The sequence below is a fragment of the Dromiciops gliroides genome, chromosome 3 (assembly GCF_019393635.1).
Source record: "Dromiciops gliroides isolate mDroGli1 chromosome 3, mDroGli1.pri, whole genome shotgun sequence".
Classification (NCBI taxonomy): domain Eukaryota; kingdom Metazoa; phylum Chordata; class Mammalia; order Microbiotheria; family Microbiotheriidae; genus Dromiciops; species Dromiciops gliroides.
In genome coordinates this window covers 271,635,547-271,707,635 of record NC_057863.1, presented here as the reverse complement: position 1 = coordinate 271,707,635, position 72,089 = coordinate 271,635,547, and the positions used below count along the sequence as shown (strand labels likewise).

Genomic DNA, 72,089 nt, shown 5'->3' with positions numbered 1-72,089 from the left:
AGGCTAATCAGCAATCACTCTCACTTAATTCAATGAATTTAGATTAATCTCCAGGTGGGCCTTTGAGTATCTGCCAAATCCCATTATTTTCTCACATTGGGCAGTAAATGTATGATTTGTATATGTATTGTATATACCTATACACCTAGGGTTACATAATTTCTTGGGGAAAAGGGGTCATTGAGTAGAAAGAGTTTAAGAAGCCTAACTCTATACTATTATTTTCCCCAAGAATTGAAGTCAAGGTCACTGGTCTATAATTTGCACACTCTGTCTGTCTGTCTGTCTGTCTGTCTGTCTGTCTGTCTCTCTCACACACACACACACACACACACACACACACACACAGAAGCACAGGCACATGAATGAGCAATTAGCACATAATTACCCTTCTGCAATCCTGTGATATCTCTCCCATTTTCCATGACCAGGGTCTGAGCTCAGAAGCCCCTCTTGGAGAAGGATGACCATGGCCCACAGGTGATGTCTGTGTAGTTTTCTTAGTTCTACTTACTTCACTTTGCATCAGTTTGTATGTCTCTTCATACTTCTTTGTATAATCACCATTTCTTATGATGCAATAATACCCTATTAATGTACCAGAATTGGTTTGGCCATTCTCCAAGAGATAAGCATCATTTCCAGTTCTTTGCTACTACTTTATTTAAAGTGCTGCTTAAACTATTTTGGTATGCATGGGAGACTTCTTTCCATCATTAGAATCCTTGCAGTATATGCGTAGCAGTGCAATCTCTGAGTCAAAGAGTATCGACACTTAGTCACTCTCTGAGTACAATTCCCAATCACTTTCTATTATGGTTAAACCTATTTACATCTCCAACAGCAGTGTATTAGTATGTCAGTCACCTAAATTATCTAGGTTACTTTCTGACCATTGCTCCTGTTAAGGGCTAAAATTCTAGCTAGTCTGTCTAAAATATCTAATGAGTGGTCGCCAATAAATTATAAGCTTTAGCAAGAGTTAGGCTTTTAAGCATTTATTAAGGAAAACAAGAATTTGGTAAAGAGAGAGAGAAAGGCCTAGATTCTATCTATTAAAGGAAGAGCACATTTCTAGCTCTGCTCTCCACCAGAGTCCAAAGGAAAGAGAGTGAGACTGAGCGCCAGGCTCCCCCCTTCTTCCTCCCACTAGCCTGCGTCACTTCCTGACGCCAAAGAAAAGACTCCTGGTCTTGCCCTCAAAGACCTTCGCTTCATGGGCGGAACTCTTCTACAGTAAGTCTCCAGCAGGTGGCGTTATTACAATCGTTACACTCCAGCTTCTTACTTATAGCTTACTTACAGCTTCTTACTTTAGACGCAGTATTCCAAGCTCATACCTTGGGATTCTGGTCTTCTGATTGATAAATATTCACTATATTTAGCCCCATAGGCACATTGATGCATTGTTGATGGAGCTATAAATTGATATATTCATTCTGAAAGGAAATTTGGAACTATGATCAAAGAGTTATCAAACTGTGCATACCTTTAACCCAGTTATACCCCCTCCTAGTCCTATAACCCCAAAGAGATCAAAGAAAGTGAAAAGGACCCATATGAACAAAGATTTATAGCAGCTTGTTTTGTGGTATCAAGGAACTGGAAACTAAGAGGTGTCCATCAATTGGGAAATGACTAGACAAATTGTGGTATACAAATGTAATAGGATACTATAAAAAAAAAGAAGACTATCATGCAATAAAAAAAATGAAGGAGAAGGTTTTGGAGAAATCTGGGAAAACTTCTTTGAATTAATATGAAGTAACCACAACCTGGAAAAGATTCATAAATTAACATTTTAATGATTTTGAAACAGGAGCTCTAATCAATGCAATAACTAATTGCACTCTAAGGGAGCAACAATGGTGCATACTACCCACCTCCTCAGAGAAGTGATAGATTCAAGATTCAGAATTGGACATATATTTTTGGACATGGTCAATGTGGGAATTTGTTTTGTCTGACTATGCTTATCTTTATTAAGAGTTTTCTTTCTTTTTACCCCAATGGGGTTATTTTAAAAAACAAAACAAAACTATTATTTAGCCTGGACCCAGATCTACCTTGCTATTTCCTGGCCATACTTCTGTGATCCTCTCTCCACTTCCAACCTAGTACAGTTATTCCTTCCACATCATGGGGGTTAGGGGGTGATTTGGAAAATTCATGTAAAATATTCTGGCTCTCCCTTTGTTCTAGAGAAGAAGTCTGAATTATTATGGTATTAAAAGATAAAATATGTTGATACTATAGAATATTCTTCATATATTTTATGCATTTCTGAGTTTCTAAACTTTTCCTGTGTCATCTCCTGGATTTTGTGTGTTGTCTGTGGTTTCCACAAAATTTCCCCAGAATTCCCATTTAATTTCTTATATATATATCAATATATCAAAACTGCAATGGAAAAAGTCACAATGCCCAGAGGTTTTGTTCTTCTTATTGGTAAGTAATCACCACAGCTAACTCAGAGATGTCTCTACCAGGTTACTTCTTGGCCATATTCTTGCACTTCAATCTCCATGTCAAACTAATGTCACTCCTTGGACCCTGAGAGTCTTATTGGAGAACTCCCCTTGGTTTTTCCAGTTATCTTCATGCAGCAGATATACCCTTTTCTATCCCACCTCCTACCCATCCCACCTCTGGCCGCATGATTTTCAGCTGGGGCTCTGAAAACAGTAATCAAAGAGACACTACAAAAACACTTATGTCTGGCCAGCAGGCAATTAATGTCTTACCCTATCAGAATGTAAAATCCTTGAGGGCAGTAACTATCTTCCTTGCTTTTATTTATATCCTTAGCACTTAGCACCTTTGCTAGCACAGAGTAAGCACTGAATTTGCCTTTTCACATATTTATTCATTTATTTCACAGTATGTTTCCTTTTTCTCTTTTCCCAAGCAAGATCTTTTTAAAAAAATTATTACTAACACATATGGAAAAATCGGACAGCATAAGGCAACTTTCTGTTTCTGTGGAATACGTGCCTCTTTCCAATCTAAAATGCTGCTTGGGTTAGACTCTTGACATCCTGTGCTCTAGGAGTACAAAATGAAAACATTGTGAAATGACCAGCCATTTGATAGAAAGCCAAGCTAACTTTGGATATGTTCACATGGATCCATGGGACTAGACAGATACACAATTCATAAGCCTACATAACTAACAAGAATAGAGCTCCAACCAACTCCTTTGCCTTGGTCCTTTCATTAAAGAGTACCATAGAATCATTTCAGCCCTCTTTCCTGAAACACATGCCCCATATTGTATTTTGTGGGTTGCATGGCCAATGCAACATATTTCAGTGAGGATGTGGTTTGCCTTATGATGCATGTACCTTTCCCTTCTTTATAATCAACTGTACAAAGGAGTGTTTGACCATACATATTTGCTGAGCACATCATAAATATGAATATTGGGTAAATATTTCAAAGTAGTTCATGGAAAAAAAAGTTCATGACAGGGCTTTTTTTCCTCAGCCATCAATATGAAATGAACTTATCCTTTATCAGAGCCCCTCTTGGATGCACTGAACCACTAAAATGTTTTAAGTATGGAAGTGATGTGATAATAGTAATTAGCTAAGAATACCTAGTAACAGGTAATAGTAGTAATAGCTAATAGTAATGTAGTAATAGCTAATAATATCTTAAATGTATTTGGTTCCTTAAAGTTTGAAAAGACTTTCTACAAATATCTCATTTTATCATCACAACTAGGATTTAGATGCTTTTATTATCCCCATTTTATAGATGTGGAAACTGAGGCAGATAGAGGTTAAGTGACTTGGCTAGCACAGCACATTAGAAAAAATTTCTAAGGCAAGTGTTGAGAATTAATTGGATAGGAGATACTTGTGGCAGAAAAATCAATTAGGAAGCTTTTATTATGGGATACAAAAATGAGAACCTGAATGAGGTGTTTGAAGTAGGAGTTAAAAAAAAGGACATCAGGAATAGTATAAAGGTAAGAACTGAATATAATTGGTAACTGGTGGGATTTAGGGAGCAAGAGAGATGAAGTGTCAAAGCTGGCTCTGAGGTTTATACCTGGGTTGTAAAAAACATGGTGGCACTATCCACAGAAACAGAGGAGGTGTGAGCAGGATGTGGGCTTTAGAGATGTGTTGTTTAAATAATTACTAGAGACACCAGTTTGGGATAAGCATTTATTAATTTATCAATATTATGCCAGTTGGGGCAGCTAGGTGGCGCAGTGGATAAAGGAACAGCCCTGGATTCATGAGGACCTAAATTCAAATCTGTCCTCAGACACTTGACATTTATTAGCCATGTGACAAGTCACTTAATCCTCATTGCCCCAGCAAAAGAAAAAAAATCATACCAGTAAAGAATTAACTATGTGTCTCCCTAATTTCTCATGATCTCTGGCCATATGGTAGAGAAGGCAAGGAGAAAGCTTCAGTATGCCAGTTAGCATGAGCAGAAGAAAAGCCCCCAAGAGACTCATGTGGTCTCCCAGAGAGACAGCATGTGTTTTCAAGGAGACCCAAGAGAGAGACCAAAAGAGACAGAGACCATTCAGTGTGAGAGAACCAAGAGAAACCCAGAAGATGCCACAGAAGCCTCCTTTCTCATGGCCATCTTTTAAGGGCTTTTTATTATCCTCTTTTGCTAGAGGTAGGTCATTGTACATTAATCAAAGCTAATTGGGTCATTATATATCAAACAAAACTAATTGGTTAGCGTTATTCAAATCTATTGGTTGACATGAATTGAAGGTGGTCTATACTCAAATGAATTCTAGAGATGACATCAGGTCACTTAACTCTTGGCAAAGAAAGGAAAATTGAATTCTACCCCTCAGGGCAAAATCCATTATCTAGATGTGGTTTAATTCCATCTGTCCTTCAACAATCTAGACAAAATAATCTATCTCCATTCCTTTTGTTCCCTTGGGTTTCTCCCAGATGAGATTTTATGAAGTTTCTCAGGAGAATTTGACTTTCTGGATGGGGCAGAGAGAAAGAATGATTCCTGGGTCCCCCAAGAAATTGATTATTAATAATTATTTTCTTACAGAGGAAAGCTTGTGATTTATTTGGATATGTTAGATTTGTGGTGCTGGTTGTGTCATGCAGGTGGATGTGTTTAACATGCAGTTGGAAATATGAAATTGCTACTTTGGGGAGAAGTTTAGGGGTAGAGACATCAACTGGGGAGTCTTCTTCATAGAGGTGATAGTTAAAGCTATATTAGTGGAAACAATCTGAAAGGAAAAGATAGTATAGAAAGTGATTTTCAAATTATCTCTCCTGGATCTATTTTCCAGGTCAGCTTTTTTTCCAAGAAGATAATTCACATTGCCCTCTATTCTTAAAAATTCATTTGGATTTGCTTTATTGTGTCTTGGTTTCTCATAAAGTCACTAGCTTCCATTTGTTCAATCTTAATTCTTAGACAATTATTTTCTTCAGAGAGCTTTTCCATTTGGCTTTTGAAGTTGCTGACTTTTTTCTCATGACTTTCCTGCATCACTCTCATTTTTTCCTCTAGCTCTCTTACTTTATCTTCAAAGTCTTTTTTGAGCACCTGTATGGCCTGAGACCAATTCATATTTTTCTTGGAAGCTTTGGATGTAGGAGCCCTGACATTTCTATCCTCTTCTGAGGGTGCACCTCAATCTTCCTTGTCACCTGTGTGAATTTATTTCAATTTGGCGACCCTGCCTTTAGGCTGAGATTAAAAAGCCTTAGGCCCTCAGAGGTTTTTTACTATGTAAGAGGGACTAGTGCCCGTCCCCCTCTGCTTCAGCTGAGCCAAAAAGCCCCGTGGGTTTTATGGGATGCAAGGTCAGATGGCTGGGGGAAAAAGCCCCAGCTCCCTCTGCCCTGGGGGGATCTCCCTGAGAGATCCCAGGCTTGTCCAGGCCAGGCTCTGACATAGCCTGTGCAAAGGTCCCAGGCAAGCAGCAGGGAGCATGGGCCCCTGGAGCCCTGGGTGTGGTACACACGGGACATTTGAGCCCCCGCCTGGCCACAGCATTAGTGTGGCCAGCAGACTAATTTGGGGGGGGGGAGACACGGGGAGCCATAGGTTTGAGGGGAGAGAAGGAACGTATATACAAAGGAAGACTTACAGAGGTTGAGGGAAGGCTGGAAGATTAAGAGAATAGAAAGGGGCAGAGGATACGGGAGGTTGGAGAAAACAGTGAAAGAGGACACTGGAAGATTAAGAGAACAGGAAAGATGGTACAGTGGTTGGAGAAAGTGAGGAAGGGCTATGATACAGAGATGGTAGAGATGCCAGGGGGTTGGCAACAGAGGTGAGGATGCTAAGGGTCTTTTCAGGGGGGGGGGGTCAACAAAGTGAAAGGGGCTTGGAGTTAGAAGAAAGGAGTGGAGCAGTAAAAATGAAGCAGGGAAGCTGGAGTGAAGGAGAAAGAGAGTGAAAGTTGGAGAAAGCTGGAGCATACCGTAAGTCAAGAAGCGGCAAAGGTTCTTATTAATATTAAAAGCAGACAGGTTGTATAATTTGCATTTCTTAACCCTTATCATTTACATTGATTTTATAAATAAATTCTGCTTTGATTATTTAATTAAGAGGCTTCTTAATTTTTTGCTTATCAACTTGGGAGCAGAGCAAGTATGGAGAAATTTTTAAATGGCCCATATTAAATTAATAGCAGTCAGATAGCCAGCCAGTCAAAAGTCCACAGATTAGCCCTTGCAGTCAGTTTAGTCCCCCCAAATTAGGCCTAGTCAGTTAAAATAGTCTTACATTTGAATGGCGACCCAGATGGGACATATGGCCCAATTATAATTTTTCTAAACTTGTAATTTTTCATATAAGCACAGTTCTATAATTTTTTAGATTAGATTATAGTTAATATATGTTTTTACACACTAAAGAAACTTTCTATGGCCTGCATCTGTCTCTGTTCATCTTACCTATCTTTTACTTGACTTTTAACTCCTTAAAGTGGGGTACTGCTTCCAGGTTGCACTGTTCCAAGATTCAGGGAGTCCCAGGTGGTACAGTTGAAGGAGAGGCACATTCTCCACTTACCTAGTCCATGTTCTGGCCTGAAAATAACCCCAGGCCTACTTGCTCTTCAACCACAAAACAAAATTTTTGTTTTGCTGAGTTGATAGCTCTGGTGAGCCTGGGCCACTCTCGCACCTGGGCCACTGCCTCTCAAGGATAGTATAGAAAATGAAAAGAGGATGAAAAGACATAGCCTCAAGAGAGACCACATTAAAGGATCAGAGAAGGATGAGGATGAGAAAAAGAGGAGAAATAATCAGAAATGTCAGAGGAGACCCATGAGACTATAGTGTAATGAAAGAGAATAAAGGAGGAGGTATCATGGAAGGGTGGTCCACAGTGGTAAATGCCTCTGAGAGATAAAGGAATATAAGGATAAAAAAAAATCCAGTCATATTAAGCAACAAAAAAGTTATTAGAGAATATGTGAGGAACTTTTTCATCACAGTTATGGGAACAGAAAGAAATTCATTTTCGTCTATAATTTGGGGAGTGTAAAATTTGTTTATAATAAAATATCTTTGGTTCATTCAAGCCCCTAAGCTGGTACCCACAGTAATTTAGCAAAAAAGTTTTCTTCTTTCTACACATGTAGAATGAATTCTAGATTTTTACTTAGCCACTTTTAAAGGGGCCAGTAGGTATCAAGGAAGTAAAAGTGGTGAAAAGAGATTATTCTTTCTAGGTATTTAGTAGTGAAAGAGAAAAAGAGAGCATGATAGTTTCAAAGAGTAGGTGATAAGGGAAGGGATATTTGTCTGCTTGTTTTTTGAATAGGTGAAACCTGAGTGTGTTTGTTGGCTAAGAAGGTGAAGCGAGTAGAAAGGGAGAGACAAAAAATGCAGGACAGAAAAAAAGATGGAGTGACTGAAGATACAAAATCATGAAGAAGACAAGAGAATGGAAATAAAACTTCAGGTAGAGGTACTGATTTTGTCAATGAGGAGGGTCATTTTTTCCTCTAAAAATTTAAGGAAGGAAGAAAATAAGGATAAGGACATAGAGAGGATTAGAGGGATAGAACAGGCATGTTAAGAGAAGTCAGTCCCATTAAAGTAGATGTTAAACCCCATATGTGCCAGTGCCTGGGAATTGGAGTTGTTTGGCTTAGCAAGAACACTTATCTACTCATTTTTAATTGGTTCTTCTGAGGTGGACAGAGCCACTCTGTTCCCTACTCTTCCCTTCAAGTGTGATCTTCACCCTCAGCCTCACCCTCAGGGGAGCAGTTTCTTCAAATTGGTCAAGGAAGAATAAAGGGAAGTCTGAAGCATCCAAGGAGACTACCTGCTCCTCATTTACCAAACCTCTTTCCCCTAATCCAGTCAACAAGCAATCATTAAGTTCTTTGCTTGTGCCAGGCATTGTGTTACTGTTTCACTCAACTGTGCCTATGGGAATCCATGAACAATCTATTTTGTCTCTAATTTTAGGGATTTTTAATAATATACTTATAATAAAATCTCTGGTTCATTCAAGTCCCCAGCTGGTACCCTGGTAATTTAGTAAGAAAGTTTCCTCCTCTCTATTTTGTACAATGGCTTCTAGGGTCACAGAGGGAGTGAAGAAAAAAAGATAAGCATGGGGCCTGGGGGTGGCTTGTTTCCACACTGCTAGCTGTAAGAAAGGAAAGAAAGGGGAGAGAAAAAGGTATACAACCAGGGATGAAATGAGCAAGAAGGGGGAGGAACTTTTCTCATAATTAGGGTTCACAAGAAGAACATGCAATAGTTGAGGAGTGGATGAGAAGAGGAGCCATCTTATGAACCTCTCTCTTATCTACACTGGGGAAAGGAAGATTGAACAAATAGTTTGGTATATAAATGCATTAAATTCTTTAAGGAAACTGACAGGGACAGGGAGAGTGGGGGAGAGGGGTGTAAGTTGGAGAATGGAGTTGGGAAAAAAGTTGTTGTGTCTAACTCTTTGTGACCCCATTTGGGGTCTTCTTGGCAAAGATACTGAAGTGGTTTGCCATTTCCTTCTACGGCCCATTTTACAGATGAAGAACTGAGGCAAACAGGGTTAAGTGACTTGCTTAGGGTCACACAGCAAGTAAGTGTCTGTGGCCAGATTTGAACTCAAGAAGAGGAGTCTTCCTGACTCCAGGCCCAGTGCGCTATCCACTGTGCCACATAGCTACACAGGGAAAACAATAGTTACAAGCAAAACAAAACTTTAATTTCAGAAAGTATATCATAAGAATAGGTCATAAGGAGGATCAAAAAGGAAGGGGAGAAAATATAAGAACCAATGATTAGGATAAAGACTAAGTGAAGAGAGGAGGGGTAGAGGAGTAAGATTAAACCATTTCAATTACGAATTACTAGCACCAATCACATTCCTTTTCTTTTATCACCTTCATTTTTTAAGAGATGAGTCAGGGCAAAGGGTGTGGGAGAAGATAAGAGGACATTACCAAAAGAGAAACACAAATATGGATATTAACAGAGAATGCTAATGGTAGGAAATCAACCACAATAGTTAACACAAAACAAAAGAGGGAAGCAGAATGGATTAGGAAGTAGAATCCAACAACATATTGTTTATAAGAAACTCACTGAAACAAAAATTCACTCAGTTAAAATAAAGGGTTGGAGTAGAGAACTAATTTTGCCTCAAGTGATAATGGGAAAAAAAAGGATTCTCTATATTAGAAAAGACAATAGTAAAAATAGGCATGATTGAAAGAAATAAGCAGGAAAATTATATTGTGCACCAGATAATGAAATAATATCATACTAATAATGTGTGCACTAACTAGGAAAACTTCTAACCACTTAGAAGAAAAAATTATAAGGAGAAATAGATAGCAAAACTATATTAGTTTGGTATTGTAATGAATCCTCTTCAAACTTAGAAAAATATAAACAAAAGATAAGCAAAAATAAAATTAAGAAAGAATTTTTTTAAAGTTAAATAAGGTAGAATTCTGATGATTACTGCATGAGAATCAAGAGTGTACATAATTCTCATAGAGCCCCTTTACAAAACTGACCATGTGCTGTCATAAAAACCTCATAAAACACAGAAAAGCAGAAATATTCACAACTTTTGCTGTCCACAGCACAATAAAAATTACAAAAAATAAAAGGTCCTCCCCCAAAAATTCAAGCTTAAAGGGAAACTAATTTAATCCTAAAAACTAGTGAGTCAAAGAACAAATCACAGAAACAATAATTTCATTTTTTAAAAATGAGACAATGTACCTTCACTTTTGCAATGCAACCAAAGCAAATATTAGGAAACATTTTAAAAATATTTTTAGTAATAAAAGGGAGAAAATAGAGATCAATAAATTAAGTATACAACAATCAAAGAATGGGAAAACAACAAAGACCCTAATTAAACAAAAATAGAAATCTCAATGTCAGAGATAAATAAAATTGGTAATAAAACCATTGAATAGAATAACTTTTTCATTAAAAAATAAAACAATAAAATACATAAATTATTAACTGATTTGATCAAGAAAAAAATAGAAAACCATATTGCCAAATAAACAGGCATTTATTAACTGCCAGCTATGTGCCAAGTATTGTGCTAAGGACTGAGTATACAATGAAAGACAAAAATAAACAAACAAATAAATAGAGTGGATGGATGGATGGAAGGAAAGATGGAAAGATGGATGGATGGATGGATGGATGGATGGATGGATGGATGGATGGATGGATGGATGGATGGATAAATAAATAGTTCCTGCTCTTGAAGAATTCACAAACTAATGGAGGAGGCAACATGCAACCAATTATGTGGAGATGATAATTACAGGATAAACTGGAGATGATCTTAGAGGGAAGGCATTAGTATTGACAGGGTATTGTGAAAGGCTTTTTTGTAAAAGGTGGAGTTTTAACTGGAATCCAAAGAAATTCAGGGGAGCCAGATGTGGGAATTTATTGTGATTTGGGGACCCTGCCTTTGGGCTGAGATTAAAAAACCTTAGGTCCTCAGGGGTTTTTTTCTGTGTAAGAGGGGCTGGGGCCCCTCCTGCTCCACTTCAGCCAAACTGAAAAGCCCCACAGAGCTTAAGAAACGTTGGCCAGGCAGACTGTGATCCTGGGCTTGCCCTGCCGGTCCCAGGTGTGCAGCAGGGGGCACGGGCCCCTCGAGCCCTGGTTGTGGTGTATCACAGCAGACTCGAGGCCCCTGCCCCCACCCACCCACCCGTGGATTAGCTTGGCATATGCTGGGGCACAAGGAGCCCAAGGTTTGAAGGGAGAGAAGGAAGATATATACCAGGGAGTTAGACAGTGAAAGAGAATGGACAGAAAGAGGGACAGACAAAAAGGGAAGGACTCCAGAGGACTAAGAGAATGCAAGGAGGTCAGTGAGAGAAGGCTAGAGATGCTGAGAGGTCGGTGAGAAAGGGACGCTAAAGATGCTGAGGGGGGTGGACAGACATAGAAAAAAAGGTATGGAGAAAGGGTTTTTATTTAAGTGAGTTAGAAGGAAGGCTGCTACAAGGACGCTAAGGAGACTGAGGCTACGTAAAGAGAGGGGGAGACAGAGAAAAAGCTAAGAGCAAGGAGGACAGACAGAAAGAGGATGCCAGAGGACTAGAAGAACACAAGGAGGTGAGAGAAGAAGCGCTTGGGGATTCGTTATGACAGTACAGAAAGGGGGTTCACAAAGGAGACTGAGGCTACGGTAGTGAGAGAGAAGTTAAAGAGTGAAGCAAGGGGCTTGGAGTTAGAAGAAAGGAGCTGAGCAGTGAAAGCACAGGGGAGCTGGAGTGAAGGTGAAAAAGAGTGAAAGTTGGAGATGATTGGAGGCAAACCAGTCCAAGCAGCATACCCTCAAGCAAGAGGCAGCAATAGCCCTTATTATATTAAAAGCTGACAGGTCTCATATAACTTTGCATTTCTTATCTCTTACTTTTTTTTTTTTTAAGTAAGGCAATTGGGGTTAAGTGACTTGCCCAGGGTCACACAGCTAGTAAGTGTTAAGTGTCTAAGGCTGGATTTGAACTCAGGTACTCCTGACTCCAGGGCCGGTGCTCTATCCACTGTGCCACCTAGCTGCCCCTCTTACATTTATTTTTATAAATAAACCCTGCTTTGATTATTTAATTAAGAGGCTTCTTAATCATTTGCTTATCAATTTGGGAGTGGAGCAGTGTGGAGAAATTTTTAAAAGGCTGTAATAGATTGTCTTAGGAAATTAATAGCAGTCAGATAGCCAGACAGTCAAAAGTCCCCAGATTAGGTACCCCAACTAGATTAGTCTCCCCATGTTAATAAAATATTCTTACACAGGGGAGCCAGGAGGTGGAGATGAAGAGGGTTAGTGGTTATTTTCATAGCTTATCATCTGGAGGCTATCAGCTTCAGGCTACACTGCTACTCCCAAATCAAGACAATAGCCCAGGAGCCACTATTTCCTTCTCCCCTGGTTTAGAGTGGAGAGAGAGGCAGGTATTTAATGGAGGATATCTTGTGGACATAGTGGAGACAGCTATGGTCTATTCTGTAGATGACAATAACTTATATAAAAGCCACCCACCTTTTTGTGACAATTTGAAACACTAGGGGTATGGTCTGTTCTGCTGTATATGGGGCAGTACTTTCCTACCAAAAATTACTTTTTAGGGGCAGCTAGGTGGCGCAGTGGATAGAGCACTGACCCTAGAATCAGGAGGACCTGAGTTCAAATCTGGCCTCAGACACTTAACACTTACTAGCTGTGTGACCCTGGGCAAGTCACTTAACCCCAATTGCCTCCCCAAAAAAATTACTTTTCTCTTTAGAACCTAACTCCTGAAAAGGCTGAACACCAAGGATTGGAATTCATGACTTAAGGGATGGGGAAATCATTGCTGTCTCCAGAGGCAGAAAAATGGAATCTTGTTGCAGTAATATTATAGATAGATAGATAGATAGATAGATAGATAGATAGATAGATAGATAGATAGATAGATAGATAGATAGATAGATAGAGTCATGTTGATCTAGGGAAAGTTACTACCAGAACTACTCCCAACTCAGCCCCTTGTACTGAAGTAGCCCTGCTGTATGTCTCATTCATTGACCACTTTGGCATCAAGTAACACACTAAGTTGACACACAGACTAGTGAGATTTGATTTTGTTAATAATAGCTGACATTTATATATCACTTACTATGTGCTAAGCACTTTATAATGATGGATTATGTCATTTGATTCTCACTACAACCCTGGGTAGTAGGTGCTGTTATTGTCCCCATTTTACAGATGTACCTACTACCCAGGGTTGTAGTGAGAATCAAATGACATAATCCATCATTATAAAGTGCTTAGCACATAGTAAGTGATATATAAATGTCAGCTAATTTTTTTAAAAAGAGCAATCAAAGAAACTCAGTATATTATCTTCAGACCTATGTGACCTTCATGAGGCAAACCAGCATCATCCTGTGACTTTAAATCCACTTTTTTCTTTACTAGTCAGTTGACTAAAGAGGATGAGTTGCCTGGGAAAACAAAAGCTTTTCTGTTTGAAAGATTTTTTTTAACTGAGAATTCATCACTTTATACTCCTCCCAACCCCCACAGAGGAACAGGTGATGAAACTTGTTATTTTATTACTATATGAATTAATTAGTAGAATCATTCCAGGAAGACTCTTGACTGTCCCATACCTCTTGGTTTTTTCTTTTTTTCTTTCTTCCTTCCTTCCTTTCTTTTTCTTTCTTTCTTTTTCTTTCTTTCTCTCCTTTCTTTCTCTCTTTCTCTTTTTCTTTCTTCCTTCCTTCCTTCCTTTCTTTCTTTCTTTCTTTCTTTCTTTCTTTCTTTCTTTCTTTCTTTCTTTCTTTCTTTCGAACTACATAAGATGCTGTTTCTGTGGAACAAATGTGGTATCTGAGAAGTTTGGAACTTTGGGCTGTTGAGTAAAAGTATTCTTCCTTTGTATTTTGTCTGACCTTGTTCTAAGAATAAAACCTTTGTGGGGGAGGGGAGGGGGGGAGAGAGAGAAAGAAAGAGAGAAAAAGAGGGGGGGGAAGGGGGAGGGGGAGAGGGGGGAGGGGAGGGAGGGAGGGAGAGAGAGGGAGAGAGAGGGAGAGAGGGAGAGAGGGGGAGAGGGGGAGAGGGGGAGAGGGAAAGAGAGAGAGAGAGAGAGAGAGAGAGAGAGAGAGAGAGAGAGAGAGAGAGAGAGAGAGAGAGAGAGAGAGAGAGAGAGAGAGAGAATATCTTGATGCTCCTAAATTGTAGCGAATTTTTGCCAGCTGAAAATAGTTGCATGCCCTGGAAATCTAGGACACATTGCCATCCCTTGATTGCTGGTATAACTGAGGACTCACTAATGTTTCTGAAAGTTCTATCCTTCTCCCTCAGAGAAAGTGGATGAGCAGGAGACATTTCATGAGAAGGGATAACATCAAAGAGAGAGAAAGAAAGGGGGAGCATGCTGAAGAGGTTGTAGGGAGCCTCAGGAGCTTGTGACCATAGCAACAGAGGAAGATCACAGCTGCAACAGAGAGTAGAGTTGAGGGAGGCTGCTGCCATGTCCCCCTCTCCTATAAGGCTTCCAATAGGTGAGACCAACAAGAAAAGAGATGATAGCTGAGATATGAAGGAACACCAGGAGCCCTGCTAAGATGATGCAGTAAATACCATGCTGATCTTGGAATCAGGAAGGACTGAGTGCAGATCCTGCCTCAGATATTCATTAGGCATGTGATCCTAGGCAAGTGACTGAACCTCTGATTGCTTCACTCTACTCATCTGTAAAATGGGGATAATAATATTTCCCAGGATTGTTGTGAGGATCAAATAAGATAATGTGTGTAAAGCATCATATAAATTCTGGCTATAATGTTAATCATCATCATCATCATTAAAGTAGTTGTACTTTTTGCTAAAAACTCCAATGGTGAAACTTCTATTCCCTGATCTCTTAACCTCCTTTGTATTGATCCAGTATATCCCATTTAGCATTTCTTTAAAAATGTGTTCACTTTTTGTATGTTTATTGCCATACATTTTCTTTTTTTGTAGATAGTATTTTATTTTTAGTTTTCAATATTCTTTTTTATAAGATTTTGAGTTCCAAAATTTTCTCATTCACTCCCCTCCGCCCTCCCCAAGATCTTTTGCCATACATTTTCTTTTCTTTTCTTTTCTTTTTTTGCAGGGCAATGGGGGTTAAGTGACTTGCCCAGGGTCACACAGCTAGTAAATGTCAAGTGTCTGAGGCCAGATTTGAACTCAGGTACTCCTGAATCCAGGGCCAGTGCTTTATCCACTGTGCCACCTAGCCGCCCCCATACATTTTCTTTCTTTCTTTCTTTCTTTCTTTCTTTCTTTCTTTCTTTCTTTCTTTCTTTCTTTCTTTCTTTCTTTCTTTCTTTTTTTTGCAGGGCAATGAGGGTTAAGTGACTTGTCCAGGGTCACACAGCTAGTAAGTGTCAAGTGTCTGAGGCTGACTTTGAACTCAGGTCCTCCTGAATCCAGGGCCAGCGCTTTATCCACTGCGCCACCTAGCTGCCCCCCCCATACATTTTCTTTTCTTTTTTTTTTTTTAAATTTTTGGTGAGGCAATTGGGGTTAAGTGACTTGCCCAGGGTCACACAGCTAGTAAGTGTTAAGTGTCTGAGACCGGATTTGAACTCAGGTCCTCCTGAAACCAGGGCTGGTGCTCTATCCACTGCACCACATAGCTGCCCCTCCCCCCATACATTTTCAAAAGAAGCTGTGTGTGTGTGTGTGTGTGTGTGTGTGTGCCCTTAGGACAAAAATAAAAGTAACTAATCTGGAAGCCTCATAAAGTGTTGAATGATTTTTCCTTCATGTTGCAGTATTTATTCATTGATGCCTCAACTCTTTTACTAGATTTGGAGGCCGTATTTCCTTTGGCTGCTAATGTCTTTCCTATTGGTTTACTTGCTTATGCTCATGGTTTTTGAGTTTTCTTCCTCCTGATATCTCTGGTAATTTCACTCTTTTTACCCCTATTGCTCTTTTATAATTCCCTCCCCTCTTATAGAGATTCCTGGGGGCTAGATCTCAAAGTACCTCTGCCTTTTCCCATGCTGGGCAATTCATAATTCACCAGTCTACATCTCTGCCCAAGTGAGGCAAGGTAGGGATGAGAGGGGGAATAGGACCGAACTAGCCCCAGTCATCTGCTGGGCTCTTTCCCTCATGCTTAGTGGAATGCTATAAGGCATTCACCTGGGCCATATAGGTGTTGCCCACCACCTTCCCCATCTTCCTTCCTTCTGTTCTTCAGTTTTCTGGCCCAGCCACACAATGCTACCATGTTGCTATTCCTGTCATTTTGAGTTTGGATCTCTGTGGCACTGGAAGGAGGGGGCAGGGAGCAGTATTGGGATATGGATTGAGCTCTGTTAGAAGGCCAGTCACAAGTACACAGGTACAGAGCTCGGTGGTAGCACACAGGTATCCCAACCTGAGCAAATTTCTGTCTCTTGGACTTTGGATTTCCTCAGCATTGGTTGGGATAGGGGAAGAGGGTGGGGTGTGGAGCTGAATTCTATCACAATCCTTTCCATGGGCTTGTGCAGCCTGACTGCAGGGAGCATGGTCAGTACTCAGAGGAAATATTGAGTAAGCATTCATTAGGGGTTAGGGAATAGCAGCCTTCTCTGTTTTTAGTTTGGCAGCAAAATGGCTCAGTGAATAGACCGCTGGACCTGGAGTCAGGAGTCAGGAGTCATCAGGAAGACCTAAATTCAAGTCTGGCCTCAAATACCTAAGAGCTGTGTGACTCATGGACAGGTCACTTAACCCTTTTTGCCTCAGTTTCCTCATCTGTAAAATGAGCTGAAGAAGGAAATGGCAAACCATTCCAGTTTCTCTGCCAAGAAAACCCCAAATGGGGTCATGAAGGTTTGGACATGACTGAAATAACTAAACAACAAAAAATTCAATTTTAGATGTTTTACTTTGAATTCCCTCAGGACATCTGCATATAATCTGATACTCCCACTTACCTTCATCCTGAGTATCATTACACATACCTGGATTACCAAAACACCATCAATAAATTTCATTGAAACTTGAGTTTCATGTCAGAAGTATCACTTATATTCTTAAGTGCTATAAGAGTAAGTACAAAGTTCTACAGGGTCACAGAAGAGAAGGGGATGGTATCTGAATTAAGAGAATCAAGAAAGACCTCGTAGTGATATTTGAGCTATGATTGAAGCTTGTCTAGAATTTTATTAGATAGTGATTAAGGTTGTTGTTGGGGGGGGTGGGAAGTGGTAGTGTATGTCTGTGTGTATTAATTCTGAAACCTGTAGCCTATAAAGCCACTTCCAGAAATACTAGGAAACCATGGAGAAATAGAACAGTAATCAGGACTACCTAGCCCTTTGTCCTTAGGGAGGTGGATAAAGCAGGTGGGTCAGGAAAAAGGGTCTTTTGTTTGTTCATCCCAAAGTATGTCAGTTAAAAGTCAATCCTCAACATTCCTGCCTTTAACTCTCACAACTTTGAGCATTCCTGTGATTTTATTAGTAACCTCATTTTCCCTTTTGAGTTGGCAACCATGCACATTCATGGCTATGCACAGTAGAGAAAAGAGGCCCCTTGTGCTCAAGTCTGTAGAGTGGCTGGTGTCCTATTGGTCATTTCACTGGTTTTGTTCACCCAATCATTGTAAAGAGTTCTCTGTGTATTTGCTGAATATTTTCGTTTGTTTGCCTTTAAAACTAAAATTTTGCATTGCAATTGTGCCCCCAAAGCATAGTGCAAGTCCTTTGGGCTCTAAGTCCAAGCATGCAAAGTCAACAATACAGCTTAGTGAGAAAATAAAGGTGTTAAATAAACTTTGAGCCAGAATGCCTGCAGCCTCTATCAGCTACAAGTTTGGTGTTAATGAATTGATGATTCGTTATATCAGCAAAAAGAAGGTATTTGTAAAAGTGTTTGTGAATCTGCTCCAGAAAGTGCTAAAGGAAGCTCTCAAACATGCAAAGAGGGAATTGAAAAGATGGGGAAACAGTTAAGTTCATGAGTAAATTATATTGTGATCACCCCAGCCCTCTCCGGAGCCACAGGGCTTCAGAGCAGTGGCAAAGCAGTGCTGCCCAAGAGGCCTCCTCTGGTCTTCGGTTCCAAGCCAGAACAGGGGGCAGAGACTCAGCCCAAGGCATGTGCTTTTCACTGGACACCAGTTCAGCCACAGAGCTGAAAGGGAGATTAGAGATGGCTGGTTGCCATTTTCCCTTTTCTTGACTCCCAGTTCTTCTATCACAGCCCCTTCCCCTCCCCATCCAGTCCTGTGTTGCCTCCCCTCTCCTCTGCATTTTATGGATTATTTTGTGGTTACTCTTAGGAAAAATTCATATTATCAAAATTAATGTTTTGTTATAAAGAATCATATGCAGAAAAGTGTATTTTCAGCAATCTCTTGAAAAAAATCAGTTTTTGATGGTCATGGGAACTTAATCCTCCATTTCCTATAGGTTCAATGTATCAATATTCATGTTATTGACTTTTATGCTGTTTTCTAGGAACATTGTCCTGCTCCACCTCAAAATGGTGGTAACTCCCCTTAACCAATGAATTAGGAGCAAAGGAAATCCTAGAAACAGAAGGAATGTTGAGCAGCCTATCGAGGCATTCACATTTGAAGATCCTAACTACAAACAACCTGAAAAAGAGATGGTGATTGGCATCATGGACCACCATTTTATTGTTTAATCATCCCATTTGGGTCCAAGTTTTCTTGACCCCATTTGGGGTTTTCTTAGCAGAGACACTGGAGTGGCTTGCCATTTCCTTCTTCAGCTTATTTTACAGAACTGAGGCAGTCAGAATTAAGTGACTTGCCCAGGGTCACACAGCTAGTGTCTGAGGTCAGATTTGAACTCTGGCCTTCCTGACTTCCAGGCATAGCACCACCTCGATTTCCTAAATGGCACTGTAGTCGATTGTGATTTGTTTTATCTAGTTACAGGTTTTCCCCTCTCCATAGGAGTGACTTTTTTTATATATCTACACTAGAGGTAGAAAGGTAGCAGATGACTGGGTGGGCAGGCTATGTCAAATGCCTCCCAGCCAGAGGAGTGCAATGGTTATGTAAGCCACCAGGTGGTGCTCAAATTTTAAACTGTTCCAGCTCCTTCCCTTTGAAAAAATGGTACCAGACCCTTCTGGGTCTCCATCGCCCACCTTAGAAATCAATGCAGTTTCTATCTCATTTTGTTTGCTTTAAGGAGGAAAATAATGAAGATTAGTATAACTTACTTGGACTGCCTGCCCCATCACCATTAAGATTCTAATGTCTTTCCCAGCTTCTAGGGATCCACAAAGAACTAAATACTCATATTGTAGCTTAGAGTATATTTACTAAATGGAATTGAAATTAAAAGACACAGCACCAAAACTGCCTGCCGAGCAGTTGAGCCCACCTACTCCAACAAAGGTCTAAAATCTCAACTTCCCAACAGCTGTAAACTAGGAATAAAGACCAAAGTAATCTGTAACTGCACTTTCCCCGGGGAACAGATTCATCCAGAACCCTTTTGCAGAGGAGGGCTATTAAGTGTTCCCCTAAAATTAAAGTTACAGAAAGGGAGAAAAGAGTTGTTCTTACCAAATGAAGTTTCCACACTAACTCTAGCTGTTATCACATCTTCTTCCTGGTCAATCACCAGGTGAAACATGGAGTCTAAGGATACTTCTGATGTCTCTGTCATGCCTCCAGTATGACTCTGTGCTGCCCCTGAGTCTTAGGGCCACCTGTGTCTCAGGCAGATTTCCTGTAAATCACCCCAGTTGAAGACTTAAGAGTCTCTCCAGGCTCAAAGTCATAGATCATTGGAGACAAAATAGCTTTTATGATGCCAGTAGGAGACTACCCTGGTATCTGTCGTTCCAGTAAAATGATGGCATTTTTTAAATGACCTTTTACCAAATTACCAAAAAATTTAAATTTTTTAAATTTAAATTTCCTACTCATGAGTAGGGAATGTGGAGTTGGGAAGTGGGAACGGGGAGCAGGGAAGTAGGAGGCTTAATCCTTATGATAGCATTCCTGCAAGAGGCTGATGGGGGTGTGGGGGTAGCAAGGGGGTGGGTCTTACCAGTCAAACAGAATTTGAGACATGCAACTAAAGATCACCTCTTGTTTGTAGCTTGTATATGTGGCAAAATCATAGATCCAGTAGAACCCTCATATTTTATAGGTGAAGAAAGTGAGGCTCAGAAGATAATTTCCCCAAGATCATACAGGTAGTGAGCAGTGGAACCAGGATCAAGTTTAGTGCTGTGAAATGTCATAAAATAAATATATCTTGAAGTAAATTTGGGGGGGGGCAGGGCAATGAGGGTTAAGTGACTTGCCCAGGGTCACACAGCTAGTAAGTGTCAAGTGTCTGAGGTCAAATTTGAACTCAGGTCCTCCTGAATCCAAGGCCAGTGCTTTATCCACTGCACCACCTAGCTGCCCCCTGAAGTAATTCTTTTAATTAGAAATTCTTCTACTGTTATCCAGTACTGTTTTGAATCTACCATTTTGGACAAGTAAACATAAATGCATAGAAATGGAATAAAGCTTGATGTCTTCCTTCCCTGACTTCCAAATGATAAAATAATCAAAAGTTATCCCAAACCTGATCATAATCACTAGATGAATAATATTTAAGGGAGCAGATATAATTCTAGCCTGGTGCCTCCTTTCTCTGAGGAGAGCAGAATGGCCTCTGGTCCCAATATCCTGTTTCCCTTCCTGGGAAGAATAAAAGTTTCCCTTGGAGAAGGTTGGAGAGAGAAGAGGCTAGAGATGACTCCCATTGAGCCACACAAGACAGTCCCTCACCACAGGTGGCCCCCCTACACATAGGATTGACTCTCTCTCTCTCTCTCTCTCTCTCTCTCTCTCTCTCTCTCTCTCTCTCTCCTTACATGGACATTACTCTCAAGAATGGATCCATTAATTTCTAGTTGACATTTCCAATTTCAATAAGCATTTTACCATACCAATACAAAATCAACATCTAGTGGTGGAAGAAGGTGACTTTGAATTATCTAGTAACTACTTGTAAAGAGAAATCTTCCCCTTTCTCTGATCACCTCAACCAGTGGGGTTAACTACCTACCCCATGCTTCACGCTACCCCATTGTAACTTTTTTTCCCATTTGTGGATGCACATTTAATATTTTCTTTAGTCTTATTCCACTTGTTTCACAATGCTAGAGGCAGGGAATATATGATGTGATCTTCTCTGGCCTCTGTACCCCTTCAATTATAGCTCCAAAGGGGCACTTCTATCGGTAATCCTCTGGTTTCTCTTTATGTTGCTTTATGTTATGTTGTTCAGAAAACTTATTATACTGTTTGAATCTAACTAGAGATTGTTTGAAGCCAGAATGTCACCCCGACTTCTGCAACTCTCCAGAAATGCTGGAGAAGGCTACAAAGAATTTGGGGGTTCCTGCAAGTCCTGGAATAATCCAAAACATTCTTGTTTTGGGTCTTCAAACTCAAGTCTTATTTTGGGTCCACCCAAGTTTATGTTTGGAGTTCCCCTTGTGTTTCAGCTTTGCCCACATTTTATTGAATGTTTATATTTACTTATAGCCTTCTCAGTATGCCATGCTGTCAAGTCACCCTCTCAGCAGAATTGCTTAATTGTGTACATGTGATTTGCATGCAGTATCTTTGTCTAAGGACAGCTAGGTGGTGCAGTGGATAGAGTGCTGGGCCTGGAGTCAGGAAGACTCATTTAAGTTCAAATCTAGCCTAAGTTTAAAAAAAACTTATTTCCACTTCCTACCTCTTTCCTACAAAGTTAGTTATCTCATCTTTAACTTAACAGTCCTCAGCATCTCTTATATTCAGTATGGTCTTTTGAATTTCCTTCAAACTGTCTCACAGATAGCCCTTCTATATTCACATTGCTATAACATTAGTCAAGGCCCTAGTCACATAAGGCAGGGATTCATTTCAATAAAATATTAAGCACTTTTCTATATGCAGAACACTATGCTAATTACTGAGGGAGATATAAGAGATATTGCTTTGATGCTGACATTTAAAATGTAGAATAAGTATGTAACATTTTTTAAAAACTATAATATTCAACACAAGAGATATAGATTATACTAAATAAAATTAATGCAGCAGCTTTATAGTTATCCTCCATGATTGTATATTCTTTCCTGTTCTCAACTTGTGGTTGCTTTTGAATTTATTTCATTTTAGATATTTAGAAATATTTTCCATACATAATTCAATATGCAACTATAATTTTTCCTAGTGGCAAAGATTCATGGGGAGAGTGTCCCTATGCAGGGAAGAAAGGGACTATTTAATTTGAAGCAAACAATGAAATAAATCATCACACATCTTTTTTTTGCTTTGACTGAAATATTATCTTGTCAGGTAACTAAAAATGATCAACTACCTCAAAAAGTAAGACAACAACTGTATTAAGCACTAATTAGATAACAGATGGCTAGGACATAGTGGTTATATAATTGTTTGGCAATGCCAAGCATGAAAGCAAAATCTCATATCTCCCCTAGTACCGGTATAGGATATGGTCCACGGGGTCACAAAGAATTAGCATGACTAAACAACTCAACAACAGACACACTGCGGAAAGTCACAGGAAGCATAACCCTTAAGGGGTGGGAAAAAGTATAGATTTTGACAAAGAAGTATAGGATTCTACCAAGGAACCAAACCTTAGAGCCATCAGAGACTAAACCTGAGGGAAACTTCATGAAGACTCTATGAAGGGAGAAAAGGACTCCCAGTTAACAAAATCTGGGCTGCCTTTTTTTTTTTTTTTTGAGGCAATCAGGGTTAAGTGATTTGCCCAGGGTCACACAGCTAGTAGGTATCTGAGGTTGTATTTGAATTCAAGTCCTTCTGACTTTAGGGCCAGTGCCCTATCCATTTTGCCATTTAGCTTCCCCTTGGGTTACCTCTTTACAGAAATGTGGGGGAGGTAGCTCACACTGGCTCATGATAATCAATTATTAAATTTTCAGTGTGAGCATTACATCTTAGAAATTGGCAAACCCTACAAATCAGGACTTGAATTGTTGTTTTGTTGATTGTATAGACTGAGTGACAGAGAAAATGTCAATAAGACTAAATTTTAAAGTGTGTCACAAGTACATTCCCCCACCCCACACCAAAGAGTCAGTTATTAAATGCTTACTAACACACACCTCTGCTCCTTTACCACATTTGCATAGCACTTTAAAGTTTCCAAAGCACTTTACAAATATTATCTCAATTTATTCTCACAATAATTCTGGGAGATATGTTTTATTATTATCATCCCTATTTTATATTGTGGAAACTGAGGTAGATAGACATTAAGTGACTTGCTCAGAGTCACACAGCTCCTCAGTTCTGTAGTGGGATTTGAACTCAAGCCTTTCCTGACTCTGAACCCACACTCTATCCACAATGCCACACTGCATATGTGCCTTACTACTTTTCTGTTTTAAGTTTGAACCCATCAACCCCAAGGACCTTGTGTATGAAAAGGTAGACTGCTCCCCCCATGTTGAAGGAGGAAGGATTGTTTCTGTAACTGTTTCCTATATCTTCTTCTTCTTTTTCTTTTTTTTTTTGTGGGGCAATGAGGGTTAAGTGACTTGCCCAGGGTCACACAGCTAGTAAGTGTCAAGGGTCTGAGGCCAGATTTGAACTTGGGTCCTCCTGAATCCACGCTGGTGCTTTATCCACTGCTCCACCTAGCTGCCTCTCCTATATCTTCTGGATAAATACCCTTTATAAAAGCTAATTAATTCCGCTGATAATCAATGGGAAGCACAAAGAAACTCATAAACACCAGCACTAGAAAAACTCAGAACTTCAGAGTTACTCCTAAAAGTGGCAGAAGTCAGAAAGCAGAAGAAGTCACATGTCCTGAGGACCTGACCTGTGATTACAAGTGAGAACAGGCAAGTAGCCCCAGAGAACATATTGTATTATGGATTTCAGAGACAGGATTTGATCTCATGCCTTCTGATTTCAAGTTTGCTGTTATATCTACCACATAGACCTGACACATAAAAACCAATCCAGGACCTTTCAGTTTAAAGAATGTGCAAGGAGGCAGCTAGGTGGTGCAGTGGATAAAGCACTGGGCCCTGGATTCAGGAGGACCTGAGTTTAAATTTGGTCTCAGACACTTGACACTTAATAGCTGTATGACCATGGGCAAGTCACTTAACCCTCACTGTCCTGCCCTCTCCCCACCCCACCCCCAAAAAAGGAATGTGTAAAAAGGATTTCCTAAACCATTTATCATTAAAGTGTTTATTAGCATATTTGAACTAATTTTACAAACTAGGTAAAATGAGATTGCTGTAATATATATATGCTCTCTTTTTCTGTTGGTCTGTTCATTTTAATCTGGTGATGCTGATCATCTTCCTTCCTCCTCTTCCTCCTCATTTAATGCTGGGAAACAAATTCGAGTGAGATACAGTTTAATTTTAAACAGTTTTAAATTCTTAAATTACTTAGCAAGACTTTAGTGACTATAAGCAAGCAATAGTTTACATACATATATACTATTTAAAATTGTATGTTATACTATTTAGTATATATACTAAAATAGATATACTATATTTTAAATGTATATATTTAAGATAGATATTTATAAATTTTATTTTGATTGTTTCTATATTGTTTAAAGAAAGAAAAGAAATACTCACACACATATTAGTTATGTTCTCAATGCCATCTAGTAAGGACAATTTGAATATCAAACTCAATTCAAGAAATATTGTACTACCAAACACTAGTTACTGGTGACATGAAAACAAAAATGAACAATTCCTACCCATTAAATTAAGGAACTTAAATTTGCCAAAAGAAAAAGTTCAAGGCAGATAAATATACAAAAATCACCTATGTTTCTAAATATGAATCCCTGTGGTAATAGCAATAATTGCAAGGGTACCTACCATGTAGACTAGGAGGTCACAAAGAACTGTATAAGGAACAAGGAATAAGTTCAAAGAGCTTAGCTATGTGGTTCTGAAGTAGGTAGTGGAGGTGGTGATAGGGGTGGGGGTCCAGGACTCAGTTCTAACATTTAGCCCTGAACATAAGCCAACAGACCAAGGCAGGAGACAAAATAAAAGGGATAGCCAGAAGTTGTTACTATGAACTTGCAGAACCTTCTAATCAGGGTAACTGTAACTGACTTCAGCAGCAGTTTATGGAAATTCAAACACACACAAGCCAAGAGACCCAAACAGGTTCAGGAACTTGAAGATCACTAACCAAGAAGGCAGTGAACAGACTTCTCCCCAGATCACACCACTTTGGAAACACCAAAAACTTACAAATTCCCAGACTGAACTGTGAAAGCTCGGGAACTCATAAATGAAGAGTATCAAGGAAAATTTCTCTTTCTTATCTATAGATAGGGGCAGATTTCATGACCAAACATGGTACAGACCCTAGGATATTTAGAGACATTTCTATCTATGATGTAGACACCGATAAGCATATCAAGGTTTGCAAGGAACATAAATAATATTCAAGTTCCATACTTGACCCCTGAACACTCCCTCCCAATGCCTCCTCCTTGGTAGTTTTTGCAATCTCATTACTGTTGGCATGTAGCCTTCTTTGCCTGAAAATGTATAAAAAGTTAACTCTCCTTCCATTCAGGGAAAAAGTCTCCATCATGACTCTCTCCCAGCCATGTATTCCTCTCTCGTAATAAATCTCTCTATTTAACAAGATTTGCTGTGAGCCTGCCAATTCTATAGATGAACCAGTCCCCCCCACCCCCAAACCAACTCCCATGTCAAAGGGATAGAGAGGATTGTGGAAGGTAAACAATTTGAATTATCTAAAATAAAATTAAAATTGTGCACAAATAAAACCAATGAAGCTAAATTTAGAAAAGAAGCAGGTAGAGAGAAGATCCTAGGAAGATGGTGGAGTGAAACAGGAAACAACGGGCTCTTCAAAATTCTCCTACAAGCATGATAAAAATGTTGCCACAAAAAGAATTTTGAGCTACAGAAATAACTAAAAGTTGGAATAGAGCATTTCTCCTCCTAAGGCTGGGAAGGACCAGAAGACACGAGCTCCAGGGGTAGAAGGAAGGAAGTACAAAATCCTCCAGGCCAACTGCTGAATTAACAAACAACAAGCCCAGGGGGCAGGGGGCAGGGGGCAGGCAACAGCCTCTTCAGGAGAAACTTCCATTCCAGGGACTGGGTTGGGGTCAGACAGCTGAGCAGAGGAAGATTGAAGGATCCTACCCAGTCACTGGACACCAGGCCCAGATGTGCTGACCAGATGCTGTCTGGGCTGCAGCTGTGTTCCAGGAGGAGTGAGCACACTTCCCATGAGTGCAGTAGCAGAAGGGCTGGGACCCTGCTGGCTGTGAGCACTCACAGGAGGGCCAAATTCCTGGTTTTGTTTTATGTTCCAGGGCAGAGGGATAAACTGAAATTTACAGCCTTGAGAAAGACCACAGAAAACAGTTTGCTATGACTGTATTACTGGGGGCCCTATCCATGGCTCAGGGGTGGGAAGCAGTGCTCAAAGTTGGGCTCCCAAAAAAAGCTTAGAAAAAACAGTACATAAAACCTAAAGCCTAAGCCATCAACTACCACACCTCAGGACTAGAACCTAACTATAATAAGCCATTTATTATTATTGTTATTGTTATTATTATTATTATTATTAAAACAACAACAGCAACAATAAGTAAACAAAGGAGAAAGAACCCAGCCATAGATAGCTACCATGGGGGAAGAGATCTGGGTTCATATGTGTAAGAAAATAGTGTTGCTTTAAAAAAAACCAACAAAAACAAAACTATTCCTACTTCAAAGGAAAATATCAAATAGCCACGAGTCCAAAAAGAGTTCTTGGGAGAGCTTTAAATGGAATTTAAAAATCAAATAAAGGAGGTTGAGGAAAAATTAGGGGAAAAATAAGAGCAATCCAAGAAAAATATGAAAAGAAAGTCAACCAAATGGAAAAAAAGATCCAAAAATTTAAAGAAAATGACTCCTTAAAAATTAGACTTGATCAAGCTAATGATGCTATAAGATACCAAGAAATAATAAAATGAAACCAAAAGAATGAAAAAATAGAAGAGAACATGAAATATTTCATTAGAAAAACAACTAACCCAGAGAACAGATTGAGGAAAGACAATATAAGAATTGTTGGACTACCTGAAAGTTATGATTTTTTAAAATCTAGATATGATATTACAAAAAAAAGAGAAAGAAACAAAGGAAAGAAAAAAAAGAAAATTGCCTTGAAGTACTGCAAATTCATGGTACTATATTTAATGAAGTCCCTATTGGTGAGAGGAATAATGAGCCATGAGCACAGGTTCACCATTTACCTCTTCATCACCGCTACTACCTCCTATAGCTTTACCAGGCTCCTTTCATTCCAATGTCCCTATTTCTTTGTATAGTACCTGCACAGGAATAAACTCAGTCCTGTGATATGTAGTTCTAGGTAAGTCAGGTTCCCCAATATGCTCTCTCTTGACACAGCTCTATATCCATAGTTAGGCATCCTATCTTTTTCTCCTACATACCTGATTTCTCTCATTCTGTTAATGGCACTACTATCCTCTCAGTTATTTAGGTTTATAATCTTAGGACAGACTCAAACGTTTGCTCTCTCTCACTCTGTATCAAAGTGGTTGCCAAGTTTTAACAATCTGACCTCAAAACATTTCTTATACCAGTTCCCTTCTCTCCACTCTCACAGGTATAAGCCAAATTCAAGCCTTCATCACTTTATACCCAGACACTTATTGATATTTGTCAATCACCAACCATTCCATTTATTGGGATTCCACCAGAGGGTAGACTCAAACACCTGCCCTGCTAGCCCAAGTTCTAGGATCTGCCCCAACACTAACCTTGAGATTTAAGGGAGTAGTGAGAACAAGAAGCCATCCCAAGCAGAAAGATATGAAGGAGAACCCCCACGAAACAGACACCTTAGAGGAGCTCTGAAAGGAGCCCCATGAGCTGCCTATAGTTGTGCTAACTCAAGTGGCTGTAATGATTCCTGAGCCCAAGATGAAAGAGGAGACCATAGCATTAACTATGAACTGGGAAATATCTTCACTGCTGCTCAAGTATGAGCTAAGAAAAGAGATTATGACACCTTTTCTTCCCTTCTCTCCCACCTACCTCAACAACCCCACCTTCAAAGCAAAATGTATTGTGTCTTATCTACTAACTTTAAACTCCCTCCTTTCTTTCAAAGAGGACAGTCTTAGAAAAAGCATTAAGGATCTTTCATTTCTAAGACTTAAAATGTGATAAAACTTTTGGCCAAGAAAAAGCCAAATAGTTTGTTGTATTTTACTTAATTCTCAGATATGTAGATAAGATTAAGAGAATTCTTTCTCAGATGGGAAATTTGGTTAGGTTGAACTGAAGCTGATATCTGGAGCAAAGTGTTGGGATTGGTATTAAAGTAGGTAGGGCACCGGAATCCCCACCCACTTCAGTGACAGTGGCTCAGTGTTACCCTATACCGATTCAAAAGTTAAGCTCTGAAGAGGGAGGAAAGAAGAGTGTAGCTGGCAGGCTACAGATGCATGTGCCCAACTCACCTTGCTAGGACATGATAGCATCCCAGCAATATGACCAATGCCAAATATCACTCATAAGCTCCCCCTAGTGGTCAGAAATGAAAAGATTGTATCCCTCAGTATACCAGTGTCCTTGAGAGCAAGGAATATTTTTCCTTTTGTTTTTTTATTTCTAGAACACAGTTGAGTATCTAGTACATCGCAGGGTTTAATTAGTGCTTGTTGATTGCTAGATTAATTGAATGTTTGATGCCAGTGCTCATTATTAGTATAGATAATCAAGACTTATAGGTCAATTAGTTAACTATTAATAATGGATTTTGTTAATTATAATTGATAAGTACATTTTTTAAGCAGTCATTTATTTTGTTTTATGTTGACAGAAATTCTGCATGGTTGTGAATGATTTATATTCAAAATATCTCTCAATTTACCTTTTCCACTAATAAAGCCAAGATAAAAAGTTTGTAATTTATTTAAACTTCTCAATGATTTTTTTCCCTCCAACTTTGTCTACCTGAAAGAAAATTGGATTTCTTTTCATAAGGGTCAATTGGGATCTACAAAAATGCAGTGTAATATTTGTCAGGAATTTCTTTGCACTTTAAGATCACAATATTAAGGTGTCTGTAGTGATCATAGCTAGCATGTAATAACTATAGTTATAACTAATTTTATTCTCTTTAGGGTCAACAGGAATTATCTCCTCAACCAAATTCATACAATAATTTCTTATTTTAACTCTACCTTCCTCTCTGCTTTCATCCCTCATTTCTTCAACTTCTTCTCCCTGTTTAATTAGTGTTTCAAGGTCTTCTACTTCTGAAAAATCAGGAAGTTGGATATCCTCCATCATATCTCCATCAGCTGAAATATGATGCCAAAAAAAATAATAGATATAAAACCAGATCATGCTGCTCTTTATAGCAGGCAAAAGGACTTTGATGGATCCCTAAGAAGTATGAAAACTGTTTCCCTATCTTTAATAATCTGGGCACATTCTATACCTTCTGAAGGAGCTTGGGGCTCTTCAGGTGCTGGTGGCACATCAAGTTGTGGTGGTTCTTCAACAGGAGTTGGTTTCCAGAGTTCTAATGGAGTAATTTTTTGAGCTTTCCATTTTGGAATAGCAGTTGAAGTTTCCTCTTCCTCTTCCTCTTCCACTCTTTCCTATTTTAAATGGAAATCAATGTACCATTTTATCTACAAAAGTATTAAGTCTGGAAAAGGATAATAGTCCTCTCTCCTCCCTAACCCCTACCAAAGTAATGCCAGCAAGTCCTTATTGAGTTAGTCTTTTTATTTTAAAAAAGGGGGGGGGGAAAGGACCTATTTATACAAAAATATATAGAACAGATCTTCTTGTGGTGGCTAAGAATGGGAAATCAAAGGAATGCCCATCAATTGGGGAATGGTAGATGGTATATTGTAACAAGCTATTATGGTATGTGATTGTGATGGGATATTATTGTGCTATATATAAAAAATGACAAGCAGGATCACTTCAGAAAAACCAGGAAAGACTTAAATAACCTGATGAAAAGTGAATCGAGCAGAACTAGGAGAACATTGTACACAGTAAAAGCAATATGGTACGATGAAAAACTTTGAATAATTTAACTATCCTCAGCAATACAATGATCCAAGACAATCCCAAATTACTAATGATGAAGCATACTATCTGCCTCTAGAGGAAGAACTGATATTGTCTGAATATAGACTGAAGCATGCTGTTTTCATTTTCTTTCACTATTATTTTTAATTCTAGCATTCTTGTACAAAATGACTGATATGGAAATGTTTTGCATGATTGTACATGTATAGCCTATATCTGATTGCTTACTGTTTCAGGGAGGGGGCAGGAAAGAAGGGAAAGAGGGATAGAATTTGGAACTCAAAACTTTAAAAAATGATAGATAACTTTTAAAAAATATGGTTAATGTAAGGATTTGTATTGCTTGGTGGGGATTATTTGACAAAAGAGAGTTTTTTCCTTTTTTAAAAAAATTAGGTGGACAGCTAGGTGGTGAATTGGATAGAGTACTGGCCCTGGAGTCAGGAGGACCTGAGTTCAAATATGACCTCAGACAATTGACACTTACTAACTGTGTGACCCTGGGCAAGTCACTTAGCCCCAATTGCCTCACCAAAAAAAAAAAAAATTAGGAAGGGATCTTGCCTATGGGCATACCTTTGATATGTGGTAACAAGCTATGGTATATGATTGTGATGGAGTGTTATTGTGCTATATATAAGAAATGACAAAAGTAGTCCTTTGACCATTTTTCAATTCTAGAATAATAACAATAAATATCTAGCATGAATATAATACTTTAAAGTTTCCAAAGCACTCTACGACAATGATGAGAGGTAGGTGTTATTATTATCTGCATTTTACAGATGAAGAAACTTGTAGATACAGATTAAGTGACTTGCCCAAGGTCACAAAGCTACTACATGTGGGAGGGTGGATTCTAACTTAGGTTTTCCTAATTCCAGAATGGCTTTTCTTATGTGTCAAGTAAAACTATATGTGGTCGCCCTATTTCTGTCCCAAGTGTAGGGAAAATTAGCTTGGGTTTATCATATATTCATTACTTAGAATTTAGAGGCTACTACACCAGCTTTGGGGCATTAAGCATTTATTAAAGTATATTAAATATTAGTAAAGAGAGCATACATGGCTCTGAAGGACAGGAAAGCCTAGCTATGAAAAAGAAGAGAGAGAAGAGAGAAAATTGGGAACCTTAGAGGACTGTGCCTGCTCTCACCCAGTTCCCACACTAAAAAGAGAGCAAGTGTCTGTGCAAGCTTGCTGCGGGGAGGAGCAGAGCCCGCCCACGGTGCAGTCCTGCTGAGATCAGAACCAGAGAACAGAATCTCTGCCAGAAACAAGGCTTTCAGGTAGGTATGGTTATGAGTGAGATAACTTCCTGACTCTGGGCTGACCTTAAGAAAGGTCAGGCCTGGTGAGTCCCCAAAACCCTATTATTAATAATTTTTTCACACTTATAAATTTGATGAATCAATGATTGCTCCAAAAAACCTCCAAATAATGCACTAGGACAATTCCTGGACCAGCAAAACCCACAAAAAAAAATGGGCTGAGATAATTTTCTAGCCAAAGATGGCTTAGAAGGTCAGCAGGAGGGCAGCTGCTGTGCCAGGGTAGGAGTGGAGTAAATTTGATGAATCAATTCCTTATGTTTCTTGGAAATGAGACTTTTATCAGAGAAATTTGTTGCTAAGACTGTTTCTCAGTCAACTGTTTTCCTTATCATTTTAGTTGTCTTGGTTTTCTTCGGGGAAAACTTGTGAATTTTATGTAATTAATAGTATCCATTTTACCTCCTGTGATTTTCTCTGTATCTTTTTTTGGTCATGAAATCTTCAAGTCATACAAAGAAAAGGTAATTTTTTTCCTTTGCTCATCTAATTTTTTTATGATATCTAGGTTAAGTATATACATATAGTTTTTAACTTGGTATACAGAAGTAGCTATTGGTCTAGATCTAATTTCTGTCATGCCAGTTTTCCCAGTAGTTTTTGTCAAATGAGTACCTATTGCAGTAACTGAGGGCTTTGGGACTGTCAAACACTATGCTACTATGTTTTTTTGTTTGTTTGTTTTGTTTTGTTTTATTTTGTTTTTAGTGAGGCAATTGGGGTTAAGTGACTTGCCCAGGGTCACACAGCTAGTAAGTGTTAAGTGTCTGGGGCCGGATTTGAACTCAGGTACTCCAGGGCTGGTGCTCTATCCACTGTGCCACCTAGCTGCCCCATACGCTACTATGTTTTATGCCTTATCTATTCCACATATCAACCTCACTATTTTTTAAATGGGACCACATCATTTTGATGATTACCACTTTGTAGTATTGTTTGAGACTTGGTACTGGTAGGTTCCCTTCCTACAAACTTTTTTTGTCATTATTTTCCTTGAGATACCTTATCTTTTGTTTCTATAAATGACTTTTGTTATAATTTTTCATGATTTGAAAGTAATCCTTTGGTAGTTTGATTGGGATGGCATTAGATGAGCAAATTAATTTAGGTAATGTTGTCATGATTATTATATGTGCTAGGTCTACCCATGAGCAATTAATATTTCTCCAATTATTTACTATCTTTATTTGTATAAAGAGTATACTATAGTTATATTTACATAGTTCTAGTGTGTTAGTTGGAAAGTATTTTATAGATTCTGGAATTATTTTAAATGCATTTTTTCTTTGTATTGGGTTTTGTAGATAATATACAGAAATGCTAATGATTTAAAGGATTTGTTTTATACCCTGTTGCTATGCTGAAATTGTTTCAATTAGTTTTAGTTGACTTTCTGGGGTTCTTTAAGTAAACTATCATCTGAAAAAAAGCAATAATTGTTTTCTCCATAGTTCTTTCATCAATTAGTCATGCCTGACTTTTTGTGACCTCATTTGGTGTTTTCTGGACAAAGATATTGGGGTGGTTTGCCATTTCTTTCTCCAGCTCATTTTACACATAAGGAAACTGAGGCAAACAGGGTTTAATGCCTTGCCCAGAGTCACATAGCTACTGTCTGAAGCCAGATTTGAACTCTCTTTCTCCTAACACCAGGGCTGACACTCTATCCACTGAGCCATCTAGCTGCCTGGTGTTTTGTTTTGGGTTTTTTGCCTATATTTATTCCTTCAATTTCTCTTATGTCTTATTGCTATATCCTAGCATTTCTAATTACATATATCAACAGCAGTAGTGTGACAGAATTAACGTCTACCAGCTTTTCCCCACAACATGAGATAAGCCCAGGTCTTCCTCCTTTCCTGTTTTGAGAAGGATTCACTTTCTCTTAAAGATGACAAAGTTGCCCTGTTTGGCCAAGCTTCCCTAATAAAGCTCCCTAGTCACCTAAGAGCATAAAAAGTTAATCAGACTTTAGCCCTCTTAGACTTAGTGGGTGCCAAAAATCATGTAAGTCATTATGCCTTACTCTACCAGACACATTTCCATAGAGGCAAAGTGTACCAAATTGCTCCTGTATTTTTGTTTCACATCCTTATTGTGTTATGGAAAAGTAAATCTCCTTTTCAATTGCTGTTTAATGACCTATAAGTGGCCCATTTTGTCAAGAAATCTAAACAGAACTATGAGAAATTACTGGCATTAGGTTTGCCTCTAAAAATGTGTCAATAATAGACATCTTTGCTTTACCCCCTCATCTTACTGGAAAGAGTTCTAGTTTATATCCACTGTAAATACTACTTTCTCTTGTTGTATTATACAAGAAGTTGTTGATGGACTAGAGTTAGTGGTATCACTTAGATGAAAAAAGCAAAAGGCCATAAAAATTATCCTTATGATCCCAAGATGTGATAAATATGAACTACATAGTTACAAACTATATCAAATAATGTGCATAAAACACATACATCAGGCAAATTTAACTCTGAAAAATATAATATTAGCTGGATGTTTTTAATTATTGACTGCATCAGTCTGGCTAGTAATGACTGTCATAAAAAATAAAAGGATGTTTTGATATTTCATCACTCAAACTCTTGAAATTAGTACAAATTTACAGAGAAATAATGTTGTAAGAGATAACATTGCAAATTTCACTTAAATCTTTGAAGACTTAACACCCCAAATTTTCCTGATAAATATTAACTGTTTAATGTTGACATGAAAGACAGATTGGACTTTAACAATAAGCAATAGGCATGATACACTTTAATTTGCTAACATCATCAATATTTTAATTTTCTCTTTCTGAAGGCAAATAAAACTAAAAAGTAGGCTATTTCCCAAAGCTGTCTTGAGCTTTTAAATCATACTACTCACTTTATAACAGCAATATAATTAGACAAGTCATGTAACCTACAAATGTACTAATTCATTACATCCTACTATACAACTTACCATATCTGCAAGTTTATATTCACCATGTTGTTCACATCCAATATCAAAAATATACTTTCCAGGGCCCATTGGCTATGCAAAAAAGAAATTAAATGTTACTTCCAATTATGATAGTTTAATTTACAATACAAATTGAATATGCTTTATAACATTTTTTCCCAATCTTGTGATTTCATCACTGTATAAACTCACTCATGCAGATCAATATTTTGTCTATAACTTTTAGTCTTAAAGCATTGCCTGGGGTACCAACAGATTAAGTGACTTACCCATGTTTATACAGTCAGTTTGTGTAAAAGGCAGAACTTGAGTCCTGGACATCCTTATCACAAGGCTGACCCTCTCTATCCATTATATCACACTGCCTCTCCTAGAGCATACCATAGAACAACTTTAACAATCTGAACAATTAGGGGAGGAACAATCTTACTTATTGGTTATTTTTATGAATTAATGATTGTTGCAAAGCAGAGCTCCTTATTAAGTGAATAGATAAGACTAATTTACATTCGTTTTAAGAGGATTTCAAAACACAGCTTCATCATATAAGTGAGATACTTCCTAAGTAATCTTGACACCTTTGATTTTCTTGGAAAATTATTTCTGTAACAAATTGACTGTAAAGTTCAGTTTTATCCCCTGATCAAATGACCATGGTTTCCAGACTAAGAGGTTCAGAATCAATAAGGTTTTCTGCATTTTATATTAAAGTTCAAAATCTAAAGAAAAAAGAAAAAAATGTACAGAATGCAAAACCTGTATTTTAAGACACTTGAATAATTGCAGTACAATAAAATGATATAAGTATCCTTTGTTAAACATTAAGCAGATAATAATAACACCTGTCTCCCAAGGTTTTTATGAGAATATAATGGAATATTTATTAAGTGCTTTGCAAACCTTAAAGTATTATATAAAATGCTAGCTCTCAGCATCATGATTACATTATAACTGCTCAATAGACTTAATCTTTTTATAATTATCCTGTAAGTCAGGTAAGGAATTTGACACAAATTATCTGTAAAGAATTTTATCTGAATTTCCGTGAGATCCAAATAGGACAGATCACCCCAAGAGTATTTAAACATGAAACTAGATGAAGAAAGGTAGACAAAAAGGTTATAAAAGATCTGTGAATATGTCTATCAACATTTTCTTTATCAATAACAAGAGACATACACAACCTTGAAACTCTAACATCACAGCCCAATATGATCAAATGAGATAATATGTATAAAGTACTTTGAAAAAAATCCAAAAAAATAATAAAATATAGTATTTTAGACACCTTAAAAAGCACCATATATTTGCTATTATTAATATTACATGAAATAGTATTAGTGGCACTAAAGAAAGCAAAGATGGTAGCTGGACTAGACCAAGTATACTGGAAAGGTCTATGCTTGAGATGACTAAATGTTAAGGAAGTTGAGGAATAAAAGAGAGGACAATAGCAAATGGGGATTATGTGGGGGGATCACATATGATTTTGCAACTAAAAAAAAAAAAGGCGATTAAAAATAAATCAATTGTTGATTCATACTTTCTTTCTCACCTCTAAAAAACTTTATAAGAATGATCTCCACATATAGATGTCTATATACACAGACATATATATGTGTATATATATATATATAATGATAGATAACAATACAAGAAGAAAACAGGCAGGCTTTCACAATGAAATTCTATAGCTGATTATATTTTTAAAGTCACATTGAAAGGTACATAGAACACAAGATCAAGTGGTATTTATTGCCTTTTGACTGTTAAAAGGTGTTTCATTGGAACAAAATGCTCACTTAAAAACTCTCCAACAGGGTGCTTCCCAAGCAAATGTCAGGATCATAGATTCAATGACAAAAGTAATTTTGTTTAATGACATTCCAATTAGTATCAAGCAGGCCACAAAACAGGGAGAAGGTCCTTGCGATGGAGAGCTTAGGAGATCCAAATGAAAGATGGATTACATTTATTTATTTGTTTGTTTGTTTGTTTTTGCTGGGCAATGAGGGTTAAGCAACTTGCCCAAGGTCACACAGCTAGTAAGTGTCAAGGGTCTGAAGCCAGATTTGAACTCAGGTCCTCCTGAATCCAGGGCCAGTGCTTTATCCACTGCACCACCTAGATGCCCCCAAAGTTACAGATTCTGATTTCTTTCTTTTTTTATTTAATTTTTAATTTTTTGCTGGGCAATGAGGGTTAAACGACTTTCCGAAGGTCACACAGCTAGTAAATGTCAAGTGTCTGAAGCCAGATTTGAACTCAGGTCCTCCTGAATCCAGGGCTAGTGCTTTATCCACTACACCACCTAGCTGCCCCAGGATTAGCTTTAAACAGTAAGGCAATGCAGATGATCTGTTTATGTAGAACTTTGACTTGATTAAATCAAGACCCAGAAAATTACAAAGTTTTCTAATTCAGAATTCACAGTTATTTAAAATAATTTGGCCTAACCACCTACACAGGGGAAACATAGTAGATGCCAAATGTTCAAATAATGCTACACAGTTAGATGGATCTATCCATTATGTTGATCTATTTGTACATCGTGTATATCGTAGACAGAATATAGCTGGGACCAAAACTTAATAGATGGGAAAAAAGCAAACTCAATTTCAATGACTCCAAACTTCTCTATAAACAAAATACCACTATTTTAGATACCAATATTCTAGATGACATTTCATGGAATACTACAGTCTCTGATGAATCAAATTACATAATGCCCAAAGTACAATGGAAAGATGTTTTAATTGCTCATGGTTGCACTGGGCCAATATAATAAAAATGATGCTACCATAATTGATGTACCTATTTTCCTTTACATTTTAGAATATATTGTGATATTTTCTTTAATTTTATAAACAAAGAGAAATCCTGGACTCTTTCAGTTGATTTCCATGACAGCTGAAGGCTTATCTCTTGGTTTCCTGAAATCTTTACTGGGTAATATTGAACTCTAACATTTAATTGATACAATCCTTGTAGATGTAAGTTTGAGTTACCCACTTTTGATGAGCTACAAATTCTATTGATCTGTACTTCTCCCCTTTTTCTAACACTTGAGGAAGTTTCTTGTATTTTTTCCTTCATTGAGATGCTCAGGATATTCATCATGTTTTTCCAGGAGATCTATGATCCTTACATTATCACTATACTTTCTACCTTCAAAGTCAGTTTTTCTGGCTAGTTACAGATATTACATTTTTCTCTAATATTTTTTTGATTCTGTTCAAATTTTCTTCCATTCCTGGGTTTTTTATTTTCAAATCTATCATTCTTTTTTTCAAAGCCTATATATTTTTGAAGAGATTCTCCTTGATGTGTTCCAACTTTTCAACTTGTTTACTCATTGATTTTTTTGACAGCTTTATTTTCTGTATGAATTTCACCCTTATTTCCCCTTTTTTTTTTCAGGGCAATGAGGGTTAAGTGACTTGCCCAGGGTCACACAGCTAGTAAGTGTCAAGTGTCTGAGGCTGGATTTGAACTCAAGTCCTCCTGAATCCAGGGCCGGTGCTTTATCCACTGTGCCACCTAGCTGCCCCCTTACTTTCTTTTTAATTTTTTTTTCTATCCTGAGCATCCACAATGTATATGCTCTTGCCTTCTTTTTTCCATTGAAGGTTTTCATCTTTCATTGCATATTGATTCTATCATGAACTCTTCCGGATTGCTTGCTTACCTTTCCCTCTTTGTGAATTTCATTAGTGGTTTATCTACATGAGGCTGGCTTTATTATCTACCCTCACTCTTCTTAATTTGTGCATTTTCTGTTTGTTTCATGCACCAGTGAATCTGGCACCTTTGCTCTTTGGTGCCTCCCAGATCCTCTACCATTCATTTTTTTTCCTGTCCATACTATAGAGGGTAGACACCTTCAATAGCTTCATTCTAAAGTAGGTACAGGTTCCATCTGGATCCCTGCTATAGGGAAACTTCAAATTGACAGAGTTGATCACATTTCTTTGCATACCTTCCCTTCTTCTCTATCTGGCTTTGTACTTCTCAGCCTCTTCTCAAATCCTAGTTGACTTCTTTCTCCATTTCAAGGCAAGTTCGCTGCACTCTCTTGATTAAGGAGTGGGCATAGAAGGATAAGGCTACATCACTGTTAAGAGGGAATGAGATTGAAGACACCCTCAACCAAAGCCAAAAGGAAGAGTCAGACACACTGGGTGTAACAAGTAGAATGAGATCATCATTGAGTCCTCTGCTACTATTTCAGAATACTTTGTATGGAGGTGTTTCCTGTAATTTCTTTTTATTATGATTGATTATTTTATTTGATGGATTTCTTGTTGTTCTGAGGTAGAAGTCATAGGAAATTTTATTTTGATAGTCTGTCACACAATTGATAATATTCCTGAAAGATGCTGATTTTCAAAGACTGTAAAGGAGGTCAAAAAGTTTACTTATATGATGAATATGTAAGAATCTTTGCTGAAAATCTTGGGGCAGCTAGGTGGCACAGTAGATAAAGCACTGGCCCTGGATTCAGGAGGACTTGAGTTCAAATCCGGTCTCAGACACTTGACACTAGCTGTGTGAACCTGGGCAAATCACTTAACCCTCATTGCCCCACAAAAAAAAAGAATCTTTTCTGAAGAATAAACATTTGACTTCCAATTTGGGGGAAAGAAAACATTTATAAAAAATAATTAAATGGTGTGACTAATATTTTTGGAGAGGTGCAATGAAGTAGTGAGAAAAGGGATATGAGAAAAAAATGTTGTTGAGATAGTCACAGAAAAAGTCTCACTCTATCTATTTTGCTTCTCTTTTGATAATAAAGTTAGAAGTGTCAAGATAATGATTCACAAAGTGAAGCAGAGGGCCTTAATGTTTTTGGACATAATACAATGCTGACATTTCACAGGGTGCTACATTTTTAAAAAAATATTTTCAGTTTCAATATTTTTATTTTGTAATTTGTATACATTGAAGACTACTTATGAGAGTATTTTAACATGTTTATTAAAAAGCTGCACTTTTGAGTGAGTTCTCAAACTCATGACACAATCTCTCCAAAAAACATCCAAATAACACCATAGGAAAATGCCCTGAGCAGCAAAACTGACAGAAGAATGTGCCAAAATCATCTTCTAACCAAAAATGGCTTGGAAGGTCAGAAGGAGGGAGCTGCTGTGCTGATACAGGAGTTGAGCCCAACCCCACAGTCACCCTGACACAGATCCAGTCCCAGGAAGACCACACCAGAAAAGCAGACCCCTAGAGCCTCTGAATTAGCTGAAGCACCAGTGTCGCCAGTGTTGTTTAGAACTGAGCTCACAGTCTGGTGAGAGGGCTGAGCCCAGGGCAGGGGGGAGACTACAGAGGTCTATGCTGGTGCTGAGGCAGAACTTGGGTTTTTCACCCCTGCTGGGAACCAGGAGGCAGGCTTAAGTATCAGTGGCCCAGGTAGGGGAGGGGCACAGGCTCATTGGCACTAACAACCACAACGCACAAAGCTGGTTGATTAGCAAGTTGGTCTGGGGTCATCTAGGACCAGGGAACAGGCCAGGCAGGTGAAGAACTTGATCCTCCTTAATTCATACCACCTGTGACTTCTGAAGCTTGGGATACTGCAGCCTGGAAACAGTGTCCCACTTTAAGGAGCTAAAAGTCTAGTAAAAGAAAGGCAAGATGAGCTGACAGAGAAAGGTGAGGACCATAGAAAGTTTCTTCAGTAACAAGGAAGACCAAAGGGTACCCTCAGAGGAAGATGTCAATATCAGGGCCCCTATATCTAAAGCTTCCAAGAAAAATATGAATTGGTCTCAGGCCATAGAGGCGCTCAAAAAGGACTTTGAAGATAAAGTTAGAGAGATAGAGGAAAAAATGGAAAGAGAAATGAGGGTGATGCAGGCAGGAAAGACATGAGAAAAAAGTCAACAGCTTGAAAAGCCAAATAGAAAAGCTCTCTGATGAAAATAATTGCCTAAGAATTAGGATTGAACAAATGGAAGCCAGTGACTTTATGAGAAACCAAGACACAATAAAGCAAATCCAAATGAATTAAAAAAAAAAATAGAGGGCAATGTGAAATATCTTCTGGGAAAAACTGCTGACCCAGAAAATAGGTCCAGGAGAGATAATTTGAAAATTATTGGTCTACCTGAAAACCATGATCAAGGAAAGAACTTAGACATCATCTTCCAAGATATTCTCAGGGAAAATTGTACTGAAATTCTAGAAGCAGAAGCTAAAATAGAAATTGAAAGAATCCACCGATCACCTCCAGAAAGAAATCCCAAAAGGAAAACTCCTAGGAATATTATAGGCAAATTCCAGAGCTCTCAAGTCAAGGAGAAAATATTGCCAGCTGCCAAAAAGAAAGAATTCAAGTACTGTGGAGCCCCAATCAGGATAGCACAAGATCTAGCAGCTTCTACATTAAAGGACCAGAGGGCATGGAATATGATATTCCAAAGGGCAAAAGAAATGGGATTACAACCAAGAATCATCTACCCAGCAAAACTCAGCATTATCTTTCAGCAGAAAAAATGGGACTTTAATGAAAAAGAAGACTTTCAGATATTTGTGATTAAAAGACCTGAACTGAATGGCAAATTTGACTTTCAAATACAAGACCCTAGAGAACTATAAAAAGTTAGAGTTGGGGGACATACCTAGGGTCATACAATGGGTGACTGTCTTGTGTCTGAGGCTAGGTTTTGGCTCTAATCCCCCTGGGTCCAGGGGTGGTGCTTTGTCCACTGTGTCACCTAGCTGCCCCATGACGACATTCTTAGGGTTAAATTGAGGAGTGAGGGGAATGCACTGGGGGAGGGGGAAGGGCAGAGGTGAAATCCTACATGAAAGAAACAGGAAAAGGCTTATGGAGTGGGGGAAGAGATGGAAGAGGAGCAGGGCAGTAAATGAATTTTACAGTCATCAGAAAAGGCTCAAAGACCTATCAGAACTGCCTCAAGGAGGGACTAAGGCACACACCCAACTGGATGGAGTAATCTATTTAATTTTGGCAGTAAATGAGCCTAAAATTCATCAGAATTGGCTCAAAGACCTCAATCTCATTAGAATTGGCTCAAGGAGGGAATAATGTATACACTCAGTTGGGTGGAGTAATCTCTCTAGCCCTGCAGGAAAACAGGAGGGAAAGGGGATAAAGAGAGAGGGCAAAAGAAGGAAGGGCAGAGTGGGGGAGGGGACAGACAGAAGCAAATCCCTTTTGAAGAGTAATAGGATGAAAGAAGATGGATAATAGAATAAATATCATGGGGAAGGGAAAAGGATGGCAGGGAAACAGTTAACAATAGAAATCATGAAAAAGAGAAAAGGGGGAAAATTGTACAAAAAATATTTATAGCAACTCTTTGTGGGCTAAGAATTTAGAATCAAGGAAATGTCCATCAATTGAGGAATTGATGGAAAAAGCTGTGCTATATGATTGTGGTGGAATGCTCTTGTGCTACAGGAAATGACAAACAGGATGATCTCAGAAAAACCTGTAAAGAGTAATGAACATCAATGTATAGTGAATTGAGCAGAGTTGGGAGGACATTGTGCATAATGACAACAGTATTGTTCAATGAGCAACTTAATGACTTAACTACTCTCAGCAATGCAATGATCCAAGACAATCCCAAGGAACTAATGAGGAAGCTTACTATCCACCCCCATAGAAAGAACTGATAAAAAGAACATATATAACCTGGTTGCAATCTTGTGGAGGGGGGAGGAAAGGGAGGGAGAAAAATTTGGAACTCTAAATCTTATGAAAACGAATGTTGAAAACTACCCTTACATGTAACTAGAAAAAAGAAAATAAATGTTTGTTGCTAAAAAAAAAAGCTGCACTTTTAAAATTACTTACATTCTTATTTACAAACTTGCCCTGGTATCTGTGGTTGAGGTGAATGTATTCTCCTGATCCCTCCTGTTGTCCATTTATCCAAGTACCAACATACTGAGAGCCAGTCTCAGCATAAACATATGTGCCTTGCCCCTGCCTGTTTGAAGATCGAAAAGGTTTTAATTTTGTATAGGTTTAAATTTAAAGGATTTTTGTAATTGATTGGGAAATAAAGTTTTATAGGTTAAAAAAAAGCCAAGATAAAGTGAAATTCCAAGGTGTAGAGGAAAAGAGCAAGAGATTAGGAGTCAATGATTTGGTTTAATTTCCTGGCTTACTGTATGACCTTGGGCAAATCACTGTGGATTTAAAGCTCAAAGGAACCTTGTTGACTATCTGGTCCAACCTCTTTGTTTGCATTTGAGGTACATATGAGCAGTATATATGGGCCTTGATTTCCTAATCTACAAAGTAAGTGTGTTGGACTGGATCAAAGGTGTCAAACTCTAGCCACATATGACCAGAAAAACTCTAATGTGGTGTGGGAATCAAATTAAAATGTAAAGGGGCAGCTAGGTAGCGCAGTGGATAAAGCACCGGCCCTGGATTCAGGAGTACCTGAGTTCAAATCCAGTCTCAGACACTTGACACATACTAGCTGTGTGACCCTGGGCAAGTCACTTAACCCCCATTGCCCCACAAAAAAAAAAAGAAAAGAAATTAAAATGTAATTGGAAAATGTTTAACAAAAAATAAATAAAAATATAATTCAGTGTAGATAAGGTTAATTCATTGTTTTCTAAGTTAATATGGGACCTGCAGGGATCCATTTCTATTTGAGTTTTATACTACAGAACCAGGTAATGTCAAAAGTCCCTTCTACCTCTAAATAAAAGCAAAACTATGAAATAGCTGAGAGCCTTTTGTTGGAGGCTTAGGAGTGTCCTTGAATCTCAGAGTTGGAAAGGACTCTAAGATGCCATCTAAACCAACCAAGAACTTAACAAGAGAATCATCTACAAAATACCCACTACACCCCAAAGTGGCCTAGTTCCCTTTACATTGCTCTAATTATTAGGAAGCCTTTCCTTGTATAAAGATTTGGATTTGCCTTTGAAACATCCATTTATTATTCAGAGTCATACCTTCTAGGACCAAACAACAATCCTAAATCAATTAGCTTGTTTGTTACACTCAATACTATCTAATGTCCATTCTAGCTTTAAATCTAAGTAAAACTATGAATCATCTGATGGCCTTCTCCTTTGATGGATCCTTATAAACTTAGTAAAACCCTCACAGAGCTTGTAGTCCACTAAAACTGACAGATGTACAAATAAAGTATTATCTAGTCATGTTTCCCTCATCTTGTACTTGTGAAACCAAGTGTAAGATGTTATATTCAGCCCTATTTTAAAATTTTATCTTATGAGAAATAACATGTGTAATGGATAGTATCTTAGTTCTTGTGTCTGGAAGACATGGATTAGAATTCTGACATATTTGCTAGCTGGGGAAAAATGGAAAAGTCTCTCAGTAGAGAAAATTCTACATTAAAGACATTTTATGTCCTTGATGTAGGTTTTATCTTATTAAATTTGGCCCAACATTCTAGCCTTTCAAGTTTATCTTAGATTTTTCTATCATTAATTCATTGGCTTTCCCTAGCTTTATGATACCTGAAAATTTAACAATGATGCTGTCTGTTCCTCTATTTAAGTCATTGATTAAAATGTTAAATAAACAATTTCTGCCCCTGGCTTCCTTTATGAGAAAATAATTATTAATAATTGATTTCGTGGGGGTAGCCAGGGATCAGTCCTTGCTTTCCCCACCAACCCTGTCTCCCCATCCCCCATTACTCCAGAAAATGAGTTCTTGAGAGGGTATAGCAAATCTCATCTGGGACAAACCCAAGTAACAAAATGAATGGAAATAGATTCTTTTATCTAGGTTGCTGAAGGACTAGGTTGCTGATGGGATTATACCTCACCGAGATAATGGACTTTGCCCTAACCAACTTGAGTGAGGGGGTTTGCATTCCTTTCCCTGATGTCATTCCTTGAATTCATTATAATATAGACCACCTTCAAGTCATGTCAACCAATAGAGTTGAATAATGCTAACCAATTAGATTTGTTTGATATATAATAATTCAATTAGATTTGATTTATGTATAATGACCCACCTCTTATCAAAAAGGATAAAAAAAAAACCTGGACAGGTAGCCATGTTGGTCTCTCTTGGCTCTCTGGGACCACATGGTTTCTGTCTCTGTTGCTGTCTCTCTCTTGGGTCTCCTTAAAACAACATGCTGTCTCTCTGGGAGACCACATGGGTCTCTTACAGGTTTTTCTCCTGCTTGCCTAACTGGCATGCTGAAGCTCTCTCCCTCCTCTATCACTTGGCCTAGGACCATGAGAAAGTAGAGAGACATGTGGTCAATCCTTTACTGGTATAATATTGATAAATTAATAGTATTCTTCCCCAAAACTGGTATCTATAGTAATTAATTTCAATGTCACACCTTCAAATCCCAGCTAAAATTCTATCTTCTACAGGAAGCCTTTCCAAATTCCCCTTAGTTTTAGTACCTTCCCTCAACTGATTATCTCCAATTTATCCTGCATTATCTTCTTTGGACATAGTTTTTTTGCATGTGTTGTCTCCCTCGTTAAACTGTGAGTGCCTTGAGAGCAGGTACTGTCTTTTCCCTTTTTTTGTTTGTTTTTGTTTGTTTTGTTGCAGGGCAATGAGGGTTAAGTGACTTGCCCAAGGTCACACAGCTAGTATATGTCAAGTGTCTGAGGTCGGATTTGAACTCAGGTCCTCCTGAATCCAGGGCCGATGCTTTATCCACTACACCACCTAGCTGTCCTCTTTTGCCTTTTTTAATATCCCTAGGACTTAGCACAGCACTTGGCACAAAGTAGGCAGTTAATAAATAACAAGGACAAGGGCAGATTCCTAGAAAACAGTAATAGTGGCTTTCATCCAACTTGACATTAACTTTTGTTTTATTGTTTCTTGCTGTTTCATGGAGTTATTAGCTTCCATTTGACCAATTCTCATTTTTAAGAAGTTATTTTCTTCAGTGAGGTTTTGTTACCTCTTTTACCAAGCTGTTAATTCTTTTTTCATAATTTTCTTGAATTGCTCTCATTTCTTTTCCCTCTATCATTTCCTCTCTAATGTTCTTATTTGATCTTTAAAATAATCTTTGTTCTTTTAAAAAAATCTATTTAACTCTTTTAGGGATTTTTGTTGGGCTTGTGTTTGTTGAGCATTTTTCTTTGAGGCTTCACTTGTAGATGTTTTCAAGTCATTGTCTTCTTTTGAGATTGTGTCTTGAGTTTCCCTGTTACTACAGAAGATTTTTTTGGTTAGGTTCTTTTTTTGCTGTTTGCTCATTTTTCCAGCCTATTTCTTGACTTTAGACTTTATGTTAGAGTTGGACTCTGCTCACCTGTGAGGGGAATTATTGACCTGAGTTTCTGTAAGAGATCCTATAGGTTTTCAGTGCTTCTAAGATGGTATGATATAGGGAGGGATCTGGTCACTGCCCTCCTGCTCTGCACTTTGGTCCTTAACCAGGTAGGAATTCTGCTTAGTTGTGACTCTGACCCCTCCTCTCTGCCCCAGAATTGCTACCCAGAATTGGATAATAGGATACATGGTTGCCAAATGGTCCTGTACACATGGCTAACACAGGGATCTCCTGAAATCTCTTTCTGACCAGCTGTTCAGTCACCTTACCATATCTGTGTACTGGGCATGCCCAATATTCCTGCTGCTGATGCTGCAGCTTCCACCTGCAAGGCACCCAATCAATGCCACTTCCATCCCAACTCTAGTGTCTGTAGACCTCCCTGTCTAAGCTTTCCTGGACCAGAACAGTAATTCATTCTAACTTTTTTGTTGGCTTTTCTGATCAGAATTTGATTTGGCATTGTTTCTATTCATGTCATTGGAGAGGTTTTAAGGAAAAGTTTGGCAGTTGTGATCCTTTGCTTCACCATCTTGACTCTGACCCCAACAACATTAAGTTTTTTGGTTTTTGTTTTTTAGTAAGGCAATTAGGGTTAAGTGACTTGCCCAGGGTCACACAGCTAGTAAGTGTCAAGTGTCTGAAGCTGGATTTGAACTCAGGTACTCCTGAATCCAGGGCCGGTGCTCTATCCACTGTGCCATCTAGCTGCCCCAACAACATTAAGTTTTAACAGTGATTCAGGTGGTCCCAAATCCACCAAATAAATTAATTTCTAGCCTAAATCCACAAGAACAATATGAGGCTTTGTCAAATATTTTGATAAAATTGAGATAATCTATGACATATCTATAAAAATTCCAAATACACCAGTCTACATAATATTTTTTTTGTTCAGAAAGAGTAGAATGGAAAGACCCCTGTCAATCCAAAGGAAGGATCTCTGCTCTTTCTGATTTGGTTGTAGTATTTCTTGTTCATGATTTAGTCTATTCTAACTTTTAGGAAAGCTATTACTTTGGAAAGGTTTTATACCTTGTAGAGACCAATTTTTAATTGGGGAGTGTTAGCTAAGCGGCTCACCAAAAATATTGGGGCAAGGAAGGAGACCAGCAGTCTCCCTCAAAATAAAACAGGATTTATTTTAACAAGAACGAACTTAAAAATAAAACACAAACAGGATTAGTAGGATCAAGGGAAAGGAAATAAAATGAATAAAGGGAAATTATACAACCTGAGAAAATACCACCACCTAGGAATCAGCTGAGAATATGCAGCAGAACTCCTGTCGCCTTCCAGCGTCCAGCTAGAATGCCCAATTCTCCTCCCCCAATCCCAGAAAACCCCCACACAGCCCCAGTCAATGGGATGGCCGCTCTGACAGTCACATGACTGCCCTCACTAGGCTTCCAATCATTATAATTTTGCCAGGCCCATGTAGGCATCAGCGAGTGGTGATGACGTGAGGTGCCAGCACCATGGCAACGGCTACAACCAGTGGGTGGAGCACCGTGTGGTTTGTGGACCCCAGGCCAGTGCGCACCAAGGCATAAAAACCTCAAATAACAATTCTTTACAACCTCCTGTACTAAACTACTCATTGTCCTTCCTATTCTTTCTTCTAAAGCTTTCATTTTATTTCTAAGTCTTTTCCCTAGTGCTTTTATTTAATTTGTAATATAATTTTTAAATTTTTGCATAATTTCTTCAAGGGATTTCACTAAAGCTTGTGACAAAGCAATCTTTTTTGTTTGTAGCTTTGCTTATAGATTCTGTGAATTTTCTCCCAGATTCTTATCTTATACATCCCTGGATGAGCTCTTTATGGTCAATGCCTTCTTCTGTTTACTATTTTTCTAGTCTTACTTCCTTATTTGTGTCATGGCCAGAATCTGAATTCTTCTGGAAGGGATAGTGGGCTTTGTTTGTTTCCAATCTATCTTATCCGGGGCCTTGCAATTGCTCCCTCTGGGTATGTAGTGCTATGTTCTTCAAGGACCTCAGTTACTGCAGGCCAGCAAAATGAAAACTTCCAGTTCCTTAAGTATTCTTATCTAGGGCATGGTTTGATTGCTGTCCTCCTGGTATGAGCTGTGTAGGCTCCTGATGCCAGGCAAGGGTCTGAGTAAGACAACTGAAGCTCCAGTATCCCTGCCCCAAACTCTAATCACACAATTTAAGATCCAGGTTTTCCTGGCTCCACATTCTAGAAGGCTTTTATGTCCATTGATCCTAGGCTGGGCTTTTCTGACTGAGGCCTTTCCCTACTGTTTTTAAACTTCTAGTTTCTCTCTGTAGATAGATAGATAGATAGATAGATAGATAGATAGATAGATAGATAGATAGATAGATAGATAGATAGATAGATAGATAGATAGATAGATAGATAGATAGATAGATAGATATGCATGTATGTTTATTGCATCTTTCTTTCTCTCTCTCTCTCCCTCTCTCCCTCTCTGGACAAATGAACTCACTGAAGTTTCTCTCTGTGGATTTTACTGTTTGCTGTGCTTTTTTCATCCTTGCTGCTATTCTGTTCTCAATCACTTTGCTGAGCTAGCTAAAAGTCATTTTCTGCAGTTTCTGAAAATGTATAACATTGCAGCTGGTTTGAAGTTGTAGGTGATGGAGACTTCAGCTGCCATCAAGGAACAATCCCAAGAAGTCCAACTGTTTGATCCATCTATGCCCCATAATAAACATGGCCAGGTAAGCAACGGATCATAAAAAAAGGAATCATCTATGACTAATCTTGAAAAGGCATGGTGTCCATGATGTGAATACTATGAGTTATTCATTGGACACATCCTATGTTCCACTTTTGCAGCAAAAACACCTTCAACCTCCTACTAAGATGATCTCTCGACTTTTCTTGCCATTTTTCATGCAACAGTCACCAAAATTACATTTCTCTGGATCTTTCCCTTTTGAATATCTCTAAAATTCCATGAGTCTATATATCATCAATTTCCCAAGGCCCCCATGACCTTGTTAGTGATCACAGAGATTTATCAAGATTTTGAGAACACTCCATTCTCTGGTGACTTACAGATTCTTTAGTTTTCCACATCTCTCTCATAATATTAATAGTATCTTGCTAGATGCTCTCATTATTCTCATCTCTGTGACACTTGTTCCACTAGGAGTCTTCTGTGTGACTCTAGGTACATTGATAGGCATCAATACTTTAAGTATACAACATGCATATTGCAAATATCAGCCATCATACTTGTAATGGATGCAAGAATACAACTCATTGCTGAAATCTATTGTGTGTTGTCTCCCCAATAAAAATGTTAGTTCTTTTGGATCAGAGACTGTCTTATTTTTATATCTGTAGATCTAGCACCTAGCACAGTGCTTTGCATGTAATCAATGCTTAATAAGTGCTTCATTCATTGATTTGGGTATCAGTACAAGCAAACAAAAGTAATCACAATGGAACTGTTAAGACATGAAAAGGAAACACACCAGAAAATATACTGTTCAATACTAGTCAAAACAAAAGAGAAAAAAAAAAATCTATATTTTGTGTGGTATTTATGTAGGAGAGCTGCAGCTAAAAAATCTCTCCAGGGGGCCTGCAAATGTGAAGGACATATAAATATATTCTAGATGAAACCCAAACAGTAAAATAACCCCTCTAGCACTTCCCCAACTTGGTTTTACATGTTGTAGGTCTAAGGAGAGTGAACTGCTACTTTGGGTTCTAGGACTAAACTTGTGGATTGCTACTCCTATTATGATAGCTTCTGAGACCCTACCAGTGGTCTCCCCAATCAGAAAGCAAACAATTAGCTTTTACCAAAGATATTTACTAAGATGGTACTGTGGTAAAAATTATTTGTGGTAAAGATTAATATCGCAAGTTTTAGCTGAATCATTTGGGAGGGGCCAAACCTGGCCCACCCTGAGATTATGTATGCTACTGAGGTCAGAAGGAGAACTCTCGATGAGCAGCTTTTGAAGGATCTCCTCTTTTGGGGGAGGAGAGATTGAGACCTGAAGGGAGGCGAGGCACTTCCAGTAGGCTAAGCTCTTGGGGAACTTCCAGAACACGGATCGCTCTCTCTGGCTGTTGACTGAAGTCATGTGGTGCATGAGCAACTTTAGACTGGCAGGCTGTTTAGGTTGGTGAGTTGCCTACTGAAAACCCTAAATTCCTTTGAACCAGCTTAGGCTAAGTTTAGAGTTAAGAGCATCTATCTGTATTTCTGTTTTCCCATTTCCTTATCTTTGATTTTTATTAGTTTTACCTTTGTTGTTTAATCAATTCCAGAGTAATAAAATCTGATCCCATTGTGAACTAAAGCTTAGAGGCTCTTTACTTATTGACCTGGGAGAAATATCTAAAAAGAATACTTTAGAGGGGAGATTAAGCCTAAAAAGGTCTCTCATATTTCCGGGACCCCAATATTAAGGTGAGTCACCCAAATAATGCTCAGTATATCTGATTTTGGCCCTCACAGTACATTAAGAAGATTTGGTAAATAAACAAATAAATAAATGAATGCATTTGAAAAACAAACCAAAAAATCATTCCCCCATAAGTCTGGAGTACACTCTCCCACAAATGTACATAGCATACATGGGAAGAGTGAGTTCAGACTTAGTGTAAAATGGTGGTCAGGAATACATATAAGATTCATATATGGCAGAGTAATTCCAACTCTTCTTATTGCATGACCTAAAAGTCCTTGGTTTCTAGAGTCTTCATGCAGCTAAATTTTAGTTCAGTGTTTCTGCCAGGTAGGTCACTCTACTTGTTGCTCACAGGGCATAGTGTCTATGCTGGACAAGTCTATCTGCTAGGCTTGTTCCTCATAGACAGCTGTAGCCTTCACCACCTCCAGCTTCAGGATCAGCTGCAACCCTCAAGGCCAAAGATCCCTCTGAGGTTTGCTATCTCCCAAGAAGAACAAAGGTTCAGTCTTTTCTTTTAACAATTCTATGGTTCAGGTCAGGTCCCCTTACTGAAAGACTTTATCTTCATTTATGACCACCATTTTGTAAATTTTCAGATATAATCAAGAAATCAATGGCTATTTACCCAATAATAATAAATGGCTCTGGGGTGTCTCTAGTTGGTCCATACACATGAGTGGTTTATAAAAAGATGGTAATCTTTTATAAAAAGAGGCAATCTATGAAATTTTGTTATCTCTTTTGGCCTTTTCCTATACCAAGGGTTTCTGAAAACCTCAGATTCATTAAACAATGTAGATTCACATTCCTACATCTCATTATCTCTGTCCTTGCCCCTTATGGCCTTTATATGAGGTCTAAAAGAAGTATGCACTTATGGAAGCAATTTCCATAACAACACTGTTTCTTAAGGAATAAGAGCACATGCCCAGATCAGTGGGTGACACTACGAAAAAATGACCCTGAAGACTAACAAAGAGAAGGTGTTTGCCCTTTTCTCTGCCTATAGTGATGTAGGTGCATAGGAAGGATGTGAGAATTTAAAAGTAGAGGACCTGATCCTGCTAACAAATAAGATGCAGAGTCAGTAAAGAGAATCAGCTATGCAGATGAAACCAATTCTTGAGCAAGTTTAAGAAATCATTCTTTACCCTATCACATGTGCTTCTCAGAGAGTTACAATTAGAGAAAGAGACTTCTCTCTCCTCACTCCCTCCCCATAATGGCAATGAATGAATGAATAAGAAAGAAAGAGAGAAAGGAAGGAAGGAAGGAAGGAAGGAAGGAAGGAAGGAAGGAAGGAAGGAAGGAAGGAAGGAAGGAAGGAAGGAAGGAAGGAAGGAAGGAAGGAAGGAAGGAAGGAAGGAAGGAAGGAAGGAAGGAAGGAAGGAAGGAAGGAACAAAGAAAGAAAAAGCATGTTTAAAGGCTGGGGATAGAAACACAAAAGCAAAAAATAGAGTCTGACCTTAAAGAACTTCCATTCTAATAAGAGGAAACAATACATAAAGAAAAATGGTGACCTAAAAAGGGATATTTTGGTTTTGAAAAGTACAGGACTAGTGAGCAGAGCCATACGGAAGTAGAATAAGACACACACTTTTCTAGGTAAATAAAAGAATTGATCTGATAATAGATCCAGAATTAGGAATGGTCCAAAGGGCACACCTAAAAAGTGAAGACATACATAGAATAAGAATGAGAAGTTAAAAGAAAATTTAGTGTACACCAGGTAAATCTAAATAATCTGTAGTTGCAATCATGGGATCAGAAAAAGCAAAAATAAAGCTTTACAATGTAAAAAAGCATAAACAAGGAAACCACATTTTGCTCAAAGGGACCAAGTCAATATCAATAATAAACTCATATGTAAATGCTTTAGGATCTAAATTCATGAAGGAAAATTGAACTGAATTACAGGAAGATATAGGAAGTAAAACTATAATATCAGGTAACTTTTACTTCTCTCTCAGTTTTGGACACCTCTAACAGAACCATAAGCAAAAGGGAAATTGTGGAAATGAACAAATTGCTGGAGAAAGAAAAGTTAAAAGACTTATGACATCTTCTAAATAAGACTGATAAAGAATATCTATATTTCTCAGCACCAGATATAACTTACAAAAATTGATGTTACAGGGCACAGTGGCACAGTGGATAAAGCACCGGCCCTGGAGTCAGGAGTACCTGAGTTCAAATCTGGCCTCAGACACTTAACACTTACTAGCTATGTGACCCTGGGCAAGTCACTTAACCCCAATTGCCTCACTAAAAAATATTTAAATTAAAAATTGATGTTACAGCACAGTAATATTACAAAAGAAAAAAAATTTAAAACACAAAAATAGTATCCTTTACAGACCCTAACACAATAAAAACAATAATCAGTTTAGAGTACAAACAAAAAACATAAACCCAAAGGGAGACAACAACAAAATCCTAAATAACAAGTATGTCAAAGAAAATTATAATGATGAGGCAACATGTCAAAATTTCTGGGATGCAGCTAAAGCAATCCTCAAGGGGAAAAGTATATCACCAAAAATATACAATGACCTTTTTAAAATCAGAAAGCCAACAGACTCAAAAGTAAGCAGAGGAGATTTTCAAAATTAGAGAAAAAATAAAAACTGGAAATTAAAAATACTACAAAAATGGCAAACAAAACTAAAAGCTTGATCTTTGAAAAGACTTACAAAAATAATAAATCTTTAGCCAGCCTCATTAAATAGAAGGTAGAAAATCAAATCAACAAAATAGCAAAGGATTAAGTGAAACAACACAGCCAGAACTATCAGAATCTTCTCCGCAATTGTATCTTTTTTTTTTGGTGAGGCAATTGGGGGTTAAGTGACTTGTCCAGGGTCACACAGCTAGTAAGTGTCAAGTGTCTGAGGTTGGATTTGAACTCAGGTCCTCCTAAATCCAAGGCCAGTGTTCTATCTACTGCGCCACCTAGCTGCCCCTGCAGTTATATCCTTTAAAAAAAAAAGTACAAAAGAAATCTAAGAATACTTTCAAAAATATAAAATACCCAAACTGGCTGAAAACCAAATATATATCTTAAATAATCCAATTTCAGAAAAGGAAATAGAATTATCTAAAAAGGAAGTATGAAAGGGGGGAAGAAGACAGGAGAAGAACCTCTTGGTCCTGATAGATTCACAAGAATTCTATCAATATTTTAAAGAAAAATTAGAACTAATACTACCCAAATTGCTCACGAAAATTGAGGGGAAATAAAAGGACTCTACCCTTTTGTGATACAAAAATAGTTCTGATACCTAAACTAGGGAAGCATAAAGCACAGGAGGAGAACTAGGAACTGATACCACTAATGAATACTGATTCAAACATTTTTAATGAATTCTCATCAGACTACAAATAATTCATCCATGAATCATTCATTATGACCAAGGATGAAAGGATGTTTCAACATTAGGAAAATAAGCAACATAATTAATCATACTAAAACCAAAAACATTTAAATCCATATATTATCTCAATAGATGCACAAAAAAGCCTTTAGCAAAGTACGACACATATATGCTAAAACCCTGCAAAACAAAAGCATAGAGGGACCTTTTTACTATCATAAAAAGTATCATATAGAACCAAAAGCAACCATCATATGTAATGGAGATACACTAATTTTCTCAATAAATACAGGAGTAAGGTAATGATGTCCCTCCTCCCTACCGTTATTTGACATAGTTCTAGTAATAACAATAAGACAAGAGAAAAAAATCAAAATCATAAAGATAGGTAGAGATAAAATTATCCCTATTTGCTGATGACATGATTATTTACTTGGAAAATCCTATAGAATCAGCAAAAATAATAAAGGGGCAGCTAGGTGGCACAGTGGATAGAGCACTAGCCCTGGAGTCAGGAGTACCTGAGTTCAAATCCGGCCTCAGACACTTGACACTTACTAGCTGTGTGACCCTGGGCAAGTCACTTAACCCCAATTGCCTCACCAAAAAATAAATAAATAAATACTAATAAAAATAATTAATAGCTTTAAAAAAGGCTACAAAATAAGCCCTTAAAAATAAAGTACTCTCATGTTATAAGAAAATCCAAGAGGGGATAATACAAAGGGAAAATCCATTGGAAATAACTAGAAAATGCATAAAATATTTGAAAATCAGTCTACCAAAGCATACAAAATACTTACAAAGATCCAGTTACCAAGTATTTTTTTAAAGAAATAAAAAACATCTTAAATAGGCTAAGGAATATTCAGTGCTCATGGCTTGGCCATGCCAATATTATAAAATGATTAACATTAAAAGTTAATTTACAAGGGGCAGCTAGGTGGTGCAGTGGTTAGAGCACCAGCCCTGGAGTCAGAAGGACCTGAGTTCAAATCCAGCCTCAGACCCTAGGCAAGTCACTTAACCCCAATTGCCTCACCAAAAAAAAAAAAAAAAGTTAATTTACAGTTTTAATTCTATGTCATTCAAACAATCCAAGGGATAGTTTGAAGAGCTTGATAATTAATAACAAAATTCATTTGGAGAAACAAAAGATCTAGAATACCAAGGGATGTAGTGGAAAATATATAGGGATGCAAGGAAAAAAGCAATTTTAGACGTCAAACTGTATTATAAAGTGGCAATCATAAAAAGCATTTGATTTTTATTTTAAAATGGATCAGTGGAACAAACTAGATGGAAAGAATAAAAAAAAATGGACTTTCCTATGTATTTCCAGGTTCCATTGAAAAAAATTCAAGTATCATCTGTTGCAAAGACTCATTGGAGAAATTTTTGCCCAGATTTCAGTTTGGGATATCGTGTGGTTTTGCAAGGGTCCAGTGGAAAAAAAATATAGGCTGCCTATAAGATAAAAAGGCCCATTAGAAGAATTCTCACAAAAGAGAGTTTGCTTCTCATTTCAGGACGAAGGGCAACTTGCAGTTACCTCTTGGTCCCCAATTCCTGTTGGAAGAGACCTGAGTATTTGGGGAGCTCATTTGGGACTAGATGGTCCCTCTGAGAGGGCAAGGTCATTTTCCCTTTTTCCTTTTCTTTTGCTTTTCTATTTTTCTTTAGGTTGGAATAGAGTCTGTCACCTGGAGTTGGGAGTTGCCTGAGCAGAAGCTCAGAAGACAGCAGACCCTGGAATCAAGGTATGAGATCCAATACTTTGAAAAAAATCCACAGCAGTACCATAGGACCAAAGCCAGAGGAATTTATGAACATAGCCAATCTACTTAGTAAAGTAGCATCCGTCAGATCAGCAATTGGGTGCATCCAGTACAGAAGTGTCTGCCAGAAGCTGCTAACATACAAATGAGCAGCATTGTGTGGCAGCTATGAAACCAAGGTCAACAAGAACCAGTCGAATCTAACATCAAAGGCATGAGTCATCCTCGTGACTGCTCGTGTTCCCTAGATGTATGCCGCTCTGCTTTTGACTTCTATATGAATTCCACTCTTCCAAACATTGCTTTGTGTACTTACAGGATAATGTAACCCAAGTTATGGAGAAGGTGCTCTATTACACTGTTACTCTAGGAAATGCTTTTGATTCTAGCCAATTATATCCTTTGGCTAACTATTGGAGGCAAACTCCTTAAGGAGGGCTCACAAGTTATAGTTTTAAGAGTATGTAGAACCACAGAGTACCTTGAAACTCTGCCAGAGCTACATAGCTATATAACAAGAAATATTTTTCCCAATTCTATCATGTACAGAGGGAAGCTAGATGGCTCAGTAAATAGAGTGCTGGACCTGGAGTTAGGAAGATCTGAGTTCAAATCTGGCCTCATACTTACTAGGTATGTTAAAGCATGTTACTTAACCCTGTTTGCCTTAATCCATTGGAAAGGAAATAGCAAACTACTCCAGTAACTTTACTAAGGAAACCTTGTGGACAATATGGCCCATGGGACCACAAAGAGTCAAATACAACTGAATAACTGAACAGCAGCAACAAAAATCGTGTACACTGGTCAAAGAGGAGAAAAATCCTGGGTCTAAGTTTAAACAGAGAAGCCAATCATAGAATCATACCTGGCTGTTGTGGTAAAAAAAAAAAAAATGAAAGTTTTTTAACAGTCAGTTAGGATAACTGAAAGATGCCAGTTTTTTAAGGACCACCCTTTCGGGGAGGAGACCAACGACATGAGCTACGCACGCCAGTCCACCTGCTGCGCTCATCAGACTGCCTGCTATGCACTCGACTTCCGGGGTGCGAGCTTAAAAGGCAAGGAGAGAACGGAAGTGGGAGCTTTTTCCTGCTCTGCTGGTCTCCTGACTGTGCTGCACAGACTGATGCTGACGGGAGTTCGACTCGGCCCAGCTCGCGGTTAGCAGCAGCACACGCTTGACATGGTCTCTCTCCCTCCCCCCAAAGGTGGCCTTGGGCTTTTGGTGAGTTTTATACGGAATATAGACTAAGCTTAGACTTAAGACGATTTGTATTGTATTTCTACTTTCCTATCCTTCTAATCAACATCACCTTGTGACTGCCATACAATAAAAGCTCTAACTAGAAAACCAGAAGCTTCTTCCATTTACTAGTCTGGAGATAAATTAAGGGAAAGGTTAAAGAGGGGAGATTTATGATCTAATATCCAATTTTAAATCTCACACTGTCTATGTGTGATGATTGGTTATGGTCATTTTGCATAGCATTTTAAAAGGTACACCAAGAAATTACACAAAGGAGTACATTCCCTAGAGTATAGGACTGTAATTCTTCTCTGGGACTTTTGCCCAGCCCTTTCCATACGAGTTATATTGTATATAGCATGTTAAGATTCACAAAGTTATTTGTATACATTATTAGATTTAAGACTCCAAACAACTCTGTAGAAAGTTATTGTGTATATTGGTATTTCTGTTTTATAGATGAGGAATTTTAGATTTAAAGAGGCTAAATAATTTATCCCTAGTCACAACGATTTAAGTATCAGAGGAGAGAAAAGCGAATTTGGGCCTACTCAGAGCTATAACTAGCATTTTGCCCTCAGGGAAAGTTTTATATAGCGATGGCCACTCTATCCTATGTAGAGTTTACTCATCTGAGCTGCAGCATCCAGGGGGAAGAAAACACATTCTGCTTCATAGCTTCCTAGTTTACCTGTTTTGTTAACCAGATTCTAAGCTGTTTTTCCTACATTGCTTTAGATATATAAGTGCTATGAGTGCCCTCCAAATTCTAGCACCTGGGGCTAGGTGGCACAGTGGATAAAACACTGGCCCTGTATTCAGGAGGTCCTGAGTTCAAATCTAGCCTCAGACACTTGACACTTACTAGCTGTGTGACCTTGGGCAAGTCACTTAACCCTCATTGCCCCACCCCCCAAAAATATTTTCTAGGGTCTGAAGCAAAGCACTGATCACACTGACTTAATTACATATCCATTCAATCCAGTTCTAGTTTTCTATCCCCATGCTATGCTATATCTATATTCTTCTTTCCTCAGACATGTCCTCATTTTTCCACCCAGCTGCACTCATTTTGGATTTCTTTTACTTCACTATGCCCTCTTATATCTCCCCTTTTCCATTTTCTTTTGTGTGTAGTATTTCCTCACTAGATTAGAAGCCCCTTAAGGGCAGGGGTTATCCTTTTCACATGTATCCCCAGCATTTAGCACAGTGCCCAGTACATAGTAGGTACTTAATAAATTGACTCTTCTATGCCCAGTGGATTATGAGAGTAGAGTGCACATGCTACCTTCTCTAGTTGTATGGTGAAAACTCCTCCCACATAAACCTTTGGAAGGGTGCCTTAATTAGTTATCATGGACCAGGTTTTCTGATGCAGTTGTCATAAATTCATACTTCAGGGAATATTTTCCACAATGTTTTATTTTTAATTCAAATATAGTTTGAAATGAGTTTTATAGATTTTATTATTCTAAATTTCCTTAATAAGAGTAGTCAATCTAAAGACATACCAGGGTCTTCTGCTCGCCTAAATAAAAATATGACTGAAAAAAAAAGTAAAAAACAAACCTTTGGTGGGCAAACCATTCTCCAGTATATGTATCATTATTTACATAGTAATAAACTCCACGGCCATGCCTTTGGTCATCTGCCCAGTCTCCTGAAATTAACAATTAAAAAATCATGCCAACATAAGCAATACAATTTAGACTGTCTTTGAACATTTATCACTTACTATGGTATTCACACACACACACACACACACACACAGTACTCTCAGAAAGTGAAATAATGGCACTTTAAAAATGTTTTATGAAAGCTTATTTTTACACCATGATCTATTCTTAATAAAAACCCTACCCAAAAAGCCCTCCTTTGTCATTGTTATGACTCTCTGACAAAGAAAAAACCTTGAAGGAGGGGCCTGGCCAGTGCACAATGGCCTTGACTTCTAACCCTCTCACCTTTAAGAAAAGAACATATAGGGAGAAGATGAAAGAAATTGGAGACAGAAGAGCTGCAAAAGGAAGAGAAATGAGAGCACAGACACATGGAGAAGGGCAGCTGTCAAGAGCTCAATAAGCCATAAGGGCCTGTTACAGAACCAGGACTAAACCTGAACTACAGCATGGTAGCTATAGGAATTCTCAGCTCCTGGGCCGTTAGAGCCAACCAAGGAATAGGACAGATCTAGCAACCCTATCACACAGTGACCCAATTAATGGAGTATGCAAGTTTGCTTGTACCTTGTATGCTTTTTAACAGATTTTTATTTGATATCTTGTTTCTACACCATCTATATTTACTCCTATATTTCATCTCCTTCCTCCAACCTTTACAAAAAGCAACCCTTTATGGAAGAAGAGAAGGAAGGAAGGAAGGAAGAAAAGAAAGAAGGAAAAGGGCTTTTAAAGGGAAAAAAAGAGGAAGAGGGGGAAAAATACACAAAAATAAATAACTATATTAGAAAATCTGGCATTACATGCAATGTTCCACACCTGTAGGTCTCCCACCCCTGCAAAGAAAGGGGGGGGGGCGGGGGATGGGAGGAGGTACCTTCTTATATCTCTTCTTTGGTGTCAATATAGTACTTTATATTTATGCAACTTTTTTTTTTTTTTGCTTCTTTGTGATTCTTGTTCTTTCCATTTACATTATTGTAGTAACTATGTACATTGCTTTCCTGGCTCTGTTTACTTCATTTTGCATCAGTTCATGTAAGTCTTCCCATGCTTCCCTTTATAAATCATGTTCTTCATTTTTATAGCATTTTATGCATTCATATAATACAATGTATTTACCCATTCCCTAATCAATGGGATTCTACTTTTTTCCAGTTCTTTGCTACCACAAAAGTATTACTATAAATATTCCAGTGTATATGGAGTTCTTTTTGTCAATGACCCCCATTCTGATTAATGGAAACTCTAGGCCACAGAGTATATGTTATGGGATTAAAGGTCTGAGGTAACTCTCCTTGAGAAAACAGACACACCTTGAAGCAAGAGAGATAAGCCTATTAGACATGGCTGCTACCTGAGTGGCACCAGGAGCATGGAGATAGCTCAAGAGATAAGAGCCACCTCTCGCCCAACTTCTCCCAGCCCACCACCAGTGGGGGACATTCCACCCTCGGGTGATTACCCCCAATAAAGGAACTTTCCACAGTCAGATGATCGCTCTATCTGTGCTTCTACCATCTGTCTTCTATAAAAGCTGTGGCCTTTCTCTCGCTCGAGGAAATTGGTATCTTAGAGAACCAAATCTCTGACCCATCTCCCCATGAGAAAAGTCCAAGTACTTCTCTCTTGGTTTCCTTTCTTTAGTGCCTATAAAATATTATTTTATTCTAATTGGATTTGTGTGCAAAAGGATGTAATTCTTTAAAAAGGAATTCCTAAGGACCCCCACACCAACCATTTCCCCTGTGACAGTATGGATATTTTAGTGGCTCTATCTGCATACTCCAATTCCAAATTGTTTCCAGAATGGTCATGCTGATTCACAGTTCTCACAACAATGCATTAGAATGCCTGTCTTTCCCCAGCCCCTCCATCATTGACTATTCCCATCTTAGTGTGAGGTGAAACTTCAAGGTTCAAGATTTATATTTGTAACGATTGAAATAACGCCACCTGCTGGATACTTACTGTAGAAGAGTTCTGCCCATGAAGGGAAGGTCTTTGAGGGCAAGACCAGGAGTCTTTTCTTCAGGAGTCAGGAAGTGACACGGACTAGTGGGAGGAGGAAGGAAGAGACTGGCACTCAAGTCTCGCTCTCTTTCCTCTGGACTCTGGCGGAGAAGGGAGCTAGAAATGTGCTCTCCCTTTAATAGATAGGAATCTAGGCCTTTTTCTCTCTCTTTACCAAATTCTTATTCTCCTTAATAAATGCTTAAAAGTCTAACTCTTGCTAAAGCTTATAATTTATTGGCGACCACTCATTAGATATTTTAGACAGTTTAGCTAGAATTTTAGCCCTTAACAGATGGCTGACCACGAAGAGGAAAGCTAAACCTGTCTTCTGATCTTCTGGTTGGGTAAGAAATTTCCCCTACCCTTTAAACTGCTAAGTACTGGCGCACTGGCTGTGTTTTCCTTTAAATTTTTTCGAATGGACCTTTTAAACTCCCTAATTACCCTATTTTTGATTTTAGTCTGTTTAACCAGACAAATGGGAGATAAGATCATGTTAATGCTTTGTTTTTGTGGATTTTCTATTTTTCTTTTTATTTTTGTTAAAAGAGCCAGCAACTTACTCACACAAGGAAATATCTCTCTCTCTCCCAACCATGCTTTTTCAGAGAAACCTGAAGAGATTCCTGCAGCTTTTCCCAGTTCTAACACTAATTGTTGCTTTAATTTTGCATGCCTGGAGGCAATGACCCACCCTCTAGAAGCTTTTAATCCCCTAGCACCTGGAGGCCAAGTGGGGGAAGAGGAATCCAGGCCTGAGTTCAAAATCAAGTCTGATTCTAATTGCTCTGGTCCCTCCCCTCCTCTCCAAACCCCACCCTCTACTCCTCCCATGGCCAAGCCCATTGCTTCCCCTGCCTGGGAAGTCCAGAGAATTGATGCGCATGCTCAACTTTCTCTAACTACATTTGCAGCTTCAGGCTCAGCCCTTCCCTGGCCTGGCTGTGCTTTTGAGACAATCTTAGAAAACTCTTTAAATTCCAGATATGCTCGTTTTGTTCATAATTTTGCTAACCTGCTTTTGTCTTTAATTAGTAATCTTATAAAGCATTTGTATGGTGAAAAGCCCGACAGACAATATAGAGGGGTTAAAGAAGAAAAACTTAAGCTGAATAAGAATGACAATCAACATAGTTCAAGACTCTGCTTCTTTTGCCATGGAAGGGTATATATTTTACAGAAATGTAGAAGTAAGCAGCAAGGTATTGATATGAGTATTGGGGATTTTAGATATCGGAATCAAAAGTGTTCTGAATTCATTCAGAGTATTAATGTCAGTTCAGAGGTTACATAGGACTTCTATGCTATTACATATACATTTTGAAATTAATGGTATGGGTTTATTTTCGTAGAGATTTTCCTGCTTTTGAGATTGTGTTTTATACTTAGTTTTTAAAACAAGGAGAATATTTGTAAAAGCTTTTTATAGTCATGTGATCAGGTTTATATTTTATAATACTCTTGTTAATATTAAGTTCATATTCATTTAGATTTCCTTAGTTTGAATTTCACTGTCTTTTATTGTTCCACGTGTATTTTCTTCTATTCATTCATCTATCTAATTTTGAAACATGGTTTTGATTTCATAATACAATGTTAATTCTAGGAGTATTGTGCTCCCATATTCTGAGTTGTTTGTTTTTGTTATTTTTTCTCAACTGATTATTTGATCAAACTCTTTAAAGCATTTCCCTGGCAAATTGTTTGCTATGGCAAGTGTAAATTGATTCTAGAAGTATTATTTTTGATAAGCATATTCCAAAAAAAAAAAGAGGGGAACATTTGTAAAAGTTTTCTTTGAGATTGTGTTGTGCTTTAACTTTTATTTAAATATGTTCAGATTTTTCAAAAAAGTAATTGTATACTAAGTTAAAAAAAAGGGGGTATTATTTGAAATTGTTGCATAATTATATATTGTGTTCTGAGTCAAGATGTATTCACATTTTTTGCAATCATTTATTATCCTCAATTTTTAAATCCATATGAGACTTGGATTATGGGAACTTATCATTTAAGACATTAATTGCCTTTATTCTGAGTTATCAGATGCCAGTTGGCCAAGATGCCATCCAATCACAAGAGGAATACATGCAAGAGCAGACACTGAACTGTCACATGAGGGGAGACATGCATGAAGTCAAGGTATGGCCGAGGGAACGGCTTTTGACAAATGTTGAGGTTGGATTCTCTTGGTTTAATATTTTATTTTATTTTTCCCCACAATATTGTACAGATGGCTGGAAGTATTCATCCCACCCATCTCACTTCTACACCTGGCTTCCATGCTCCCTCCTATATGCCTGATGCCATGGACATCTCAGTCCCATGCATCTGATTAAGTCTGACTCAGTTTCCTCCAATATGTTCGGTGGCATGGACATATATTCCATCCACCTATTTTAAGCCTGGCATACTGCATGGACAGTACATATTGCTCAAGTGTGGGAATGCTCATATCCCATCATTTCTCTGTTCTTTTATGGTAACCCCCATAATTATCTCAGGTGTCATGATAAATACAGTGTTGAATTTGGCCTTGACACCTGTTACCAATTATATTAGATTTTTTAATTTCTCATAATGGCATGAGGATAATTAGGCAGATGATGCAAAAAATGATAAAACAAAGATAAAAATTATTTTTATTAATTAATATTGCAGCAATTGTCTTCTTAATTACCCTCCATAAGGGGGGACTATAGTAATATTATAATTTTAAAGAATGGTTCAATTTTTGTTTTATTATATGTTTCATGTGTAACAACTAAGATTCTGAATTCCCTTAGACATGTTTTTGAGAACTTTCATTGTTTGATTTGATTATTGACAAAGCTATTTTAAAGTTGTGTTAAGCTCAATTTTGTAGGAAATTTTCCTGGCTGATTACCAGCATCCACACATCAACCCCTGAAAAGACTTCCATTCCACGACTACACCTAGAGGACATCTGAGAAAAGACTTTCAGAGACTTTAAATGAACAGTTTTGATTTGTTGTTTTTGTTGTTTTTTTTTTTTCTCTTTCTGTTATAATATACACCATCTGTAACATGTATTCTCTGCAGAGGCCCTCCCTTTGCAAGACTAATGTCAAAGCGTCGGTTCATGAGGACAAAAAATCGCCCCTCTGGACAAAACTTTCCTCTCTTCCTTTTCTGTATTGTTGTTCGCATATTATTAGTCAGCAATAGTTATTATATTCTTTTTACTGTTCCGTCAAGGAAACATTTTGTTTCTTGAGGAACAACAGGGGGGACTGTAACGATTGAAATAACGCCACCTGCTGGATACTTACTGTAGAAGAGTTCTGCCCATGAAGGGAAGGTCTTTGAGGGCAAGACCAGGAGTCTTTTCTTCAGGAGTCAGGAAGTGACGCGGACTAGTGGGAGGAGGAAGGAAGAGACTGGCACTCAAGTCTCGCTCTCTTTCCTCTGGACTCTGGCGGAGAAGGGAGCTAGAAATGTGCTCTCCCTTTAATAGATAGGAATCTAGGCCTTTTTCTCTCTCTTTACCAAATTCTTATTCTCCTTAATAAATGCTTAAAAGTCTAACTCTTGCTAAAGCTTATAATTTATTGGCGACCACTCATTAGATATTTTAGACAGTTTAGCTAGAATTTTAGCCCTTAACATATTAATCTTATTAGTAATTTGGGGCATCTTTTCATATGGTGATTAATAGTTTACAAAATTATCTATAGTCATATGAAAAAATGCTCTAAATCACTATTCATCAGAAAAATGCAAATTTAAACAACTCTGAGGTACTACCACACATCTATTAGAGAGGCTAATATAATAAAAAAGGAAAATGTCAGATGTTGGAGGGGATATGGGAAAACTGGGATGCTAATCGGTGGAGATGTGAACTGATCCAGCCATTCTGGAAAGCAATCTGGATCTATGCCCAAAGGGCTATAAAATGGAACATACCCTTTGATCCAGCAATACCACTTATAGGTTTATATCCCAAGGATATCTCTAAAAAGAAAAAAATACTTATTTGTACAAAAATATTCACAGAACCTCTTTTTTTCTGGTGGCTAAGAACTGGAAATCAAAGGGATGCCCATTAATTGGGGAATGGCTAAACAAACTGTGGTATATGATTGTAATGGAATATATTGTGCTATAAGAAATGACAAGCAGGATGATTTCAGAAAGGCCTGGAAAGACTTATATGAACAGATGTGTAGTGAAGTGAGCAAAACCGGGAGAACATTGTGCACAGTAACAGCAATATTGTTTGATGAAAAACTGTGAATGACAACTATTCTCAGCAGTACAAACATCCAAAACAATCCCAAAGGACTAATGATGAAGCATACTATCCACCTCCAAAGAAAGAATTTATATTGATTGAACACAGACTGAAGCATGCTATTTTTTACTTTCTTTCTTTCATTTTTTTCTTTTATTTGAGTTTTCTTATATAAAATGACCAATATGGTAATGTTTTACATAATTGTACACATATAACCCATATATGATTGCTCACAACCTATGGGAGGGGCAGGGGAGGGAGGGATAGAATTTGGAACTCAAAACTTTAAATAAAAATGTTTTTAAATAAAAAATAGATGTCACTTTCCTGTTTAAATATATATTGTATAGATGTAGATATAGATGATGTATATGTGTATGTATGTGTATATGTGGTATATGCATATCTATATGGTATAGGTGTAAATGTAGATGTATACACACACACACACACACACACACACACACATATATGTACATCCTGTCTCAGTACCAGCTTTTGACATGTTAGAAACTCATCATTCACTTTCTCCAGCACTGACGCAGAATCAGCCTAAAACTCTTCCTATATTATGTCAATCATCTGCTCATAATCCTTCACTGTTCCTCATTACCTACTAGGTAAAGTCCCAGACTCCTTAGCCTGACCTTCAAGGGCCTAATTTAGGCCCAATCAAACTTGCTAATTTTTTCTCTGATTATTTTATAACACAATCACTCTGCTAGAGTCAGACTGTTATTGCTCTCTAAATATAATTTGAATATCTCCAACTAACCTTTTGTTCATATCAGTCCCCTCATTTGGGACTCAGATTCTTCTCTTCTTCTCTGAACACACAAACCCGAAATGAATTTTTAAGCAATTATTATTTTTGGTATTTATTAAATTTTACCTTATATTCCTAGCTTTTTTATATTTGAAGGTCCTGTCTCACTGGCTAGATTGCAAAGTCCTCAAAGGAAAGTATTATATTTTTATCTATCTACTATCTCCCACATAGGATATTGTACATAGTAGGTACTCAATAAATTACTTTTGACTGACTAAACCAAAGAATTTGAAGTTTCCCATGTACTTCAATATCCACAGATAAGCTCAGTCACCAGAAAAAAAATTGAACTGATTTTCTTATGTCGAAACAGTAATACATAACTAAAAATACAATTTACCTTCATATTTTGATCCATCTGGATAGATAAACAAGCCCTGACCATGCTTTTTATTTTCTTTGTATTCTCCAATGTATCGAGCACCATTCTTAAATCTGTAGGTCCCCTGAAATATATTGTTCTTGTCACTTCTAAGTCTAATTAAAAGAACACTCTAAAAAAGTTAGGTAACACACTCATTCTTACCTGGCCATGTCTTTTGCCAAATTCATATTGTCCATCATATATATCCCCATTGGGCAATATTGCTTTCCCCTTTCCATGTCGTTCACCTGCCTCATTGCGGTCTCCTTCATATTCCTGAAGAAATGAGATGAGCAAAGTGAATTGATTTATTAAATAGATGAGTTAGTGAAAAGTGAATTAATAAAAAGTATTTTTAAAATATTCATTGTATAGAATATTAGCAAGGCGGGCAGCTAGGTGGCGCAGTGGATAGAGCACCAGCCCTGGATTCAGGAGGACCTGAGTTCAAATCCAGCTTCAGACACTTGACACTTACTAGCTGTGTGACCCTGGGTAAGTGACTTAACCTTCATTGCCCTACCCCCCAAAAAAAAAATTATTAACAACACTAGTGGAAGAAGTAGTTTATGGGTATATAATTTCAGGGACCTTCAGAAGGCTCTCCTATTCCCTACAATATATTTTCCACAGGCTAATTGATATTTGAAATTTCTTTCAATTAATACAAGCCTTTTTTATTCCATAATCAGAAATAAAGACTAAATTGCCCCCAGAGGTAATACAGTGTACTGTACTCACACTTAAATATAGATAATTTATATCAGATCCTTTCCTGAGAATAAGTGCACACTTGAGTGAAGTGTAGTAATATAAGATTTTGCCATGTCTATCATTTGCTAAAAGCATTTAGCTGGTTTTCTTTTTTTAAATGTTGTTTATTATTATTTTTTCAATTTCATGTAAACAAAAAAATTTTAACATGCATTTTTTTTGAGTTCCAGATTTTTTCCTTCCCATCCCCTTCTGCTCCCTGAGAAGGCAAACAATTTGATATAGATTATACAAAACATTTCCACATTTAACTGATTTTCTAAAAGCATTTAACTTAGAACAAAAGACATATTTGAAGATTTTAGTAAGACAATGGATCTCTCACACATATAAAAACTATATGAGGAGGCAGCTAGGTGGCGCAGTGGATAGAGTACTGGCCCTGGATTCAGGAAGACCTGAGTTCAAATTTGGCCTCAAATACTTAACACTTACTAGCTGTGTGACCCTGGGCAAGTCACTTAACCCTCATTTCCCCTGATAGATAGATAGATAGATAGATAGATAGATAGATAGATAGATAGATAGATAGATAGATAGATAGATAGATAGATGAATGGATGAATGGATGAATGAATGAATGAACATATAAAACAATAAATGAATAAATAGATAAGTAGATAGGTTAAAAATAAAAACTATATGACTCCATGTAGAACATGTATAGGAATTATATGATACACAACCACAGAGATAGTTGTACTCAATCACTTACTTAGTTTCAGTGCTAAATAAGATATAAAACAAGAAGACTGACACTTATCTAAGGTGTTAAGCAATAGAAACTAAGAGGTGTAGAAGGAAAAAAATACATTCAATTTGGAGTCACAGAACCCAGATTCGACTCCCAGATCTACTATTTACTCTATAACTAAAAAAAGATGAAACTATTCATACTATAAAAGATATTTGTAAAAGATAAAATGGTACTAATCAAAGTAATCCCAAGAATACTACAAAACATGTTCCATGAAATCCACTGGAATGTGAAAGAGAATAGGTTGCCATCAACATATAACCAATGAGAAACCCCAAAGAATAGTGTTAAAAAAAAAAAAGTGGTATAATTATGTGCTGAACTTGGAGTCAGGAAGACCTGGGTTAAAATCCCTCCTTTGACACTTAGTAATTGTTAAAGGTACATGGGGTGTTTGAGAATACTTCTGATGTAAATCTAGGTTGTTCATCCACCTTTGGTATCTACTAAGCACTCAACTCTCACCTGTTGGTCCAAGAAGCTGTAGTATGTGCAGTGGTCACAGCCTGGTAAGCCATCTTGGCAGACTGGCTAATCTAGGTTGAGAGTAACTGATGAGCCTCAAACCCTTTGGTGAGTTACCAAACCTTTTGGTGAGCTACCCCAACCATGAGAAGACTACCCCTGTTGGGTTGGGTAGATGAGAACAATTTGTTCCAAAAGCCATGAAGGTAACTGAAGCAGGTGCTGTGGAACATTTAGAGTATGGTCAGACATTGAAGATGCCAAGGTTATACACTACATCTTGGGACATTGCCTATTATCTTGACTTTTGTCTTACCACTGGACTGTGATAACTCTAGAAGAGTGAGATTGATGTCTTTGTGCAACTCTGCCTCACTTTAAGTCAAGACATCACCCCATGATGTCACTGGTCTGCTTCAAAAATGAAAGACAACCAACAACAGCCTAGTTATTAAGTATTTGAATATCTGAGTATATAAAATCTGAACTTTTTTCATGTCTCAGTAAAAAAATAACATTTATAAAAAGCATCAGAACCAAATCTTTAAGTTGTACTCATCCCCTCTTCCAAATGGTTTAGCTTGTCTAAAAGTCTTGCAAACTATTAGATAGAAATGTAGGTCATGGTCTACCTTACTTCCAGGATTAGATCTAAAACAGACAGAAATATCATATTCCAGCTGCAAAGTTCCTCAAACTCCCAACAGGGACCCCTAGATTGCAAAACAAAAACAAAACTAGTAGAGGATCATCTCCTCTTTACAATAATCCAAACTTATCTTCAACCTAAAAATTCTGATGCCTTAGAAAGTACTACCAATTTAAGGACATTTGGGGAGAAAAATGTGGAACCCCGGTTTTTAGGGGATATTTTTTCAGTAAATGCTCACTTTGCTCATACTTGGAAACCACAAAGCTCCTAAACATTTGAACCTGTCAACCTCCAGTTTATAATATCTCTTGAATGTTATGAACATCTTTATCTAAAGATTATTCTACATCCATGGTTCAGTGTCCTATCTTTCACCCTCCTGCTAATCCAGAGATCTGAAATGTTAGAAAGAATTTCCAAATCAAAGGAATCCCATATACATTTTTTAAATTAATTAATTAATTAATTTGTGTGTGTGTGTGTGTGTGTGTGTGTGTGTGTGTGTGTGTGTGTGTGTGTGTGAGAGAGAGAGAGAGAGAGAGAGAGAGAGAGAGAGAGAGAGAGAGAGAGAGAGAGGCAATTGGGATTAAGTGACTTGCCCAAGGTTACACAGCTAGTAAGTGTTAAGTGTCTGAGGTCGGATTTGAACTCAGGTACTCCTGAATCCAGGGCCAGTGCTCTATCCACTGTGCCATCTAGCTGCCCCGGAATCCCATATACATTTAAGGAGGGAACACCAACTGAGGGAGCACCCACAGTACAGTTAACACCTCAGACCCTTTTTAAGGATGACTACCCACAGAGAGACAGACCTGGCCACTGGTCCCACTACTACTTAAGTATGTAAGCATTTCTGTAATATAATTTTAAAGGAGATCCATGCAAAACAATGTCTAGTTTTTCTCTCCTCCAATCCACCCTACATACTACTGAAAGATCATTAAAATACATTGGTATAGATGTTGCTTCCTATGATACAGAACATGACACATTTCTGCCCATTTTTGTGACTCCTTTATGTATCTTGCCATACATTTGCCAAATGAGATTTGCCCAATGTGCTGAGTCCCTTCACGACTTTCTCTTGACTTCTAAAGCAGATCAATGGAGCACAAAAGCTGTTCATTCCTCAGTTTCACCAAGTGACTGACCCGTATTTGATATATGAGACATATATGAGAATTGTTGAGGTAGAATTGAACCAACTCAGCAACTGATAGAACATGGAGGTAACAAGAAGAGGAGAGGATACTTTTGTTACTGTTGTTCAGTTGTTTCAGGACTCTTCATGACTTGATTTAAAGTTTTCTTGACAAAGATACTGGAGATGTTTGACATTTCCTTCTATGGCTCATTTTACAGATGAGGACACTGAAGCAAACAGGATGAAGTAACTTGCCCAGGGTCATACAGGTAGTAAGTGTCTGATGCTGAATTTTAACTCAGGTCTTCCTGACTCTAGGTCCAGGACTCTAAGCTGCCCCAAAGGTTGAATACAAGGTTACAAAGCTGGATGACACTTAAGAAGATGATGCCTTCCTTCAACAGAAGAAGAATTCATGATGGGAGGAGGGGGAATATAATGACATTGAGACACCAGGTAAAAATATCCAGTGGTCAGCTGGTAATGTTGGACCAAAGCTCAGAAGGAAAAAGGATAGTGTGGTATAGTGGATAGAGAATTGACCTCAAAGCCAGAAAGACCTGGATCCACGTCCTACCTCTGACACATATGGCTGTATGACCTTTGGCAAGTCACTTAACCTCTCAATGTTCTAGGGAAATCTTAGACTATAAGTTATAGAGCAGAATTCCACTTGTATTTGCCTACATATGGATATGTATGACTACCAGGCTTAGACTCATAGATACCTAGATCTACGTCTTAAATGGACCTCAAAGGTCATTTAATGCAACCCCTTCATTTTACAGATGGAGAAATTAATGGTTAAAAGGAGTTTCCAAAGTCTGGGTCTTATACACTTTCGCAGAGAGAACCGAAGAAGTTGAATTACTATCAAGTTGCCAAGAAAAATTTATGCCTCCCAAAGTGCAAGCTTAGGAGGAAAGGTCAGCGCTATCTCCTTTATCATACAGAAAACACTGGAGCTCAGATCACTAAGAGAAGGGAGACAGACAGATATAAAGAGGGCCAGAAAGAGCTGATGCTGCAGAAAAGGGGGCGGGAGGGGCGGGGGGAGTTGTCAGAAAGGAAGGGGGTAAACCAGAGGAGAACACCAAACAATGTAATTAACCCTGAAAAATATGCCCGGCGAGTGTCCGAGAAAAAGAGGCAGCGCTATTGTTCAACGCTGAACTGGCACAAATGCCCTCACCTTCCTTCACCATCCCACCCTCTTCCCTTCCCCTGAAGCCACAATCCTCATCCTCACCCCAAGATAATTCTCCCTCTCCTCCTCTAACTCCTCAGAGCCCAGATCCGACATGACTCCACCACCACCACCACAGTCCTGCCTCCTGCAGGGTTTAGTCCCTGCCGACAGACACTTTTCTGTTAACAGTCACCTAGCCGTGAGGATGAGGAGGCTCGCGCCTTCACCCCTGTACTAGTTACCCCCAACCTCTGGATTTCCTTTCCAGAAGAGGGTGCGTATGAGTGAGTGAGTGAGTGTGTGTGTGTGTGTGTGTGTGTAGTGTGGGGTGAGAAGAGGCGTGGCCAAAACAGAGAGGCTGGAAGAGAACAATGGATACAAAAAGTAGAGGAGAAAAAGGGGGCGTGGTTGACTGGTAGGAGGAAGCAGTGATGAAAAACATAACGGTTGCTATAGCAACGGAAACAGGTCTCGTCTTCCTGACTGCCCCAAAGGAAGCTAAATAGGGAGGGAAGTAGAGTGAGCAGAGAAAAAAATCAGGAAACCTATGTAGACTCAGAAACAGAACAGATTCTTAGAAGTGAATACCTAGGCTCTTAATTTTTTTTTTGTAGTATTTTATTTTCCAATTACATGTAAAAGATTGTTTTCAACGTCCATTGTTTGTAAAATTTTGAATTCCAAATTTTTCTCTCTTCTTCCCTTTCCTCCCCCCTTCCCAAGATGGCATGGCAAGCAGATATAGGTTTGATAGATAGATGATAAATAGATGAGAGGGAGGGGGGGAGGGAGAGAGAGAGGTTATATAGATATATACACATACATATACACACAATCATGTTATACATATTTCCATATTAGTCATGGTGTAAAAGAAGAATCAGAATGAAAGAGAAGACCACAAGAAGGAAAAAATAACAACAAATAAAGTGAAAATAGTATACTTCTATCTACATTCAGACTCCATAGTTCTTTTTCTGGATATGGATAGCATTTTCCATCATAAGACTTTTGGAATTGCTAGGCTCTTCTTTGTTTTATTTATATATATATATATATATATAATTTATGGAGTAAAAAAGCATTTCCATAACAATATACTTTAAAAAGATGATTGTACATGAAACTGCAAATCTAGCTAGGTTCTTCTTGCCTTGCTCCACCCAAAACTATTATAAAATCACCCTCAGAGCAACAGATTTGGGGCAGCTTTAATTGTTAGGAAATTATTCTCGAATGAAATCTAAATCTGCCTCTATAACTTCCATCCACAGTTCCTGGTTCTACCCTCCAGAGTTAAGCAAAATAAACCTACCCCTTCTTCCACATAAGACACCTCTTCAAAATACTTGAAGACAGTTATCATGTCACCCCTAAA

At 38.1% G+C, this 72,089-nt stretch overlaps 1 protein-coding gene across 1 annotated transcript; it reads right to left on the bottom strand.

The window, feature by feature from the left end:
• Positions 1-24,362: 24,362 nt before the first annotated feature.
• On the bottom strand, positions 24,363-70,825 carry RSPH1 (radial spoke head component 1). The gene is made up of 9 exons (XM_043993466.1): positions 70,772-70,825; positions 65,893-66,006; positions 65,707-65,812; positions 58,151-58,241; positions 42,283-42,418; positions 34,443-34,514; positions 29,549-29,711; positions 29,289-29,408; positions 24,363-24,397 (listed from the first exon to the last, which is right to left on the bottom strand). The coding sequence occupies exons 1-9, from the start codon at positions 70,823-70,825 to the stop codon at positions 24,363-24,365; spliced, it is 891 nt and encodes a 296-aa protein (XP_043849401.1).
• Between the last annotated feature and the right edge of the window lie 1,264 nt (positions 70,826-72,089).

Coding starts and splice junctions, on each gene's coding strand:
- RSPH1 (XM_043993466.1), bottom strand. CDS start 70,825: ATGTCGGATCTGGGCTCTGAGGAGTTAGAGGAGGAGAGGGAGAATTAT. Junction 66,007..70,771: donor AGAGGGAGAATTATCTTGGG/GTGAGGATGAGG, acceptor TCATTTCTTCAG/GAATATGAAGGAGACCGCAA. Junction 58,242..65,706: donor AGATGGATCAAAATATGAAG/GTAAATTGTATT, acceptor TGTTAATTTCAG/GAGACTGGGCAGATGACCAA.